The sequence below is a fragment of the Lissotriton helveticus genome (assembly GCF_964261635.1).
Source record: "Lissotriton helveticus chromosome 1_1 unlocalized genomic scaffold, aLisHel1.1 SUPER_1_unloc_46, whole genome shotgun sequence".
In the NCBI taxonomy this organism is placed as follows: domain Eukaryota; kingdom Metazoa; phylum Chordata; class Amphibia; order Caudata; family Salamandridae; genus Lissotriton; species Lissotriton helveticus.
The window spans coordinates 1285853-1357941 of NW_027611688.1; the positions used below are offsets into that span (position 1 = coordinate 1285853).

At 45.7% G+C, this 72089-nt stretch overlaps 1 protein-coding gene and 1 long non-coding RNA gene across 2 annotated transcripts; both read left to right on the forward strand.

Moving 5' to 3' along the window:
• The first annotated feature begins 16941 nt into the window (after positions 1-16941).
• Positions 16942-40114, forward strand: LOC144806111 (uncharacterized). Its single transcript, XR_013605694.1, has 3 exons — positions 16942-17070; positions 17166-17254; positions 39071-40114. It is a non-coding gene; the product is annotated as an uncharacterized LOC144806111 (long non-coding RNA).
• A 44-nt stretch (positions 40115-40158) lies between these two features.
• LOC144806108 (uncharacterized) lies at positions 40159-43231 on the forward strand. The gene has a single exon (XM_078672543.1). The coding sequence runs from the start codon at positions 40352-40354 to the stop codon at positions 41504-41506; it is 1155 nt and encodes a 384-aa protein (XP_078528669.1). The 5' UTR covers positions 40159-40351; the 3' UTR covers positions 41507-43231.
• Positions 43232-72089: the final 28858 nt, after the last annotated feature.

Here is a 72089-nt window from a genome sequence, read left to right on the forward strand (position 1 = left end):
AATTAGATAGGGTATAATTTGTCATTAGTGTGGTATTACAGCATTGTTCGCTTTCTGGGCCGAGGTTCATATCGCAGACCGGAGTATAACAGTCTGAATACGTTCCTGGAGATGTGCTGTCACTGTCAGCAGGGTAAGTGGCTCAGTTAGTCTAAGTTCCTCATTATCAGTGGCCTAGTAATGCTGATTGGGTCGGTAACAAGTGTTACCAGCCCTGTCAGAATTACAAGGTCCACTGCGCAGTGGAGCACTCTGGAGGGAAATGAAATTTACCTGATATTTCCAAATTTGCTGCTTATTGAACATTTCCAAGGAGACCTTCCGGGTCCACCTCGTTTATGTTAGCAGCGTCTATAGGAAGTTAGGTGTTTATATATACAACTATATGTCGCCTTTCTATTGTTTCTAAGCACTATAAATGACTTGGTTGGCTTAACTCATAGTGGTATAGGAGCCGGATTTCTTTGGGATACACAAACCATTTAAAAGTATCTTTAAGACGTAGAGACTGATACGGTCTGTGTCGTACCAGAAATAAAAAAGCATTTGCAATGAAACAGGTCTCGCATTACTAACTGTTTCAGTCATTGGCGTTGCATTATTATCAGCAATGCTAATAGCTCAAACTTTTACTAATGCGAGACCTATTGCATTGCAAATGCTTGTTCACTTTTGAAAGGTTATCTGTCCCATAGGATAGAATGGGGAATACTCTGTAAGATTTTACGAGTATATCTTCCCATTGGGACAAAATAGAGAAAGGGAGTTTAGTATGCCTGCACTCAGATGAGTAAAGATTAGTAAAGATGAGTTTTATGATCCTGTGTGCCTCCGCTGAGTTTTTGGATTGACTATCTGGCTTTGGAGTGACAGGGGCTGGGGGTGTGCATTCTCTTCAGACAGCCACTGGGGGGGGGGTCGAGGTGTGTCCTGCCTTCAATGGATGAGTCAGGGCTGGGCTGAATAGGCCTGGGCTGCATTTAGTTTAGTGGGAGGAATTTCCCGGCACTTGAATGGGCCTGGTCTGCCTTGGACAATGCTGTCTTCACCTCCTGCTAGGAAGCCGGGCCAGGGAGAACAGAACTGGTATGGGCTGGGCACAGACACTCTCCACCCAAGGGAACAAAGAGGAACTGAGTATAAATATTAGGGCCCACACCCCAGAACTTTAGAATTCGCTGGAATCAAGGAACCTGCAAAGAAGAAGAGCTGTAAGAACTGCAGGTTGAGTACTGCCCCTTTGCTGGGTTGTTGCTTTGTTGGGTTGGCCTGCAGTTGCTGCTTCTGCTTTGGGCAGTAATAGGACTGGACTGAGCTTTCTTAAACTTGTGCTGAGTATCTCCAAGAGCTTCAAACCAAACTTACCTCCTGTTCACGAAGTCTCCAGGACAGCAAAGACTTCACTTACCTCTGGGTACCACCTCTGGAATCGCAGTTTCAGTTGCCACAGAGGGGGAAAGCAGCAGACTTTGTCGCCGACTACGTGTCCGGAAGGCACCGCAGAGGGCACAGCCGCATCTCGCACTGCAACTCTGGTCTTACCGACGACCATCGTCACCAAGCTGCTACCCGTACGAATCTTGAGGGCACCGCACGCGCTACAGCTACTCTTCACAACGCAACCACAACGGTTGCAATGACCGGCCTGCACCAACGTGATCGGCTGCAACTAAAAGGTACTGTTTACGAGTCTGCCGACCCCACGACCGATGCAGTCTGACGGAACTGTTGGATTTTGTTCTCAGCACCGCTGTAGCACCAAACGGAGCTACAGACTTCAAGGAACTGTATTTTAAGGTGATTCTGGAAAAGTTCATATTTTGAAGAACTGTATGTTGGATTTGTATTGTTTTTGTTTTGAATATATAAAGTATTGGATATTTTTCTAAAGTGGTGTGGTGTCCTTTTGTGGTGTTTTCACTTTGTTACTGTTGGTTATGTGCTAATGCTTTACACACAGCCTCTGATATAAGCCTGACTGCTCGTGCCAGGCTACCAAGGAAGTGAGCTGGGGTTATTTCAGTAGTGTACCCCCTTATCCTGAAGGGTTCCTTTTTGGACAAAGGTGCAAATCATTGCCAACTAGAGACCCCCATTTCTAACACACGGTCACCCAGAAGGGCCTCATTGTGCTGAATAACAGATTATATTGTTATCCAAGTCACTGGTACACATTTTATCGACTTCAGAAGGATGAAAGAGTGAGTGGACCTGCCAGGATTTGAATCTGTGACCATAAGGTTAAATACAGGCCCCTACAGTTGGCGCATTCATCCAATGCACCACCAGACCCAGCTGGAAAAGCATGAATGACAAACTGTGACCAGGGACCCTAAACTGAGTGAGATCCTCAAGGCCAGCAGCATCCTACCAACGTCCAGCACTAAGTGTAATCTGCTGACAGAAAGCATTAAAAAAAAGCAATTCTTGAAATCTTTTTATTGTAAGATCTGCTGTGATGCCTGCACCAGATATACACAGCCTTATCGCAAACCCCAAACTTCACACCCACCTCATCCCAGAGACTTGCCTTTTAGACTCCTGTGCCATGTGCTGCAGCATCTCATGCTTCAGACATACTCCTTGAAACACACCAACAACACCATGGGGTTGTAGTAGCAGCAATACTCGGAGAAACCCTTTCCATGACCCACTTCACGCTAAAAAAAAAAAAAAAATCTGGGAGATTGTGAAGATCAGAATCACGCTGTGCCCCAATGTCAGCCTCAGAATCCTCTCCTGCTACTGCCACTGGCAACTTCATGAACCATTAGTGGTACAAAAGGGGGTGGTAATGGACGGAGCATCTGAACCAATCAAACACTCACACCCAGTCAAAAGATCTGGGTTTAATCCATCACCGTTCTTTAGCCCACTCTGCCACCCCAGTTCAGACATGGCTATATGCAAATCAGTCTGACCCTGTGCCTCATGGGAACAGTCCAGCCCGAACTGCCAAGCCATGCCTTCCAACTTCATGATCCATTCCTCCACCCCGATGACAGACGAGTACCTCCACCCACTCCTGATTACAGAAGACTTCGCGTTCTGGCTGGAGAATAGCACCGCCCCCTCCTTTAAAGTATTCAGATAGCTGTGGGATCTTGCAACTGCAAATTGGGTCAACACTATCATCAGACAACAGCCAACACTGCCCAGATACTGTGCACACTCCCCTCAGACCTCAGATAGCACCACCCAGACACTGTAAACAGTACCCTCAGACAACAGGCAACACTGCCCAGACACTGTAAACACTACCCACAGACGTCAGATAGCAGCATCCAGACACTGTAAACATTATCAATCAATCAATCAATACATTTATAAAGCGCACTACTCACCCATGAGGGTCTCAAGGCACTGAGTGGGGGTGGAGGTATGACGCTACTGCTCGAAGAGCCAGATCTTTAGGTGTTTCCTGAAGGTGAGTTGGTTATGGGTCAGTCGTAGGTGTTTGGGGAGGGAGTTCCAAGTCTTTGCTGCCAGGTAGGAGAACGATCTTCCTCCGGTGGTGGTTCTACGAATCCGTGGGACGGTGGCCAGGGCGAGACTGGTGGAGCGGAGCTGGCGGGTAGGGGTGTAGAACGAGAGGCGGCTGCTGAGGTATTCGGGGCCCGTGTTGTGGAGCGCCTTGTGTGCGTGGGTGAGCAGCCTGAACGTGATCCTTTTGTTGACGGGGAGCCAGTGGAGGTCTCTCATGTGGGCGGATATTTGGCTGTGGCGAGGGATGTCGAGGATGAGTCGTGCGGAGGCGTTCTGTATGCGCTGGAGACGATTCTGAAGTTTGGCCGTGGTTCCTGCGTAAAGGGCGTTCCCGAAGTCCAGTCGGCTGGTAACGAGGGCCTGGGTGACTGTTCTTCTGGTTTCGGTGGGGATCCATCGGAAGATCTTCCGGAGCATCTGTAGCGTGTTGAAGCATGAGGATGAAACAGCGTTGACTTGCATGGTCATCGTGAGGGAGGAGTCCAGGATGAATCCCCGGTTGCGAGCGTGGTTCATGGGTGTCGGTGCGGTGCCCAGCGCCGTGGGCCACCAGGAGTCGTCCCAGGCTGATGGGGATTGTCCGAGGATGAGGACCTCCGTCTTGTCTGAGTTGAGCTTCAGACGGCTGTGCTTCATCCAGTCCGCTACCTCTTTCATACCTTCCTGAAGGTTGGTTTTGGCGATGGCTGGGTCTTTGGTGAGGGAGAGTATCAGTTGGGTGTCATCGGCGTAAGAGATGATGTTGATGTTGTGTTTGCGTGCGATGGTGGCGAGGGGGCTCATGTAGATATTAAAGAGTGTTGGGCTGAGTGAGGATCCTTGGGGTACGCCGCAGATGATCTCAGTGGCCTCGGAGTGGAATGAGGTGATCCATTCCAGGGCCTTTCCTTGGATTCCAGTGTTGTTGAGGCGGTCTATTAGGGTGCGGTGGCAGACGGTGTCAAAGGCTGCTGAGAGGTCTAGGAGGATGAGAGCGGCTGTTTCCCTGTTGTCCATCAGGGTTCTGATGTCGTCTGTCGCTGCGATGAGGGCGGTCTCGGTGCTGTCGTTGGCTCGGAATCCGGACTGGGAAGGGTCGAGCGAGTTGTTTGCCTCGAGGAATGCGGTCAGCTGTTTGTTGACGGTCTTCTCGATGACTTTAGCCGGGAAGGGGAGAAGAGAGATGGGGTGGAAGTTTTTGAGGTCTTTGGGGTCCGCTGTGGGTTTCTTCAGAAGGGCGTTGATTTCTGCGTGTTTCCAGCTCTCAGGGAAGGTGGCTGATGCGAAGGAGCTGTTTACGACGTTCCGAAGGTGGGGTGCAATGATGGTGTCGGCTTTGTTGAAGATGTGATGGGGGCATGGGTCGGAGGGAGAGCCGGAGTGGATGGAGTTCATGACGTGGATGGTGTCTTCACTGCTGATGGGGGTCCATACGCTGAGGGTGGTGGTGGGGGTAGCTGGTTTGGTGTCCAGAGATGGAGATTGGGGTCCGAAGCTGTCGTGTATATCTGCGATCTTGCGGTGGAAGAAGGTGGCGAGGGCGTTGCAGAGATCTTGTGACGGGGTGATGTCGTTGTTGCTGGCGTTGGGGTTGGAGAGCTCTTTGGCGATGCTGAAGAGCTCCTTGCTGTTGTGGGTGTTGTTGTCCAGTTGATCTTTGAACTATGTCCTCTTGGTGGCCCGGATCTGCTGGTGGTATTCGCGGGTGGTGTTTTTGAGGGTTGTCATGTTTTCTGTTGTCCGTTCGTGGCGCCAGGTCTTTTCGAGTGTTTGGCAAGATTTCTTTGCGGCTTTGAGGGCATCTGTGAACCATGGGGGTTTTCTGTTGCCGGTCTTGCCTTGGGGGTTCTTCAGTGGAGCGAGGTCGTTGGCGCAGTTAGTGATCCACTGAGCGAGGTTGTGGGCTGCGTTGTTGGTGTCGGGTAGATTGGTGTCGGCTGGTGGGTTCTGGCTCAGCGATGTGGTTAGCTGGTATGTAGTGATTTTGCTCCAGCATCTGCGGAGGATCCGATGCGCGAGGTGGTGAGATGTAGTCTTCTTGAAGATGAAGTGTACGCAGCTGTGGTCGGTTCAGTGGAGTCTTGTGGAGTGGTTGAAGATGACGTGGTTACTGGCGGAGAGGATGGCGTCGAGCGTGTGGCCGGCGAGGTGGGGGGGTGTCCACCAGTTGCTTGAGTCCGAGGTTGGTGAGGTTGTCGAGCAGGGTGGAGGTGGCATTGTCGTTGTTTTTTTCCATGTGAAAATTCAGGTCTCTTAGGAGGATGTATTCTGGTGAGGCTAGGGCGTGCGGGCTGATGAAGCCTGCGATGGTTTCGCTGAATTGTGTGCGCGGGCCTGGGGGTCTGGTGATGAGCGTTCCTCTGAGGGAGGTCTGGGGGTTGGTGTGGATTTGGAAGTGTAGGTGTTCGGCGGTGGGGACGATGTCTTCGGCGTTGGTCGTGACGTTGATGGTGTTCCTGTAGATGATGGCGACTCCTCCTCCTGTTTTGTTGGTTCGGTCCTTCCGGGTGATTTTGTAGCCGTCTGGGATGGCTATGGCGATGTCGGGGGCTGAGGAGGCGTTCATCCAGGTTTCCGTGAGGAAACCGACGTCTGGTGCTGATGTGTCGAGGAGGTCCCAGAGTTCGATGGCGTGCTTGTGAACGGAGCGGGTGTTGAGGAGGATGCACTTAAGGTGGTTGTTGTTGGTGTTTGGTTTGGCGGGCGGGGTGCAGGGTCGAAGGCAGGTGAATTTTCAGGCTTGACAGGTAAAGGGTCCGTGGGTGCGCTTTGGGGTTGCTTGGTAGCAGGCGGTTGGTCGTCCTGTGTTGAGTGCGATGATGGCGGCGGTGTCGTATCTTAGTCGGGTGTCCTGGTGTCGGCGGGGGCCTGAGGTTCTGGCGCTGAGCGCGGTCCAGGCGCAGACGGGCTTGCCTTTGGCGCGCAATTGGCGCGTCCGCTGCGCTTCCGTGCGGCGTCCTCCATAAATGGCCAAGTGGGAGGGAGGAGCAGCTGGGAGGTGGGAGCGGGGTGGCCAATGGGCGACAGAGGGAGCGTGGCACAGAAGGAAAAGGGACGGGGCCGCAGGGGAGCAGCGGTGGGAAGCGGGGAGCAGGGGGGCACAGAAGCGGGAAAAACAGTCACGGAGAAACACAAAATATACTGGCAACAGGCAATAAGCAGGGCACAATGCAAGTAAAACACTGGGTACAGTCAACAACAATACTCAGAAATACGGGTGCAGCGGCGAACTCGCGGCAGCAGCGGTGAAGGGCAGGAGTCCTGGTCACACACAGGGAGCCGTGCGGTGGGTGGAGCGACCGGCCCTGCGAGCAGGGTCAAGGGTCACCACCACTACCCTCAGACAACATGAAGCACTGCCCAGACACTACATACTCTATCCTCAGACAACAGGTAACAGTGCCCGGACACTGTGAACTCTACCCTCAGACAAGAGATACCACTGCCCAGGCAACATAAACACTACCATAAGACAACAGGTAACACTGTAAACACTAAAAACACAATAGATTCGACACTGTAATCACTCCCCCCGACAACATGCAACACTTCATACACTGTACACACTACCCTAAGACAACAGAAACCCTGCCAAGACACTGTAAACACTACCCTCAGACAACATGAAACACTGCCTAGACACTACATACTCTACCCTCAGACAACAGGTTACACTGTAAACACTAAAAACACAATAGATTGGACACTGTAATCACTCCCCCCGACAACATGCAACACTTCATACACTGTACACACTACCCTAAGACAATAGAAACTCTGCCCAGACACTGTAAACAGCACCCTAAGACAACAGTAAAACTGCTCAACACTGTAAACACTAAAAACAAACAAGGGATAGCACTGCCCAGACATTGTAAACTTACCCTCAGACAAGTAACACTACCTGACACTGTAAACACTAAAAGCAGACAACAGGTAGCACTGCTCATACATTGGAAACACTACCCTCAGAGGTAACACTGAACAGACACTGTAAACACTCCCACTAGACAACAGATAGCACTGCCCAGACACTGTAAACACTCCCGCCAGACAACAGATAGCACTGCTCAGGCACTGTAAACACTCTCGCCAGACAAAAGATAGCACTGCTCAGACACTGTAAACACTCCCGCCAGACAACAGATGGCACCCCTCAGACACTGTAAACACTCCCGCCAGACAACAGATAGCACTGCCCAGACACTGTAAACACTCCTGCCAGACAACAGATATCACTGCTCAGACACTGTAAACACTCCCGCCAGACAACAGACAGTACTGCCGAGACACTGTAGACACTCCCGCCAGACAACAGATAGCACTGCCCAGACACTGTAAACACTCCCGCCAGACAACAGATAGCACTGCTCAGACACTGTAAACACTCCCGCCAGACAACAGATAGCACTGCTCAGATACTGTAAACAATCCCGCCAGACAACAGATAGCACTACCCAGACACTGTGAACACTCCCGCCAGACAACAGATAGCACTGCCCAGACACTGTAAACACTCCGGCCAGACAACAGATAGCACTGCCCAGACACTGTAAACACTCCTGCCAGACAACAGATAGCACTGCCCAGACACTGTAAACAGTCCCGCCAGACAACAAATAGCACTACCCAGACACTGTGAACACTCCCGCCAGACAACAGATAGCACTGCCCAGACACTGTAAACACTCCGGCCAGACAACAGATAGCACTGCCCAGACACTGTAAACACTCCCGCCAGACAACAGATAGCACTGCTCAGATACTGTAAACAATCCCGCCAGACAACAGATAGCACTACCCAGACACTGTGAACATTCCCGCCAGACAACAGATAGCACTGCCCACACACTGTAAACACTACTGCCAGACAACAGATAGCACTGCCCAGACACTGTAAACACTCCGGCCAGACAACAGATAGCACTGCCCAGACACTGTAAACACTCCCGCCAGACAACAGATAGCACTGCCCAGACACTGTAAACACTCCGGCCAGACAACAGATAGCACTGCCCAGACACTGTAAACACTCCCGCCAGACAACAGATAGCACTGCTCAGATACTGTAAACAATCCCGCCAGACAACAGATAGTACTACCCAAACACTCTGAACACTCCCGCCAGACAACAGATAGCACTGCCCACACACTGTAAACACTCCTGCCAGACAACAGATAGCACTGCCCAGACCTGTAAACACTCCGGCCAGACAACAGATAGCACTGCCCAGACACTGTAAACACTCCCGCCTGACAACAGATAGCACTGCTCAGACACTGTGAACACTCCCGCCAGACAACAGATAGCACTGCCCAGACACTGTAAACACTACTCCAGGACAAGAGACAGCACTGCCCAGACACTATACACATTACACTCATGGGTAACACTACACAGACAATGTAAACTCTACTCTTAGACAAGTAACACTGCCCAACACTGCAAACACTGTTTTGCCTCTATAAAAGTTAATTGGGGGCGTGGCCAAGATGGTGGACAGCTAGGACGCGCTTTTAGATCACTCCGTGCCGCCGCCTAAATAAGCATATAATTCGAGCCTTTTGTTCCCCAGTAGGTGCCCCTGGGACTAAATACAAGCTCCTGAGAGAAGGGGGTACAAGCGGATCCTTGCGGAAGCAGCATAGAACCCTTTGTGCGAAAGAATGAAAGGCTAAGAGGACCAGCGGTCTCTGGACCGGGACCTGCGGCCTATAGTATATGGATGTCCACCGAACGAGTGATGATCCTCCATGGGGTAGAGCTCCGTGGACCGCGGAGACAGGGGAGCTGATTGATCCCCTCTCCTCCCAGGGGCTGTGTGGACAACCTGGACTGGTGAGGCGAACAGAGCTTGCGGACTGCGCCACGACCCTGGACCACAGAGTGGGAGAACTCTGGAGCGTGCAGGTGTCCCAGTGAACAGTAGGGATCAAAAGCGTGCCTACTCCTGTGGCGTGCTCCTGTGGCATGTGATGAGCAGCCTGCCCAAGTTTTGGCCCATCTTTCACTTCGCAGGGTCACATCGAATAATTGGCACAAAGATAGCTATTCCCCTCAGCCTCAAAGCCATGGCAGGGAACATGTTCGGAAAGGCAAAATACAACAAGAGAAAATATACCTGCCAAATAGATTTAATACAGAACTCACAAGGAGGTCCTTTGATACATTTACAACCACCCAAATCAAAACAGATTAATTCAGCACATAATGAAAAATAGATACAAGTTTTATTACATAGAAAAACATTTTATTCAATACATTAATGACAAACCACATGGGGATTTTTCTAAAAAACTGAGTCCCACATATCGACATCAAACAAAAAACTCTCATACCTTCATACATACCAGCATTTCAAACACTCTCATACCACAACCAGGCATCCAATACCAAGGTACATAATAGCCATGAGCTGATCTAATAATAATAGATGGAAAACAGTCATCAGGGGGATGGACAACAGATCAGCCAAGTAGACCCCAGATGACACAAAACGCCGACGCACGCTTAGGTGTAAGACGGGGCTACACCTTCTTCAGGGCGATGATGTACAGTTCACAGTGGGACAAACAATCAATCTAAAAAGTAGACACATCAACTCTCACGGGGGATCCAGCAATGCAGAGATCCTCAAATAAGGAACTTCAAGAAATGCTCATAGAGGTTAAAGGTCATTCTTGTGGGCGACTCCCAAGCTGGGTTCAGTCCAATATTGCCAAGTCCGGGAGATGAAGAAGAGAGAAGGATGCCAATAGTTAAGAGGGTAATCTCCGCATATGAGTAGGGTTCAGGATGACTCCTCCATTTTCTACGGAGACAATAGAGAACCAGTCATGCACAGTCTTCAAATCGACACAGGGGGGTTCAACCGCTTCTCGTAATACAAGGCGTCATGTTCGGAAAGTCAAGCAGTTCCAGGATGGAAGATAAGGCTAGAAGCCAAGGGCATGAAGCTTGGCTAGACGCAGATGACTGAGAGGGTACGGTCACTAAGGCATTCCTTGAAACACTCTTCTCCTCACTACGTGCAGACCTGCAGATGATGAAAACCGAATTAGCATCGGAAATCCGATAGGTGACATGCGAGGAGGCCGAGGTGGGCGAGAAAGTCGCCAAGCTTGAAGACAGGGAGCTAGGCCGGGAGGAGCAGTTCTTGTGTCTTCAAAAAGGGGAGCTACGGCTAAAAGAGCAGTAGCTGGCCCTTCAGGCTCGCAACGAGGACCTGCAGAACAGATCCAGGAGGAACAATATAAGAATTAGAGGTGTGCCATCCAAAGCAGGGGGCTCCAACCTACGCAAGTTTGTCACAGATCTCCTACGACATGTCTCCGGACTTCCTGAAACCTCTGCACTACAGCTAGACCGGGTTCGGTTCACAGAGTGGGATCTGAATGCCTGGGGAAAGGTCCCCCAGCCGATATACTGGTTTGCGTTCGCGATTTTCAGATCAAAGAGGACTTTCTTAGAAAAGCCAGAGACTCCCACTGGTCCACTTCAAAGGCTATTCCCTAACCTTTTACCAGGATCTCTCCAGGATCAACTTGCAGAAACGTAGGATGTTCCGCTCTGTAACAGAACACCTACGGAAGGCTAATATGGAGCCACCCCTTCCGCATCATCTTCAAGTATGAAGGATCTCTCTATCAGATCAGATCACTCAGGGAAGCCTGTGCCCTCCTGCACATCACCACGCAGGATGATTCTGAGGAGTAGCCCGCCTCTCCTAAGTGTATACGAACTGCATGGCAGAAGGTAACAAGCAACCACTGCGGGCCCAGCCCGACTTGGCCACCATTAGTAAAAAGAGACAGGCGGTGCTACAGGTCCTATCAGCGGAATCCACCCTTTCAACTGCATCATGAGCTGAAGACGAACCTGCTCCCGGGGGTACGGAGGGACTTGCGAGGCACTGAAGGAGGCAGTAGAGGGGCTGTTGGTAGGATGCTCCCAGTACTGTACAATCTGCGGGTCGCTCAGGGGTCCCACACAGAATCTCTTGGAGGGTGGTCCTCCAGAACAGTCCTCCCTTGGCTGTCGTCGCCTCATACTGACTCTTGGGTCTTGACAGACTTGGCTCCTGTTGATTTCTTCAGTATATCCTTTTGTTGGTTATGGGTACATTCTATCTTCTTTCACTTCTTCTCCTCCGCACCAGCCAAGTCTCCAGAAGGGCTCCAAGAGTTCTACGAACTTCATGGTATGGCGCACCATCGCTACCTCGCAGGCGCGACGAGGACGAAGTGAACAAGCTGCATAGGGGCTTCCTAAACTTGTGCAATGCATAATATACGTTTGGTGAGCCTCAATGTTCGAGGCCTCAATAGTCCAGTAAAATGCAAAGCGATTTTATCTTATCTAGAACACTCCGGGGAGACATATGCTTATTGCAGGAAACCCACTTACTTGTCAGGGACACCCACCGCATGCGCTCACCCAGGTTTCCCAGACCATACTGGACCACTGACAAAACTAAAAAAAATGGGGTTGCCATACTGCTTGCCCAGAGCTTCCAGGGAAAGGTCACTGATGTGATAGCTGAACACAAGGGCAGAGCATTATGGATTAGGCTCCAGTGGGGTCATAAACGGTTCACAGTGGCATCTATTTATGCAATGAACGAACACCAGGAACGCTTCTTGATTACCTACCTTACACAAGTCTTAGCCTCGCAAGACCGGGAGGTGGTGATAGGGTGGGTGGGCCTAACCTGGTAATGAATACAGACTTAGATCGCTCGGGGCATCTCGCTACACAAGCTGGGACCCTCACACAGACTGGACATCAATGGCGTATGAATTGCGTCCTTAATGATATATGGAGTCAGACACCCCCCCCCGCCAAAGACTACACATACTTTTCTGCGGCCCATAGATCCTATGCCCCTATTGATCATTTTCTCATCACAGATGCACTATTGGGAATGCGTAGCTGAAGCAACAATTTAATCCCATTCCCTCTCTGATCATGCCCTGATAACGCTATCGCTGAACCTAGGTGCCTCTCAACCATGCCCGTCACGATGGCTTCTTCTTGACGCCATGCTTCACTCCGACCAGATAACTAAAGCTATTAGCAAGGCAATCAAAGACTATCTCACCACCAATGACCGAGACTAGGTTCGCCCGGCGTCCTTGTGGGAAGCGTTAAAACTAGTTATACGAGGGGAATTAATAGCCACATCAGCAAGCTAAAACAAGCTACGGAAGGAACAGAGGAAGTAAATAGCGGCATCAGTAGCAGAACTAGAATTCATACACAAACTCACCGGTGCCCCCCGCTCCTGGAGGGAATTGAAGAAGAAACGCTTAATTCTCCACCGATTGGACCTAGATAGAGCGGAATATGCCTTAGTGCATCTCCGGCACAAATTCTTCCTTAACAGAAATCCTTCTGGCTGCATGCTAGTCCATAAGCTACGCCAAAGAGAGGTTACCGTAACAATACCGGCAATCAAAGACCCGTCCGGGACTCTAGTATACGCAAAATTGCAGAAGCTTTCTGAGCCTTCTACAGCAAACTTAGTGCGGAGGAAGACTCTACACATAGAGACATAGGTAGTTACCTCCATGGTGCGCAGCTGACTGCGCTGCCTACTGATACTGCAACTTACATTGATCGCTCTATCCAAGTTGACAAGGTAGTGACAGCAATAGCCAGTCTCAAAACCTCCAAGTCCCCGAGCCTGGATGGCTTAACCCCCCCCCTCCCCACCCCCCCTCGTTCTATAACAAATTCTGTCAAATACTAGCCCCTGTTCTGAAACAGCTTTTTAACTCATTTCTTGATACGGGAGCACTCCCTGATTCCCTCTCGGAGGCCTCCATCTCAGTGATCATAAAACCATCTGAAGATCCCCTTGAATGTGCCTCCTATCGTCCAGTCTCATTGCTCAACGTCGATGCCAAATATGAACATATAGCATTGAGGCTATCCAAAGCACACCTTATAAGTTTCTTTTCAGTCCTAGCTAAGTAATCGCTTTTTAAGGGATCTGTATACCCTCAATTGGACAATGAGACAGATTAAAACCAACATCAATTCCAAGAAAGAAGATCCAGGCAGTTCAGAGTCAATTGAATGTCAATCTTCTTGTGATTTCATCAATTCTTTATTAGTATTAAAAAAATCGTATAAGATCTCCCAGCACGCAGTTTGCCAACACGTTTTTTGTCTTGCACTAAGACTTTCTCAAGGATGGAAATATCAAACAATACTAGTATAAATATGACATACAAAATTGCATACATTGACAAAAACAAATATATAAATACCATACAATTCACTAACATATATAGAGATTGACATATTTAAAAACACATAAAAAACAACATTTGTATATACATTTGAGAAACATAGATAAACCATATGTTATGTAAAACAAAACATGCTGTATACACTCCTTGACGTGTCTATACATCCAAAATTTAACAGAGTTTGTTGTAGACCTAAATACACATCTAAACAGTGTTAGTTTTAGACCTAAATACACATCTAAACAGTGTGACTCAAGAATCCAAGAGTATAACAAAGGTGGAATTGACTGCAGTGTAAGTAAAACAAGCACCAGCCATCACCAAGTGAAAAAAAGATTAGTTTAACAGGAATTCTTTTTATATGTACTAAGAATAGAGTGACAAGAAAGTGAGGGAAGTGAGAAAACAGGAGGAGAGATAATGAAGATAAGAAAAGAACACCGATTGAAGATCGGACCCACCATAAGTACTGGTGGAGAATATCCAAATATCAGCTTGAAGAAAAAAGAATCACAAATCTATCCAAGCGGGATATACCAAATTCAGAGGTTAGAGACAACCCGTTGATCTCCGGGGTCCGCCTGGGGGCTGACATAGATACTATAAGCCTCTACGCTTACGACGTGTTCCTGTCCTTGACAAATCCCGAGACCTCGCTCGTGGCCCTAGTGGCAAATTCTCGTGGTTCAGTGAAGTGGCTGGCTTCAAGGTAAACCTTCCCAAGTTACAAATACTGAATCTGTCTACTACCCCTGGCACAGTAGAGGCCCTGTCCAGGCATTTCCCATTCACTTGGACCAGCAATCACATACCATACCAGGGGATTTTCTTAGTATGAATCCCTAATAAGACACTAACGGCTAACTACGGGCCACTTCTAGAACAGACTATTGAAACCCTCTCCACATGGTCATGATCGGGTCTCTCTTGGGCGGGTCATGTTGCAGCAGTTAAAATGACGATAATGCCGCGCATATTGTACATCTTTCAAACTAGCTCCCTTTCCCCAACTGCGGTTACATTGCGGAACCTACAGTGGGCCATCAACCACTTCATCTGGGGTGGGAAGCAACCGCGACTCAGCTTTGTGCAGATCACAAAACCCAAGTTAGGTGGGGGGCACCTGTGTTGTCCAGGTATTTTCAAGCATCACAACTACCCTTCATTCTTGAGTGGAACCACCCACTTTCAGAGAAACATTGATCGTTTAGTAACCAAATAATTGCAGGAGCGAAGACTTGGGGAGAGATTTTGCTCCCACGTAGGCATAACGCATGGAGGCTTTACCTCTCCCCGGTGATGACAACTACCCTAAAAGTATGGGACGCAACTGCAATCCGCCATGGCTTTACTTCATTCCCCTCCCCACTCCATTGGTGGACAACTCTGACTTCCCGCCTGGGTGCAAATCAAAAACATTCCAGCAGTGGCGTGAGAAGGGGTGTAATCAAGAGAGGGCCTTTCCCTTTGATCAGCTTCAGAAAGATTACGAAATCCCAGCCACTGACTAGTACGCCTATAATCAAGCGTGTCCCTGGGGGTAAACAGCATTTACAACTAATTTTTTACCCCGCAGGTAATCACAACGCAGTCATTACAACGACTGCGTTGTGATTACGCACACCATTACTCCGCAAGTCGGAACAACACTTTGCGGGGGCGGGGAGGTGTTGGATTTAAAATCCAACACCTTCCCTAGTGTCTGCACAGACTGGAGTTGGAATATACTATTCCAACTTCCAGCGCCCCTCCTCTGCAAGTCGTTGTTCTGATTTGCGGAGTAATGGTATGCGGAATCACAACACGCTCGTTGTAACGACGGCGTTGTGATTCCCTGCGGGGAAAAAGAATGGGGGATTTAAAGGTATATTCGTCACTGGGTAACCTACCCGGAGATGAGACCAGGAGCTTCTCGTCCATTAACCCAGTATGAAAAGTGGCTTATTAGTAAAAGCGACGGCAAGCGCCTTATATCAAAACTGTATTCTTTCCTCTCAGTAGACACCACACCAACGAACTCTAAGGACAGTTAAGGTGGGAGGAGGAAATAGGCAGATCCCTCACAGACAAGGAGTGGCAGGACATATTTTTTTAGAACACATCACACTGCACACAACATCCCGGGTACGGAAGCAGCTTATAAAGTTGCCTCATACTGGTACTTAACTGCGGCCCGACAGAAGCACTCGAACAAAGACCGACCCCGGCTTACTGCTGGCGTGGCTGCGGGCAGACAGGCTCATTAGTACATCTACTTTGGCATTGCCTCAAATTAGTAAGATACTGGGACCTGATACTCCAGGACATAAATGAAGCCTTCGAGACAGATATCCTGTGCTTCCCTGCCTATATTTTGCTGGGTCTCCCTAATCCACTAACATTTCCCTTGCGCTCTTTAAGAGGGAGGCAGATAGCCTTAGCCCTTAATGCGGCAAGTTTTATCACTGTTTTGGGTAATATGCGTGGTTATTTGGATTTCCTATTTGTATTAAATATTCACCTGGTATTCTTTTTTGCAGTCTGTTTCTGGACAACTGTCCTCCTAATACGGGTGTTCTTTTGAGGTGTCACTAGGTCTCTTCTCTTTGGTATCGAGGGCGCACAACTCAATCTTTCCTTTGGATGCATTGTCTTGTTTGTGGTTTCACGGTTCTTAACTATAATTTTAATCTCAAGAAAGAACATTTTGGAATGCGGTGTTACACAAAAGATCTTGCAGCAGGGATACCGTGGTTGATTACTACATAAGCATGAGACTATGTAGTTTATGTATGGTTTTCTGTTTATTTGTAGCCTGATGAAGTCGATGGTGGATATACCCTATTGACGAAACATATGTTGGCTGCAAAGGTTATCAATACTGCTGGATGCATGTAGAGATAGGAAATAAAGCACTGCTGATTAAATAGGACTATTGTACATGTAATAACTCTTAATTTTGTTGTTCAGGGGATCTTATATTTTAGAGTCGGAAGTGTTGGCCCCCTATTGGAGTGTATGGTGGCCACATCTTCTCCTTGGAGCACCTCTATGAATGAGGTCGTTCAGATAAATTAGGTACACACATGTTTCCGCAATCTTATGACCTTTCCACCTGTCTGTCTTGCATTGTGTGATGTAACTTTAGTTTGTTGCTGCAGACATGATGATGTAACTTTAATTCGCTCATAGCTCTTTTAATGGTAGAAAACTATATTGATTACTTCTTGATGTTTGTAGGTCCATCAATTAATTCACTGTCATCCATGTGTGAGTGGTGGCTAAAATATCTGGTATTGTTCTCCTGCAGATTGGTACGCCTGATATTGGAAGTGTCCGCTAATATATACTTTCAGCATTCCAAGCAAGGTAAGTAGCATCTAATGGGGAAGTGGAAATGGCACAAAAAGAATCACTGAAATGATTTGGGTTTTCTTTTTTCACATATGTTCTATTATGTGAAGGATCGTTGACTCACAAGCCTTCAGATGCTAAGGATTGCTGACAAGCGCAAAAGAAGAGGCCGCCTACAGTTAAGATAAGGTTCCTTAAGGTAGGGAAAAATCAATCATTGTACAGATTTAAGGCAACCACTCAATAAATTTAAGGCAACCACTCAATAAACAATAATTAAATGCTAATCAATAGACAAAGGTCAGAAAGAACCAAAGAGCACAAATTATTTATCAAGAATACAAAATGAGCATTTATTAAGTGTTAAACAATTAGAAAAAAAATAATAATCATTCATCCACTTTCATGTCCATCATACAAACTCACAGACATACTGAAGACACATTTAAAACATTGTTGGTATGATGACATATTGCTCAACACTGATAGATTGACACAATATATAAAAAACAAGATCAATTAGAGAGACAGAGTGGCACAAATTCAAATGACTGGTGGAATTCTACGTCTGTGTCGGCGCAACAGGGGTGCCTTCGCCAGGAAGAGGGCAACAGTACAAACAATTGATGAATCTGTGAAGTAAACATTGTCTTTATGAATGAGGGAGGTTCTTTCACGAATACAATGAGCGATAAGTATACAAAGAAGACATTTGCATTGGATGAAATAAGGGAGAAGAATGAGAGTAAAAGTGAAAATGGAAAGATATGACTCAAGATAATTACTTTAGAAGTGAATAGTAAGGTTAATGGAATAAAATTAGATGTGAAAAAGGCAATATATAAAGATAGTGAAGGGAACCCTATGTGAATGATTAAAAAAAGGGGGGGGGGAAGAAAGGAAAAGGCACCCAGAACATTTGTGTATGTATACAATGGTGACCCCTATTTGTATCAAAGTCACATGCTTAACTCATGGTGTCAGAAATAGTATACCTACTATTGATGGGGTTTGGAGAACCGTCGTGTTGAACGGTAAATGAAGACAGTGCGATACTTCATGTATAATCTAAACGATGAAGGTAGAAGACGCATATTGATAGTTGCTCACATTTAATAACGTTTTTGATTGACAGCGATTCTAGGTATCTAACTAATATTTACCTCAGTTGCCAAGGGCAAAAAGACGCCGTCAGTACATTGTAAGCGGATGAAATATGTAAGTCCTCGTGGTGTTTCAATAATGGTGTACTAAAAATTATTAAACATATGTAAATGGACAAATGTGATAGAGAATGGGTCCTTAATTACAAATCCGAAAACTATTTTCTATTTATACCTGTATGCCTGATGGGCAATAGAGAGAGGAATCAGGCGACGCCAGAAAAACAAGATAGCACAGTGATGTCTGATAGTTACTGGATGTCACTGCTATATTTTCAAAGCTAAAGAATAAAGATACACAGGATTGTCCTGGTTAGTTGAAACTTAAAGCATGTTTGCATTTAGCGAAAATGTAATAGCAATGAGACCTACTGAAGATCGATAATAAATAGCTAGTCAATACTAGTATTAGGGATTAATGTAGAACGGCACAGCACTTACTTTGATGCAATGCGGTGCAGATGAAAGGGGTCAGTACAATTCTGTTTTGTGATTTCAAGGATTACTGCAATATAAATGAAGTAACTATAAGGCGAAAATGAAATTACAGTACAGCTTATATAATATACTTCGAAATCAAGCCTTTGAAATGCCTACAAAATGGAGGCTTAAACTAGCGGGTTTCGTTACACAGGTGTGTAATTTGCAGAGGAGAAAGAATGCACAATTGTACTTCACTCGTGCCTTTTACTATGACCGGGTAAAAATATAGGCAGAAGAATAATAAGAGTTACAAAATAGCCACATATGTTAAGTTAAATGTGTTTTATAATGTCACGAGATAACAATGCGCCAGCAAGAGCTATGCGAAGTTAATTAGGGTACTATGAAAAACTATGCGGACTTGTTTAAAGCTAGGGCGTGTCATGGTGCATACTTACTTTTCAGCCAATTTGGAGCCTCCAGATATGGGGTTCCTTCTTTCTGCGAATATGCCTGGAAACTAAACCTGAAAAACAAGAAAGGGTTTGGCCCTTATTCAGTAAGGCCGGACCAATATACCAATAGCAACCCAAAAAAATGCCAATACTGATACCATTCAAACTCAAGCAATTATCCCACACACCAGATGACCTAAACACTCTGGATGAAAAAAATAGAATTTTCTTTTTCAAGTACTCTTTTTTACTTATTAGTTATCTTTTTGTTAATTAATCATTGTTTATAAATGTAAACAATACAAATCAAGTGAAAATCTTGGACATACACTGAAGACACACCAACGCTAGACACACAAAGACACACAAATGTGATACAATAAAATAGAAAAATATATATACAATCTACAAATTATCTGTACAGCTCTTGTTCTAAATAGATTTTTTCACGTTTCAAAACAATCAGTGCCTCTGAAACCTTTTGATTATTTACATAGCCTTTTTGCTCAATAATTCAGAGGACAATTCCAAATGGTGGACCTACTGGTGTTGTATGGCATTTTAGGACCCAAGTACAATTTTCCCGATTCATGCCCCAATTCACATTGCCCTAATATAGGCATATGAATCATACCCATATTTAGACATAGCCCATGCAGTCCAAATACAGGCATGGCTACTTCCACCAGTTCCAAAAAGCCACAACCATTTCTTGGAAAATCAGCCTAAGCAGTCAGGGACCTCCCCTTGCTTGAATATTGATTTGTCCAAGAACTCATGGAGTTTTCAAAGAACTGACGTTCCTTTGGGGTTCTTTGATGACGTTATTATGCCCGTTTTTACGTCAAACTAGGCACCTTCAAGGTATAAATATGCCTTCACTTGCTCTGCTGAAGGAAGCCGGCTCTATAGCTGACGCACTGATCGACACGCTGTCCTTTCTCTTGCTGAGAATCCAGCTCCAGTGTTCCCAAGTTCTCCTTTCGGGGTGTTGGGAAATCGAGTCTCGAGACAGAGATACCAGACCTCCTTCATTCTAAAACCAAGGTACGGAGCTGATTAGACCCTAAGAGAAATCTTGGATAGATTCTTGGCAAAGAAAACTAAACCTATGCTACACCACACTTACTTCTTCCCTTGTACTAGACTTAGGTTAGGTACATTGGAGTAGGCGTATTTTAGAAGCACCACCAGTTGAGTACTTTTAGCCATTGTTATTTATGTATGTATTTATCTATGGTTTAGAAACCCTACAATGCTTTTACAGTATTATTTTATAATACTATTCTCGCTGTACGCATTATACTTTGTAACCTGCATTACAATTGTAGCAGTTCACTTTACTTGTATGAGAAAGAAGACTGTTCAATAAATCATTTATTGAAAACGCCCGTCTCTCTATTTCTCTGCACCTCTGATGAAACGAAGCACGCAAGATTGACTGAGTAAAATATCTATCTATTGTTTCCACGACTCAGAAGATACGTTTACTCTTGGGGAAACAAAGTTGTCATGTTTATGCGGTTGTCAGAAACTAATCCCTTCTTGTGAATTCAAGAAAGTTTCTAGTGACCTCTGGGCTAGCTGGCACTCACAATTAAGTCTAATATATTCAATAGAGACCTAGTCGACCTCAGTCCTACATCCAATCTATAGGATATATTATTCCAATGCGCAGAGCCTATTGGGAATATAGGAACTACACTACACTGGGCTCACTCAATACTTTCAAACTTTTTATACACTTAATCAATGGTGAGCACCCTGTGGTCTCCCCATCTAAGTGGGCACCTATTTGGCTCAAAATGAAAACAGTCGACCCGTTTCGAACCCTTAAGACAATGTTGGTTTCTCCTCAGGACGTAGAACATCAAGCTCAATCTCTTCTTGGATGGACATCAGTCGCCTTATTCACCAGCCGGTGAACCAAGTCACAATAAACAACTTGCGTGTTCGTTGAAAAAGGAACTCCTCTTCACATTCACTTAAATTTCATAGATGGGTTTCTTAATCACAGTCTAGTTTTTCTTTTCTTTTAGCTCTTCGGTTTACGGAGTGAATCAACGTCTCGACCCACGGAATCACTTGAACCGGAAGTGATCCCATGATCTATGAAATATAAGTGAATGTAGGGTTTGTTCCTTTTTCAACGAACACACAAGTTGTTTAGGCAGGCTAGAGCATTGGCAGGTTGCCAGTTTAAGGACGGCATCAAGACCAGAATCAGAATAGTCCCCTTACAGTCTTTTTACCCATTTAAACGGCCCCTAGCCAATCCCCAATGGCAGTTCCCATTAAAGTTGGTTAAGTCTACTCAAGAAGGTAATGTGAATCCATGGTTATCTCTGACTAATCGTTATCTACCCCTAGCCTGTCCTCTGGGCCAGGGCAAGATGTTGTAATTGAACACTTCTACTAAGCTATGTGTATTTACGCCTACACCTCCACCATTGTTGGACAATCTCTCCAATTCTGTCTCTACCTTTGCTAACCCAGTTGACCCCTTTGTGAAAATATTGTCCTGGAACATAGCCGGCCTTAGGTCTAAGCGGGGTAACATTTTTTGGGAACAGTTTCTTGGTACACCCCACATTATTGCATTATAGAAACATGAGAGCCCAACAATTGTTTTTATTTGGATGGTTTTATCACTTTTTGTAAACATGCCATCCCCTCGAACATTGGAAGAGCTGGGGGTCTACTTTTAAAGGTCTCACTTAAACTCTCCTACAAAGCCAAACTGATTGATTGTCTATCACCCAATGTATTACCAGTAGAACTGTTATGTAAGAATCTCCCCACTCTGTTAGTGGTTAATTTTTAGAACTCTTTCACCAGATCTCATGAGACAGAAAATTTATCAGCCTTAGAGGATTTCCTAGAAACCTTTGGGGAAGGAAGTCAAGTCTATTATGACACACTAAACTTAGGGGATTCTAACATCCATCGGTGTTGTCTCAACTGTACCCCCATATTGGAGGTGGGTGATGGTTCTGAATTGTCCAATCTTTTTGAGCATCCGCCATCGGGCATCTGTTTAGAAAGTTTTCTCTCAGCCCACAATTTGCAATGCATACAGAAATCAGATGCTTCACTCTGGTCCCCACCTATGTGGGTAGTGGTAGCCCTAGTGTAATTGACTATATAATGTTATCCGCATTATTAGCACCGGCTGTCAATAACTTAAGCGTTACTTGAAACAGTCTTAGTGATCATAATCCCCTAATACTGGATTTCTCTCTCTCGGCCGCCTTAAAATGGGGGGGTACCGAGTCAAATCTCTACTGCAAACATCAGTACTAAACATTAGGCAAGGAGATTGAATTGGGAAAGGATCATTCCGGAGAGTTTTTTAGACAATCTGTTGTCCACCTGTGCCCCGGAGTTCCAAGTCTACATGGATCCTGTCTCAAAGAGAGCCAGTCTTGAAGCTTTTGACAGAATCATTGAGCAAGTAGAATCCGATTTAACCTCCAAAACCAGAGCCAGATGCCAAAAACGCCAAGAGGTGGTTTGACAATACGTGTTCTGCTGCCCATAAGGAATTAAAACAGGCCCTTATGCAAAACCCAAGGGCCGCAATATTAATCAGGAGCCACAGGAATGCCTAGAAACTTGCAGCCCAGGAAAGGAAGAAACATATAAGAGAGCAGGCCTCGGAAGCGCTCAGCCAAGCTTGTGTCCTGGCTGACAGCACCAGGTTTTGGTTGTGGTGAGCAGCCCCTATTTCTCAGATACACCAAACTCTAGCAGTGATTGTACGATACCTGCTGAGCTTGCGACCAGCATTTTGGTAACATCTTTAGCAATGTAAATTTGGAATCTGCCATGGGACAATCAGTTCCCGGCTCACCTAGCAACCCTCTCCATTCCAACATAGATGAGGTTTACAAAGCTATCATCTCAACCTCGGCAGGAAAGGCGCCTGGTCCAGACAGGGTACCAGCAGACTTCTATAAGACCGATCCCAAAGTCTGGGCCAAGATTTAAACCCATGTTTTTAATGCAGGCTGCACCTGCAGTTTTCTCCCTCTTGGGCTAAGGCAGTTATCATCCCGGTATTTAAAAAAGGAGTCAGGGATGATCCCGCCTGTTATAGACCAATCTCCCTCCTAGATTCTGTGGCTAAAATACTGGGGAAAGTAATTCCGGATCGCCTAACAGGCTTTCTTGATCTGGTTAATATCATCTCCGATCTGCAGTATGACTTCAGGCAGGGGAAAGGGACCCCGGATCAGTGCCTTAACCTGCATTTAGTTATCGGGATGTACACCATCATCAAAAGGGGAGTCTTACATTTGGCCTTTATGGACCTAACCTCAGCATTTGACTATGTCAATAGGTCTAAGCTATGACTGGTGTTACGTGATCTGGGGGTACCTGCGGAGCTGGTCTCCTTTTTGCATACTGCCCATGAAAACACCACCGCAGCGCTAAGGTACAACACAGATGGCAGTTTGACAAGCTCTTGGGAAGTAAAAAGGGGGGTGCATTTTGGCGCCTTTGCTGTTCACATTATATATTAACAAATGGGGAGAATCCCTGACAGCTTGTGGCAAAGATATACCTAGAGCTAGTTCCAAAATGATTCCTGCACCGCATTGGATCTACAACGTCTTTTAAATTGTTTTATAAGTTTTATGGAGTCACTAGACTTAACTACGAAATATAAGAAATCACACACTATGACTATAGGTTCTGGAAAGGCAGCCAAGGCCAACTTTTATTGCAAGGGGGCCGAATTAACCAAAGTGACAATGTTTCTTTACCTGAGGGGTAATCTTTGTTAAGCAAGGATCTTGGTGCCCCCGCAACTTTTACTTAAAAAGAACATCTTAGCCTGAGCAGCAGGGGCAACCCTGAATTTCGCCAAAAGACTGGGGTCAAAGCCATTGCCCGCACTATTAAAGGTCTATAATGCAAAGTGTATCCCGATGGCAACGTACAGGAGTGACATTTGGGGTTATAAGGATGTGAAGGGGATTCAGGTGGCCGAAAATAATTGCATGCAAAACTCCTTGCGGTCCCTACTGCAACCCCTATTTTTACCCTACATGAAGAATTGGGAGTGGGTTACATTTCAGACCAGATCGCGGTTGCCCCACTGCTGCGCAGGCTCAGAATTTGGGCAAGTCCGATCCCAAGTTTAAATCAACTTATAATTACTGACTGCATCACACTGGAGGGGGTGTTACTTAGTCCCTGGCTGAAATACATAAAGGAACAGACCGGATGGTTCGGCCATCCTGACCTGTTCCTGAGGTCCAGGGGCTCTGGGCAAGACTGCTATTAGAGAATTCAAAAAGCAGTTTCTGGACAAGCGGCAAATGTAAATGTAAATGTATGTGTCTTGTAAACCGCACTGCTGGCCTGAGGCGTCGTGGCGCTGTAGACCGCTGGGGAACCCGTCCTGGCTATCCCTGTGAGATGGTCCCTACTGGGTATCTCCAAGGTGAAACCAGGCATCCCCGGCGAATGTGGGGGGCCGTTGTAGAGATGAGACAAGCTAATGCCCAGAGTTGCCGAGTGTGATGCCTGGTTAGAGTAGGCACCGAGGCGAGAATTATCGAGTCCGCTGACCCTGGTCCACGACCCAGCCGCGTCGGGAATTGAACCCTGGTCCCAGGCCGTTCTCGCCTTCCGGGTCTGCCGCCTCTAACCAGTGAGCCACACCACTCCACAGCAAAGGCTTAGGGAGGAGGCGGAATTAGCCAAACCGTCTGTGAGTATATTTGCCATATTGAGCCTGGGTCCATAGAGGCAGCCATGTTTATCTTATGCTAACAAAGCACATCATCACTTTGTTTTGACCAGATTTTGTTTGAATCTGGTCCCCTGGCTTCTGGCATTTCCCCAAGGCTATTCCAAACCTGGTTCCCTTAAACCCTGCCCCTGTGATATTTTTTCGGAGCAGGATACACTACATTTTATGTTATTCTGCGCCCACTACCATTCCTAGTGCAGAAATCATATTTTACCACTGCTCAGAGGCTGCTAGTTTGTCCAAGTTAGGCCGGCTCTGACCTATCTTCAAATGTTATCCTCCCCCATGGTTTGCCTGGGGGTTGCAAGCTTTTTAATAGCGGCTATAAGACATAAGAAAAAATTGCCGCCGCTGTAGCCAGTCTGTTCTTTCCCCTATTGTGCACTTTATGAGATAGTCCTTATAGCCTTCGTTTTTAGGTCTCGCCTAGCGATGCAGCGCCATGCACCTCTCGCGTAAGCGAGACTTATTGTTGCCGGGTTGGTTAGCGAAGTGGGACAGGAGCGGTGCACAAGCTTTCAAAAGTCATTGAAGACAATGGCTGTGACCGCGCGCTTCTGGATACATGGGCTGTGAATGCGCGCTTTTGGTGAAGTCATCTGTGAACCGCGTGCTTTTGGAGACGTGATCTGTTAGCGTGTACAGCGGCGGTACCCCACTCTTTAACTTTCGAATGGACAGCCCATGTGCACGCTGACGGCATGTGACCCAACTAAGAGCCGCTCTGGAGAAGGACAGCGCAGAGAGGAGAAGTACTGTCTCAATAGCAAGCGGCCGGGTGAAGTTAACGGCACGGAGTACGGCCTCGCTGCTCCTGTCGGAGGCCCCGATATGAGTTGGCTGTGACAGCGAGGAACTAGCAGAGGCTTGGGGCTGTGCATAGGGGGTGAGACGGTGGGGAAGCTTTTATTGTCAATTGGGCTGAGCGACCAATCGGAGAGGACATCCAGAGAGACCCTAGGCATTTTTACCGGAAGAGATGCTCCCAGATACCCGCCGCTGTAACACGGAGGTGAGGTGAAGAGGGAGGTGGTAATGAGGCGTAGTCGGAGCAGTTATTCAACTCCTCAGGGGGAACAGTCAGAGGTTCGGTTACAATCGTTCTATTAGAACCCCTGACTCCCAAGGAGTCATCTTGCACTGCAACCCTACTTGTTACTAACTTCTGGTCTGTTTGAGCTAGACATTTTTTTGGATAAAATCTACAGTTTATGTTGCAGATGATGGATTATGGGGCAAATGTGTAATCCATATTTATGCGGGAAACGCCGCAGCCGCAGAATCGAGCTGGCGCTAGAAATGCTTTCTAGTAACATGGAATCTGCTCTGACCGTCTAGCGCTTCACTTTACACTTTGTGATCCTCGTGGCTTGCAGTCAACTTGTCCGAACTGTCCCAGAAGTTGGCTTAGTCTTCCTCTGTCTCCCTCCCTACCAGGATCATTGCCGTCATACCCTGCCCGTCACGCACCCCGCCTAGTGCAGCATGCCGCAGATTCGGACACCCTTCACACCTCCATAGGTTTGCGCTCTCTGCTCCTCACGGGAGTCTGGTGTTGTTGTGTTCATGCACAGGGTGGAGTCATGTGATTTTGGCTCACCCCAAGCCTCTCGCCGAGGAATGGAGCATGCAGCTCTCTAATAACAGCTCCTGGGAGTCTTGTGTAGCAAAAACTACAGCTGGGCAATCCCACAGATAAATCTGCCAATAATCTAGAGAGTGAAACTGGCTTCTAAAGGTGCAGTCTCACCTCGGCGACGGTGGTTGCTGCTGAGAAGCAAACTTCATCAGAACAAGTTTATTTAAGATGCGTTGTGCAACTGCCAGGGGAAAGGACATCGTAGGACAAAGAGCACTGTCTGTACCTCAGGGCAGGGTTGCGCTCCCACCTCTGCCGGTGCACCCCAGCCTTGTCCCAGTACCCTCCAGTACAGCGCTTTGTCATTGCACCTCATGCCTGTCCTTGTACCCTCCAGTACAGGGCTGTGCACCTCAGCCCTGCCCCAGTACCCTCCAATACAGGGATGTACAAGGCCCTGTCCGTGCAGCTCAACCCTGCAACAGTACTCTCCAGTACAGGAATGTACAGGGCTCTGCCAGTGCACCTTGGCCCTGCCCCAGTACCCTCCAGTACAGGACTCTGCTAGTGCACCTAAGCCCTGCCGTAGTACCCTGTGTAATTGCAGTACTATGACACACAGCTCTGCCAGTGCACCTCGAGCCAGACCTCAGTACTCGGTTATTTTTTATTTGAAACTTTGTTTATTGAAAGCAGTAGATTGCAAGGATAATACCAGATACAGTGTCATTTTCATAGAACATGAATCTGCAACAGAACATTCAAACCCCCCCAAATCCCGGTGTACACATTCTGCAGTTGAAGACATGTTGTAAGAGTAGCATACATCACTCATGCAAAGTGCTTAAGATGGACAAGGTTACAATCTTAGGCGGAACCTCCAGAGTCAATATCCACAGTGCCTAAAGTCTGCTGGGCCAGAGCCGCATCTCCCAGCTCCTCCTCCACATTGTCCTCTCCGCGGTCGCAACTCGCCAGCAGATAGTCTCTGAGCAGACCCCATATATCTTTAGGGCTCGAGCACCTGGGGAGTTCTTCTGAATATGTGTTTTGCTGCTCCTGGCAGTATACCAAGTCTTTAAGCCACTGGGACGCCTTGGGGCAGCGCTTGCAATCCCATGTAAATAACACCCTCCTTTTCGCCAGCAGCAAAGCCACTCTCACAAAGCGGCCCAGCAACCCTTTAGCCTCAGGCACGTGGCCCAGTAAGCACAGAAGCGGTGTACAATCCAGAGTGAGGCCTGTCATGGTATCCAATTTCTGCAGGACATCTACCCAGTAGGAATGAACAGCGTGACAATACCAGGATAAGTGGATGAAGTCAGCACCAGCCCGTCCACATCTCCTGCAACAGTCAGTGTCCCTATAACCGATTCGATGAAGCTTAGTGGGAGTGTGATATGTCTGATGTATATACTTCAGGTGTATAATGCGTAAGTTGCTATTGGGTGATAGCCTACCCGTGAGCGAGCAAATTTGAACCCATGTGTCCTCCTCCAGTTGTGTGCCCAGAGCAGTGTTCCATCTAGCTAAGCTACAGTCCTCCGGAAGGACCAATTCCGAAAACACCACTTTGTATAATCTAGTGAGCAGGTGCTTCCTAATGGCGGACGTAATCACTAGTTGCAGCGACTTGGAGGTGAGAGGCTCGCATGGAAAGCTAGGATAGTGATCCCTCACAGCCCGACGCAATCGATAACATGTGTATGCAAACAGGGGTGAAGCATTGGAGATATATTGGAGCTCGTCGCCGGATATATACGTTCCGTCACTGAATAAGTCACCTAGTACGGAGATGCCAGCTTCAGAGAGCAGCCGCATTGAGCCACGCTCTTGTGCCACAGAAATAGCGCCGTGGCCCGCGATGCACATGTATGGCGCATATAAAGGTAATCGTTCCGTCAGTCTACCAATCGCTTGCCAGGCTGAGCACGTGGCGGCAATCGTATTAATCTCCATCCTAGGCACGTGTCTTTGTGTGTGCGTTAGTATGTTCTGCAAAGGAATACCTCCCGCATCTCCCTCCTCGACCGCTACGTGCGGGATAAAGCCATGAGGTCTGTACCAAAAGAACGCGAAGTGAGCTAGTCCACATAGATAATATATGTATAAAATCCGGAGCACAGAACCCCCCTCTGTCAAACGGCAATGCTAGGGTTGCCCAGCTGATACGCGGAGGTTTCGTCCCCCACACCAGGCGGAGTAACTGAGTCTGCAATGTGGTGAAAAAGTGTTTATTCAGACGAATAGGGATGTTGCAAAATAAATATAAAAACTTGGGGAGTATCACCATTTTAATGACCGCAATGCGATCCTCCAATGACAGAGGCAGAGCCACCCATTTATCCACCTGCTGTACCAAGTCAGCATAGGCCTTTCCATAATTCTCACGAATGAGGGTCTCTGGGTCTCTATGAACCCAGACCCCAAGGTATTTCACGGGATCCACAGTCCGTAGTAGCGGGTATTCCAGCGTGGGAGCGGTAGTGGCCAGAGTGAGAGGGCCAGTTGATACCACCGACTTATCCCAGTTGATACATAATCCGGAGAGGAGGCCAAAGCAGACATATTCTCGGATGATTGCGTTGGGTGGATATGTGGATCGCGAACATACACAACCATATCATCTGCATAAGCAGAGATGCCCACCGGTCTGTTATTAAAGTTGAGCGCGGCTTCCCTGTGCTGCTGCCGGATTCTACACATCAGTGGTTCTAGCACAATAGCAAAGAGGAACGGGGAGAGAGGACACCCCTGCCTAGTACCACGCTGGATCGCCAATGGATCAGAGGTAAATCCACCAACCCTCACCCTCGCCGAGGCATCAGTGTACAGATTTGAATCCATCGGACAAAGACAGGGGGGAACCCCATCCGACGCAGAATAAAAAAGATATACCGCCATTCGATCGAGGCAAAGGCTTTGGCCGCGTCGAGCAACACGGCCACAGCTTGTATATCTGGGTTGAGAACATGGAACATCGCAAAAATCGTACGGAGGTTCCAAGATGTGGGATAAAGCCCGACTGGTCAGGTAGGACGAGCATGGGCATCAATGGGTGGAGTTTAGTTGCAAGAATTTTAGCAAGAATCTTAGCGTCAATATTTATCAGGGATAGGGGCCGATAGGACTCGCATCTGGTGGGGGGGCTTATCTTTTTTCAGTAAAGTGATAATTAGCGCTTGACACAAAGACGTAGGAAGATAACCCAGCTCATGTGCCTCATCGTACATGGCCAGAATGTGGGGCGCCAGGAGATCGGCATATCGTTTATAGAATTCAGCTGTCAGCCCGTCCGGACCGGGAGCTTTCTTGTTCGGCAAAGAGAGTATCGCCTCTTTGATGTCGGACTCATCAATAGGTATGCTAAGATATTGCCTATGGGCGTCCGACAGCCAAGCACAGGCAGTGTCCTGCAGGTAGTCGTCTATAACAGAGTCAGACACGTCGCCGCGGGACGTGTAGAGCTGTCCGTAAAATTCTCGGAATTGACCCAATATAGCGTTGGTTGTTTGATGACTAGTGCCATTGTCGTCTACTATGTGTTCTATAAGATGGGCATTTGCCCGCTCCCACAAACGACCAGCCAGTACTCTACCCGGTCTGCCACCCTCACCGTACGTTCTAGCCACAAACCGCTTGGAGATATACCTCATTTCTGCCTCCGCCAGAGATTTATGTTCCTCAGTGTATTCCCTAATGCGTGCTAGTGTGTCCAGTGAAGGAAGAGTGTCATATAAAGTTTCCAGGTCGCGCAGCTTGGTTTCAAGACTCCGTATTTGCCCCCTCAGGTCACGTAAGATGCCTGCAGTCGTGCCTATACATACACCCCGTATATTGGCCTTAATCGCTTCCCAGAGGGTGACTGCACTATCCACCGTGCCCGCGTTTAGGTCAAAATACTGTACTATAGCTTTATGGACTGTATTCGCAAAGACGGGATCCAGCAGAGCGTCTGCACGAAACCGCCATGTGAAGGGAGGCCGCACAGTGTGTGGAATCTGCAGTTTGAGCATGACAGGATTATGATCCGAAAGAGTCCTGGGGAGTGTGTAGGTCTCAGTTACCCACCCATTGGTTGATCCGTCCAATAGCCAGTAGTCCAGGCGGTACCACGTGTTGTGGGAAGGTGTAATGTGCGTGCCTACCCGAGCCTCTACGTTTCGCAGGCGCCAAGCGTCAACTAATCCCATCTCCTCCATAAACTGCCGGACACATGCAGCAGTCTTCAACATACGGCTACTCGCCAAATCAGATTTGTCAAGCCGAGGGTCTAAGTGTGTGTTCAGGTCACCCCCAATCAGTAGGGCCGATTCCGGCCATGTACGCAGCACCTGAAATAAAGAAGATAGCGACGCTGGTTCGTCAACCACAGGGCCATATATGTTGGCAATAGTCGCAACCGTCTTGCCCAATGTGCCTCTCACTGCTGCCCAGCGAGATTCACTATCCGTGCAGGAGTTCAGTGGATTAAAAGGTATCCCTTTTTTAATAAGAATGAGGACCCCTCGGGCGTAATTAGAAAAAGATGAGGCTAGCGGGCATCCAGCCCATCTACGCGCTATGGACGCCTCAGTTTGTACAGTTAGATGCGTCTCCTGCAATAAGGCGATGCGTACCCCATGCCTATCCAGGTGAGAGAGTACCTGCCTAGTCTTTCTGGGTGTGTTGAGGCCGCGCACATTCCAGGTGACACAAGTATATCTCTCACCCACCATCACAGAGGCTCCTGGTAAATTGTGAACCAGCGTCGTCTAACATCCTAGCACATTTACATAGCGACATAATCAGCACAGTCGAGTGAATAGCAGCTGCAGAACATACTCCGATGAAGAAAAAGAGACCAGGCCCCCCACCCCCCTCCCACTTTGGCAACCCCAACCCGCCAAAGAGCCTTAGGACCACCCCCAACCCTCCCGTCACAGCACAACAGACAAATCGTCAAACTGGTTACACCCATCGGGGCAGTGGAGGCAATGCACACTTCTGGCACAAGGCAGAAGTGGGCCTCCGCAGAGAACAGTTAGTGCCCCATGAGCATGCCAACTATTAGAAACAGACTGGGTACACCTGGTGGGGTATATGGCGTTCAATCCGCAGTGTTTACCTTAGTGCATGAGCTAGCAGTGTGCCCCATCTCCAGTCATCGAAGAGGGCATCATACAAGGAGGATATGCAGAATAGATACAACCCAGGCGGGCACTGAATATTATCCGCCTCCCCCACACTCTCCCTCACTCCCAAGCTCATAACCACCAATCACACCATCAGGAGGGGTACCATAATACATCTGAATTCAGTCATCCACGTCAGACGTGTCCGCAGGGGATTTGCGACGTTTTTGAAGTGTCTTAGCCTATGCCATCGCTTGCTTGGGGGTGGTAAAGATTTTCCCTCCCTCGAAGTCGCCGATTCTGAGTCTCGCAGGATAGAGCATGGCCAATGGAATTTCTTCCCGCTGAAGTAGTTTCTTTACTGACTGAAATTCTTTTCTCGCAGCCTGTACTTGAGCAGTGAAATCAGGATAAAAGGACAGCTGGTTATTCTGATAAATAATCTTGCCCTTCTGTCTGGTGATGCGAAGCACAGTATCCCGATCTCTATAGTTCAACAGTCTTATGATGATCGGTCGCGGCGGAGTGCCAGGCGGAGGTCGAGCTGCCAGCGAGCGATGGGCCCTCTCGACCGCGAACATGGGAGACAAGTCGTCCGTGCCGCAGATCTCCCTCAACATGGTCTCCACATAATCTTCCGGTCTCCCCACATTGGTCGATTCCGGCAGGCCCAGGACGCGGATGTTATTACGCCGGGCCCGCGCTTCAATATCCTCATTCTTAGCCTGAATGACTGCCAGAAGCTTGACCATCTCCGTAGTCTTGCCCGCCACCTGCTGTAGACCATCCTTGGTATCTGTGATCCTCTGTTCCGCCTCCCCCAGTCTTGTGGCCTGTTTATCGAGCTTGGCGGAGAATTGATCCATGCGTGTATTTAAGGCCTCGATTTTCCCGTCTATCGCCTGAAGACTCGCTTGTATCGCAACCAGTGTGGTTTCCAGCATGGAGTGACCTTGCGATGAGTCGTGGTCCCCATCTGCTGCTCCTGTGTGCGTCTGCTTGCTGGTCTTGCGGAGCTTAAAGGACAGCTTGGGCTGTTACTTTTCGGGTTTGCCCATGGCGAATCTCGTGCCCCACACTCCGCACGCCGGCCGTGCGCTCCACTTCAACTCCCAGGCCGACGAGGAGCCCCTCTGTACCGCACACGCGGTCCCCCCAGGATCCACCAAGTACCAGCTAGATGTCACGTCACACTCCGTAATCAAGACAGTGTGGTTATGTCGTCCTGGAGGGTGTAGTCCCGATTTACTCCAGCCAGTGGGGTGAGAGTGTGGCACCACCTGAGCGCCTCAAGCATGCGGAGCCGGCGCAGCGCCCGGCAGGCCAGCAATGAGAAAGGCACACACCGGTATGCAGGGTAGTCAGGCAGGCCCAGCACAAAGCGCCAAGCGATATCCCACGCACCAGGTAAGTGACAGCTGTACCTCAGCAGAAGGGCCCAACCAAGCGCGCAGCGGCTGTGGCACAGAGCGAATGCTCCCAAGTCCTAGCAGGACACCACGGTGTCGCAAAGTCCGCGGTGTGGGCCCCAGGCGCTCAGCACCCTCCACAGCTCCGGTCACTCCACAGCAATTCCGCAGGCTCCACAAATGTCTCACACACAGTGAGTCTCGCGCCACAGTTCAGAGCAGGTACTCACACTGTACTTCTCGCCCTCTGCGGCCAGGATAGGGGTCTCGCGGTCTCGCGGCCCAAACGCGGCCCGCCAGGCGCACTGCAGCCGGCCGCTCGATTTCCAGTCCGCCCAGTCGCTGCACAGCTCCCCGGGTTCCCGAAACTCGAGAGCCGCACGGAGCCCCGCCTCAGCTGGTAGTGGGCCGGCAGCAGGGGACGGGACTCACCGGTGATCGCACGTCGGTCCGCACCTCAAGCACCACAGCTCCGGGCTCTGAGAAAGGGGCCATACAGGGGAGGGCCACTCGCATCAGACGGGCCGCGAGCCCGAACTTCACCGCGACCGAGACCGCACAGGCTGACTCCGGCGGCGTCCGGCTAGCAATACCTCCAAAACTTGCACGGACTGCAGAGGAAGGCACCAGCAGCTCAGCGCTCACCACACAGCGACTGAGATGGCAATAAAAGGGCAGGATACTGAAGGATTTCGTTGCGGCGGCCGACAGAGCAGCTCTACTGTGCTGCCATCTTGCCGCGCGCCAAGCCACGCCCCCTCAGTACTCTGTTATTACAGTACTTTGGCACACAGCTCTACTCTTCCTTCCCTCTGTATCCTGTTATCCCAGTACTGGAACACTCCCAATTCTTGAAATATACTTCCACCCCAGCCTCAGTATCTTTTAGGGTTCTAAGCGCCGCATCCTCATACATGCTTGCAAGTGCACCCTAGTACTGGGTACCACAGGCATCTACCCGTGTGCTGGCCTGCATCCTGCGCTGGTATCCCTGTACTGGGACACCTGTGTCCAGCACTTCAACTCACAGAATCACAGCCATTGCACAACGGTACTGCCCTGTGGCATCCCCAACTAGTGGGAGACCCACCTAACTATGGCCCGGCTCACCTTACTACTCCAGCCCCTACTGGTCCCCCAGGCAGATAGTGCAGGCCAGCTGCCTCGGTAATGGGATATCAAAGGGAGAGGCAGTACAGTAGTACTGGAGAAGCCGTAGGTTGACAGCACTAGCCACATCCGGTGTGCACCGCAGGCCTGGCTCCATGAATAGACCAGAGTCCCGATGGTGCAGCGCCCTAGGGTGTCCATTACTGAAAACTCAGATAAAGGACTCCAGCCATGTCCCTGCTAGAGTCTCACTGTCCCCCTGTGGCACTACAGTGAAGTGCACAACACTCCTGCACTTTCAGTCCAATAGGATTATCCCATATCATGGAGGCGCTGCTTCCTCGTGCAAGGTCAGTAAGTGGCGCGCGCTCTCACTTAACAGTGATACCTCCTTCCCTGTTAACGCGTATCGATATAATGAGCGATGGTAGGTCTCTCACAGGGCGAAACATGACCAGCGTTGCTGTATTTGTAAAGTGCCATGAGCCAATTCAGCTCTCTGCAGCTGTACAAACTCAATTTGCCCTAAACTAACAGCATCATGCTCCGAGCATGTCTCCATTCACACGCTTGTTCACGTAGCTACGGTTGTGTGCACCGTTATAAAACACATTGCACAAACAGTCCTTATCGGCATACAGTTTGTGTTTTGTTTTTCTACATTTTCAGTAAATACACACATTGCTCAGCTCAGTGCTTAAAATACAAAAATAAGGTTTGGGATATTGGTGTTGCATTATTAGCAATGCCAATAGCTCAAACTTTTATACTGCGTGACCTATTGCATTGCAAATGCTCGTTTTATTTAGCGCTTTTGCACTTTATATTGTTGCACTATTTGTAGATTTATACAAGATTAATGAAATAGTAAAGCCGGATGCCCTTTTATTGCTCTGCACACGCATTTTTCAAACTTTTATTGTGACCTAAGTTTGTATGTATTAATGTTTTTCGATGAATTGTGATTTTTTAAAAATGTTTACTTTTATGGCTCTTGGCTGCTGAATAAAATATCTTTGACTGACTGACTAGCATTCCTTCCTTCTGTCAAAGGAAGGGTAGTGCAGGTGTTCACAGACAACACCACTGCCATGTGGTACTGCACAAACAGGGCGGGTGGGGTCATGGACCCTATGTCAAGAGGCTCTCCGCTTTTGGACATGGCTGGAACATCAGGGCATATCCCTGGTGGTTCAACACCTGGCAGGTTCACTGAATGCCAGGGCGATGTACTCAGCCACAGGTGCATGATGGATCATGAATGGCGTCTTCACTCAGATGTGGTGCAAGGTCTCTTTCAGCAGTGGGGAGAGCCTTGGTTAGATCTATTCACCACCGAAGAGAACCCGCAATGTCCGCAGTTCTGCGCGCTGGACTTTCCAGCTCGACGCTTTTTGTCGCGCGTGAAGTTGCAGTTTCCTATATGCCTTTCCGCCTATACCACTTCTGTCCAGAGTGGTGAAGAAGATCAAGCGCGACCCGGCCCAAGTCATTCTTGTGGCTACAGACTGGGCACGAAGAGTCTGGTATCCTAAGCTCTTGAATATGGCTATCGAGCCTCCGATCCAACTGCCTCTTTGGGAGGATCTTCTCTTGCAGCAGCAGGGTGACTGTCCTCCATTCGAACGTGTCCAGCCTCCAACTCCTTGCGTCAAGATTGAGCAACAGCAATTGACAGCTTTTGACCTTCCGCCTGAAGTCTGTAACGTTATCTTGGCAGCCAGGCGTCCCTCCACCAAAATGGTATACGCCTGTAGATGTAACAAATGTGTGGTGTACAGCAATGGCTGTGGATCCCCTTTCTGCCCCTCTTTCAGAGATTCTCCTCTTCATTCTTTCTTTGGCCCAGCAGGGCTGTGATCTGGGCACTCTTAAAGACTATCTTTCAGCCAATTTCGTCTTTCTTCGCCTTCCTGTTCAGCCTTCTCTTTTCAAGTTCCTATTGTAAATCACTTCCTTAAGGGCATTACTCACCTGTTTCCTCCTATTCCATTTGTAATGCCCCAGTGGGACTTGAACCTTGTTTAGACTTACCTTATATGCGCGCTTTTCAAGCTGCTACATAATTTCTCCTCTCAGACTTTTGATCTTCAAAACTGCCTTTCTGGTTGCTATTACCTTTGCTCGCAGGGTGAGTGAGCTTCAGTCTCTTTCTTTTAAACCTCCTTTCCTGGCTGTTCATCCAGACAAGGTTCTCCTTCGCACTAAGCCTTCCCATCTTCCCAAAGTGGTTACCTCGTTCCACAAAGGACAGACCATCACTTTGCCCACCTTCTTCCCACATCCTTCTAAAGAGGAGGAGAGGCTCCACCATCTGGATCCAAAACATGCTCTTTCTTTTTATCTGGATCGCACAAGACTATTCCGGGTGGATGATCAGCTCTATGTTGGCTATGTGGGCGCCAAGAAAGGTCGGGCCGTTCAAAAGCGGATCATCTCTCGATTTCCTTGATGAAAAAGGAACCTCTGATAGGGATGCGTGGCCATTCCACCGGCGCAAAGGCAGCCACTGTAGCTTTGGGAATTGGAGTTCCATTTCATGACATCTGCCAGGCAGCCACGTGGGCTTTATTGCACACCTTAACTAAATACTACTGTCTGGACCGCCAAATCCCGAGAGTCGGCTTCTTTGGCCGTTCAGTTCTCCAGAACTTTCTGGTGTGAACCTAGTTCTCAGACCCATCTCCGGGGTTGGTATTGCTGGGGTATCTATACTAAGGTAAGGCATCCATAACTAATATTCACGTAAGATATCTTAAAATACAGACAACAGCTGCACAGCCTAATGAGAGCAAAGTGCAAGGTGCAATATATAGAGAAACAATAGCCTTTCATCAACAGGAGACGGTCACGAGAGCCTAATTAATACCCACACCTAGGGCACGCGCCTAGTTTACATTTTGCCTTTGACGATAATGCTGGGGCTGACAACTGCTCCAGTGACATTTTTATGTTGGTTTGTGTATGGTTAGTTAAAAGTGTTACAACTATTTTAAACATACAAGGGGTTTTAAATCTCAAGTCAAATAGAAGTGCACTCACCGATAAGGACATCGCAAAATGGAAAACAGGCGTATTGTTATAACAAAGTGCACTTGGAAAAATCCGCATTGACAGTGACAGTGCTGGTGCAAAGGGTAATAGCAGCACAAAGTACATTTAAAAGTGCCGTCCGGCAATATTGTCTAAAGTCACTGTCACAAATTGAGAAGCACTTCTCGTTTCAAGGATTTGACAATGGTAAAATCTCAAGTCAGTTTGAAATACACTCACGGGTAAGTGCATCGGAATAAACTGAGCTAACGTTCAGTTGTAACAAAGTGCCAATGCAGGCACCCAAATTGAGAGTGATAAAGTGCTACTGCAATAGATAATAGCTGCAAGCCATGTCCTTTAAGCAGAGAATCATCGAAGGTCAATCCCTAAGGTTGTGAAGCCAGTGAAGAGATTTTCTGGCCGGTGAAATGTGGTCATGTGCCGGTCGCTTTTGTGTAGCTACTGTGTTTTAACCACTTTGTAATATTATTGGTAGGGAGGGTGAAGCTCCGTAGTTGAGTCTGTTCACAAAATCAGGATGTGATAGGATGATACGTGGTCACCGGGAGCTTCTCTGGAAATCCTAGCTGAGGGTAGATTAGCATTATGGTTCAAATATGATAAAACGTGCTTCTTATCATTTGGTTTACTCTCAGAGCGTGGGAAATCCATGAGCACTCCAATGTTCCTTACTTCTGTTGATCTTTTAGTAGGGTCTGAGCAATGTAGAGGATGTTAGTTCTCCCAGTGTCTGCATGTGAGGATCTCAATTGTAGACGAGTTGAGTTTAACTTCACTAGTCACATCCATTGGTCGATGCCTTGAACATAGTCATCTAGACTTGAGCTATTCAGAATACTCAGACTCCCCAGTTTCAGAGGGATTGGTGTGTCATCTGCCTGGCTGCAGCACATCAGGGGCCGTATTACATAAAGTGCCCCGGGGGTGCAACATGCATTTGCACCCGCTCTGCGTGCCCTCTGGGCGCTTTGGTATTACAGAGGGGGCTGCAGACACTTGTGTGCCCCCTTCTGTAATACCAATAGCACTTGCGCACATAAAGTGCCAGTGCTGTATACAGGGGGCATTCCCTCATTTGCATGTAAATGAAGGAATCCCTTTGCCTCTGGGCCCATGCCATATTACAAGCGCGGGAGCAGAGGCAAAGATGTCAGTGCGCCCCCGCCCGATGGAAACGCTCTGGAGAGGGATAGGGAGTCCCATGGACCCCCAGGCATCCCCTTGCAGGCAGATGCAGTCACTCACTGTACCCGCCTGCAAGGGAATCTCAAATCCCCTTCAAACGTGCAGCCTGGTTGCCGCCTGCACTGTGAAAACACCGAGCGGCTGTAAATCACCCACTCTCGTTTTCACAGGAATGCGCTGTCCCCAGGCAGCACCAGTTGGCAGCTGCACTGGGGGCAGTGCATTCATGGTAATGGGGCACATTTTCACTGTTTGCGCCCGGCGCATCTTTTAAAAGGTGGCCTGCCGCAAATAATGAAAAAGCGCATTTACCATAAAACGGCCCCTGGTTGTAATGTTTGAAGTCTGTTCGAGTAAATCAGCAACTTCTTAGCAAATTCAAACATACACGTTCCGTGAATTAAAACTCGCCTACATCACTATGTAAAAACCAACAGTTTGTATGATATTTTGAGCGTACTAAATGTCTCTGGAAGCTTGTGTTATTTATTTACAAGGTATGTATAGTTTTTGTTTCTTCATACAAAACCATCAACTTTAGGAGTAATCGTTTGTAAAACATGTGTTTGAGGGTCCTTAAGCTCCTTATCTTTACTTTGATGCAAAGTCCTTACAGCCAAACCAGACATTCAACTCAGAGTCGTACTTCTCTTCTCACGTCTCAAAAGGCTACCATTTTGCATCGAATAAGCTCATAAATATTGTGTATTTTTGCTATTTTACAATCAGTAACAAACTCTTATTTTCATTCTGCAGGTCACTGAAGCATGGATAAAAAAGAAAAATTGTAATTTAATAACACGCAGCACAAATCATCACACTGAAGTGGTTTATGTTGAAGAGATGACCATGTCTCAGAGCCCCAATAAGTAAACAGTACCAAGAAGCCGAGGAGGAAACAGAAGTAGAGAACCCTACTGAATGTGAAATTGATATCACTAATTCATTATATTCACTATACATTGCTGAGTAACTAAATACAATTATCACAAACATTTTAAAAAATGGGTTATTAGTGTTATACAACTTCGGAATTATAAATGAGTAAATAATCCAACCCATACCTGTGCACAGAACATGAGAATTGTTGTCAGAAAGACCTATCACCTCAATGGTTGTGAATACACTTTAGTCGCAAGACTCATCTGCTGAAGTGGTATAGAACACACCTGGTAATAAAGAAAGTCATTGCAAAAGCTCCTTTCCAGTTTTTAACAAAAACACTGGAGTTTGCCAAAGTTTGTTTCAGTTATGCTGAATGTTGAAACGTGACACCACTAGTGCTTGGGTGTTAGCCACTGCTCTGGAGACCACACACTGGGCATTAAAGAGAATATTCTGCTACTGATAAATGTGTAATATACTTTTCCTTCCTTTGCACATGTGTAGCCTACAATACATCAAGACAATATTTATGTCAGTCTTTTATAACCTGCTAAATAAATGTTAGTAAAGCTTCAGTCACAAAGTGAACCTGCCGGACAGACTTCATATAGACATAGCATGGAAACCATAACTCAATGAGAGACATTTGGGAAGGTTCAGTGGAAAAGCTTAAATTGCTTAAAGAGGTCACAACACTACAAGTCCAGACAGAATTTTTAATAGGCTCAATGCTAGTGTTAATATTAACAAGTGAAGCCCCTTTGAGAGGTTTGTGCTGAAAATGATTTAAACACGTCCGGACTTTGGAATGAGAGCAAGTCTTAATCTGCTGTGTACACCAGAAAAAACACACCTGGAGACAATAACTCCAGAAAGAAATATTTTATGTGCCCAACATATGAGTATAGCATTAGTTATCAATTTAATCTCACTAACATAATGCACACTGAGGAGAAACCTTACAGCTCCTCTAAATGTCAGAAACTCTTTCGACAGAAATCTGATCTTACATACAAGAATAAAGACCGGCTAAAACTCTTTAAGTAATCTGAATGTCAAAAAAGCTTTATTTGTAAAAATATTTCTTAACATGCAACAACACAAATAGGGCGAAACCTTTTCAGTGCTCAAATTACCAGAAAAGTTTTCATCATGAATTCTCTCACTCATCATTGTAGAACACATCAGGGGCAAAAACCTTACCAGTGTTCTGAATGCAAGAAATATTTCAGGTATAAATGCAGTCTCACTGAACACGAGAGAACTCACACTGAGGAAAAACCTTATAAGTGCTCTGAATGCCAGAAAAGCTTCAGTCAGAAAGCCAGTCTAATAATCCACGAGAGAACTCACACTGGGGAAAAACCTTATCTGTGCTCTGAATGCCCAAAAAGATTCATTAAGAAAATATATCTCACACACCATGAGAGAACCCACACCGGGAGGAAACCCTATTGGTGCTCTGAATGCCACAAAAGCTTCAGTTGGAAACACAGTCTCATTAACCATGAGAGAATCCACACTGGAGAAAAACCTTTTAAGTGCTCTGAATGCCAGAAAAGCTTCAGTCAGAAAGGCACTCTCACTCGACATGAGAGACAACACAGTGTGCAGAAACCTTATCAGTGCCCTGAATGCCAGAAAAGCTTCAGACTTAAAGACAATCTCACTCGACATGAGAGAACTCACACTGGGGAAAAACCATACCAGTGCTCTGAATGCCAGAGGAGCTTTAGTGTTAAAGAGAGCCTTACTCGACATGAGAGAACTCACACTGAGGAAAAACCTTATAAGTGCTCTGAATGCCAGAAAACCTTCCGTCAGAAAGGTCATCTAACTCAACATGAGAGAAAACACACTGGACAGAAACCTTATCAGTGCTCTGAATGTCAGAAAAGATTCAGGCATAGGGGTAGCCTTGCTCGACATGAGAAAATTCACACTGGGAAAAAACCATACCAATGCTCTGAATGCCACCAGAGTTTCAGTGATAAAGGTAACCTTGTTCAACATGAGAGAACTCACACTGGGGAAAAACCTTATAAGTGCTCTGAATGCCAGAAAAGCTTCAGTCATAGAGTCAGTCTCAATTACCATGAAAGAAAACACACTGGGGAAAAACCTTATAAGTGCTCTGAATGCCAGAAAAGCTTTAGTCAGAAGGGCAGTCTCATTCTACATGAGAGACAACACACTGGACAGAAACGTTATCAGTGCTCTGAATGCCAGAAAGGCTTCAGGCTTAAAGTCAGTCTCACGGAACATGAGAGAACCCACACTGTGGAAAATACCATACCATTGCTCTGAAGGCCAGATGAGATTTAGTGTTAAAGGTAGCCTTGCTCGACATGAGAGAACTCACATTAGGGAAAAGCCTTATAAGTGCTCTGAATGCCAGAAACGTTTCAGTAAGCAATGCAAACTCACTCTACAAGAGAGAAAACACACTGGGTGAAAACATTATCACTGCTCCGAATGCCCGAAAAGGTTCTGGGGTAAGTCCATTCTCACTGTTCATGAGAGAAGTCATACTGGGCATAAACCTTTCTACTGCTCTGCTTGCCTCAAAAGCTTCAGTCACAGAAAGAACCTGCCTGAACACGAAAGAACCCACGCAAGGGAAGTACCTTATCAGTCCCTTAACACTGGAAATGCTTCTGTGAAAAAGTTACTCTTTCGTACTGCGAAAGAGCCTACACTGGCCAAAAACCTCTTTAGTGCTTTGAGTGCCTAGAAAGCTTTAGTGATAAATTCTACTCACCCACAACAAGCCCCACTCTGGACTCAAAATTTATGAATGCTCTGTCTCATTAATGTTCCAGTCATGTACCCCATTTCAGAGAATACAAAATCACCCATTAAAGAAAAACCTTATCAGTCTGAATGTCAGAAGAACGCAATGAATACTACCAAATAGTAGAACAAATTGTGAAGCGCCCATTACCAGTGCATTACAAAATACAAACAATAAATAGTGTCACTTTTCCTGTTATGTTGTCCAGCTTTGTAATTTGGGTGCAAGGAAGATTAGGTAACCTCATTAGTTAATTTTCAAACACCAAAACTTACCTTGATTAAATTGTAAGCCTATAAACATACCCAGCAAAGGTAAAATATCCAAAGATGAAGAAAGTTTTGCAGTACCAATAACCAGACTCTAGATCTACACTTGCAGAGGCATGTCACAAAACGCAAAGAATGAACAACTACCCTTCAGTCCAAGGGGAAAAAAAACAAAACAACACAGTAAAAGCAACGTACAAGAAAACTGAACCCCAAGACAAACGCCTGTTAGAGAGCAGAAGGATATAGTGGAAGATACATCTTGGAGCAATTTAGTAGCTACTCCGAGGAGAAGTGAAAGTCATAGCTCAGTGTAATAAAGTTTGCCGAATTTTGTTTTCTCTTGCAGCTTCATCGAGTGGACATAAGGTTTTTATTGAAGCTCAGTTAGCTGAGAAAAAAAGGGGGCATTCTCATAATAAACATTCGGAAAACAGGAACGCTTGAAGAAAGCAGACAACTGAGCTGATTTGCTGTAAGCTGTCGCATCTTGTCCAAGATAGTGTTGTGTGAACATAAAATGGTTACTGTGCGCTTAGAGATGTTTTGTTTCATGAACATATTTTTTATTGCCTTGTTCTTTGTAAGAACTAACATGCTGACAATTGAGATTTTCATCTCAGTGTTTTTGGCTAGTGGCCAACTCGTGGGCCCGACGGTATTCCAAATTAGTTTTATACTGTTTTTTCTTCACTGACTTGCATGTTTATGACAATTGTTTGTTAAATGCTAATGGACTGATACTATTTTGAGTTCATTTGTTGAAGCACTAATTTATTGTCGTAACTAAACAGGATAAAGGCCCTAAACATGCACGTAATTTCAGACCTTTTTGATGAATTGACCAATATTGACAAAAATCTTAGCAAATAGGGGCCCAGTCTACCAAACATGTCCAAATCCGGAAATCAAAGTCACACAGTTTGCCAACACAAGAATTATGTGCAACATAATAAACCCATTTTGCAAGTTGGAATTGTTTTTTTGATGCTCAAAAAGAGTTTCGCAATCCATTCTGATTCAAAATGATATGTATCAATAGTTTATGGCTGGCATTTTAGTCGCAGGCCATTAATCAACTGCCTAAACCTCAATATAGGTAGTAATAGATTTGAAAAGTTGTTTCCTTGGGCCCTAGTGAATTACCACACAGAAAAAATATAACACACGAAATCAGAAACAGATCACAAAATGTTGGTTTGCAACCTCTGTTTGTGACCAGTGTCTTAGTACATTGGGCCCATACACTTTTAAAAGTTATTTGAGTTAGTGTTTCCTTACGATCTATTCTAAATTTAGAGACTAGATTATCATCCAGTAACACCAGTGCTTCCAAACGTTTTTATACCACAAACTTTGGCGACCCACCTAGCTTTAATGGATTGTTTGTAATGTCATGACCTAGACCACACCCTTCCGTATTGGATTGTGGGCAAGATAATGATATGCCCATAGAAGTGGCAGATGGTGAACTGCACTGGAGTCTGAAACTGGAACACTTTTCAAAGGGGGGTGCTTGTCTGAGGCATCCATATACTAAAATCGTAAGGCTTCTGAAAATCTTGGGGTTGATACCAATAATTTTAGGAAACATGAGAAACACCTTTGGCAGCAGAGTATGGGATAAGGCTTCACGTCTAGTTTTGTGTTAAGATGATGCTTAGTGATGTAGTGTGAACTCAATATATTTGTGTATATTTTATAGTTTTTTATAATGCAAGCACGGCACAAGGGCATTTGAGCAGCTTACATTATCGTGAGATTACATTACAGAAGGTCGCATTAGTTTTATTATAAACACAGTAGGTTAAGTATTTTGCCCAGAATCACAGGAGGTTCAGCCATTGCCAGGATTTAAACATGGTTCCCCAATTCCAAAATTGGCAGCTCTAGTCACACACAAGTGGTATTATTGTCTATCATGTATAGTGATCACATTCTCTGTTGAAATGGCTTTGTGAAGTAAAAATAAACAGCAGCAACATATACTGGAAGGTTTACCCAGAGTTTTGCTTGGGAATACTTGTAAAGGTTTCTTTTAAAACGTATCTTAGGGACATTGCACTCCCCATTTGCAGTAGTGCACAACCTGTGCTAATCATTTTAAATATGTCTTGCATACAGAACAGAACTTTTGCGAACCACCAAGAATCGGCTCAGACTCCACAGCCCAAGCCACAGTTTTAGCAACGCTGAACTAGATCCATTTATCATGTATAAGTCTAGACCAGTTCCTCTTCATCACCTATGAGTATTTTGTCACTTGATGCAGAACATTTTAACTATGCATTTTTTTAAAGCAATGCGTTCTAGCTTGTGACCGCTTTTCCAACTATTTTTTATGCGCTGTACTACACCTACTTTTTTTCCTACAAAAACAATGGCTCCTGTGGAAAATTACTCAAATAATATGGTAATGCTGCTGCTCAATGGCAATATAGGTGATTTGAAATCAGACGAAAGGCAAGTAGGTGGTATATACACTGAAGAATATATTTGAATACCAGCCAAAATAATTACTGATTTTGCACATATACACAATATACACATATTATATACACTTATACAATTAGAAAGGAGTGAATTTGTGTCCCAAGTGAATGATTTTAAACAAAAAACAAATTATTTACAAGAATTCATATAAAAAAGGAACATAACAAGGGGATTCTAGTGTAAATTCGTTTTTTGAAAAGAAAGAAAGCGACCTCTTAGTTCATTTCAAAATTAATATTTAAGTTGACCAATGATGCCAACTTAAAAAACGGTCTGCTTCTTTACAGGTTGTCGACGACGTTTCGACCTTGTATGGGTAGAAGGTCTCTTCAGGACTGACTGTTTATGGGGCACCTGCGATTTGCTGGTAATTAGGTATGTACACGAACAGTGACACCGTGATGAAAGTGAAAAGAAGCAACTTACAGAGATCCCAGCCGGGACCCCTGTCGTGACTCAATTCCTGGTATTCTTAATTTTTGGTTCGATTTTATACAACTTGTCCACGGTTCAAAAATGCCTCTGAGCACTTATTAGTGCTGAGGGTGGATCAAGGTTGTCGAAGTGTAAGGGGCTCAGACGGTGCTGGCGCTTTGGTACTAACGGTGAACTCCGGACTACACCTACAGCAAGAAGGATGGATGATCCGCTGACGCAAAATTTCTTAAGCAGTACTAAGTCGTATTGACTATTGGCCCATTTTACATCTTTACTAGCCGCTGTACTTTTACATTGTTGTAACCATAAACCTTATGTTATTTAAGTCACGATGATGGGTGTTATTTAATGAGACACTGATGATTTTTTATTGCTCGTTATTGATCGTATCACTATAATTCCAAATGTCTTGGCGCTCATTGTTTTGTATGCCGAGTTTCAGTTTGTGTCTTTACACAATAAAAACAAAATTGTATTACCTGAATATGTCTTTTACTACAAACATGTTAAAGGGTATTGATTTAATGCAGCATCCGTCTTAACAGAAATATTTAACCATTATCTTCACAATACAATTAAATACACAATGAATCCCAGTGATATTGCCAAATATACAAAAGTTTGATAGGAGAGCTTCCCTGTTTCAACATTGGTGGAGTACAGTTCAACAGGTAAATTGTTACTGTATCACAACCACTAAGCTTATTATTTATGTTACATTTGGAATTTCCATCCTCCTTTTATGAAAACAAAGTTGACCTTTTTTATCTAAATGTATTTGGAGCACTAAATGTCTGGATTGTTCATAAAAATTAAAGTCCTTATTTAGAGTTTAGCTAAATCCCAATAACCCTCGAGAGCTGGAGAGTGTTTTAGTCCTAGGAACTCCACCGTTAGGGATGGGCCGCTAGAAGGACCAAATCTTTTTAACACAACCATCTTCCAGTACAAATCTCTAAAAACTTTTCTAGGAGGAAATGCATTCGCTAATGGGTCATCCCACAAAGGGGATAGGTCCATAGCAACATAAGTTGCCCTTACATCCCTCAACCATGATATTTTGTGTGCCCTGTCGGCATCTCTAACCTCGAGAAAGGCCCGAGCATACTGGGAGAGTTCTGGGGTAACCCACAATCTCCTCCAGTAAGCCACTGGTCTATAACGATTCATTTCTTCGAGGCGTTGAGATCCCAAATCGTAGAGGAGAGGAGTCAAGGGGTAGATACTGGAAGGCCTGTAAAAAAATGTATTTTTCGCGCCCGTCAGTTGGTTTAGATTGCTAAGTCCCCACAATTCTGCAACGTAAAGGACAGCTGCTCAGACTTTGGCGTCATAAATCTTTAGGACCGGGGTAATTGGCCTAGTATGTGACAAATAAAATTCTTTGGTGAGGGCTCCTGCCAATTGCGCATGTTTCGTGACCAGCTGGTTTGAGTGATATTTCCAATCTAATTTTGATGATAGGGTGATGCCCAGATAAGTGAATACTTGGGTCTGTTCGAGTTGTACCCCATTCATTACCACCTTCCCTCTGATAGATTTGGATTTATGTAGGACCATGAACTTAGTCTTAGATGTATTAATGACAAGTCCATGGTCTTTGCAGAAGACTTCAAAAACATCAATGGCCTTCTGGAGGCCCTGTTGAGTTTTTGAGATAAGTAACGTGTCATCTGCAAACATCAACAGGGGGATCAGCTTGCCATCCAACTTTGGGGCATCGGTTGGTTGATGTTCAAAATAGCTGATCACCCTGTTGATGTATAATGAAAAGAGGGTCGGTGCTAGTACGCACCCATGGCGTACTCCCCTAGCGATTGGGAATTTATCAGTTACACTCCCCTGCTGGTTACAGCGGACTTGGGCAAAATTGTCCTCATGTAATCTAATTAAAAGAGACAAAATATCCGGGGGCATGCCCTGTTCTTGGAAAGCTGCCCACATTTTTGCACACGGCACCAAGTCTAACGCTGATTTAAGGTCAACGAAAGCCGCAAAGAGTGTGCCCCCCCCTAGTAAGACCACCCGCCAATAAATTAAAACAAATCTAAAATCTTGATCAACCGTACTTGTGTGACTGCGGAACCCGGCCTGGAGAGGCGACAGAACTTCATTGGCCTCAATCCACCCCTGGATTCGCTGCAGTGCTAGCCTTGCTACCACCTTTTGTATGCAATCTATAAGGCTGATCGGCCTGTAGTTTCCTGGGTCCGAGCGCTCCGCCTTCTTGAAGATCGGGATGATCTCGGCACCCTTCCAGGACTCTGGTATGGGTGAGCCCATAGCTATGCCGTTTGCTAATAATTGAATATAGGAAGCCCAGACCTCCTTGTCATGCATAAATAAATCTGCTGGGATTAAGTCTAAACCTGGGGCTCTCCCCTTTGGGATAATGTTCAAAATCTTAATGACCTCTATTCTGGTAAAGGATAGTGAAGTCGTAACCTGGTTTAAGATGGAAAGAACCTCACTCTCGTCGCCAGCCGCATCTGTAGACGCGAATTGGGACGCATAGTGGGAAACCCAAAGGTTAGGCGGAACATGATTAATTGGTTCGCCCCTTTTAATCCCCTTTCCCCGTTTGACCATATCCCAAAAGGAGCACATTGATCTTTCTTTAGTAGCGCTCAGCAGCTCCCTCCAGTACTCCTCATCCCAATCACGTTTGGCATTATATTGCGTTTTTTTATACATGACACGGGCATTTTTAATCTTAGCCATATCTTTAGATTTAACAGCATCTGATAGGGCTTTATAAGCAACCCTGCATGACTTGCCATACCATTGGTCTTCCTTTTTAGCAGGCCTAGTCTGCTTATTTGTCACCTTTTTTTGCAAAAAAACACCTTAGTTGGCTAAAAGATTTATCATGGATCTGGCCAACGTTTGATATAACTTCCTCCACAGTGGTATTTTTCTGAAATTCCACTGTAGCCTGGACAGTCGAATCCCTCATAGCCCCTATACTCTCTTCTTTCATTAGGCAATTAGCCCACCTTATCCGTCTGGTGTCATTAGAAAGGGCTATTTCCACACAGTCCTGAGGACCCTCACTTTGGTGAGATTTAAACAGCCTGAATGATAATATTAAAGGGTCATGGTCGCACTCTGCTCGTTCCACTATCAGCATATCCTCAATGTTAGGCCAGTTCTCTTTATTAATGAGGATATAGTCAATACGGCTGCGGGATACACCATTATTGAAAGTAGAAGCGTCATGTTTGTCGGAAGCCGTTCTTCCATTTGTAGCGCGTAACCCATGTTCTACACATAAAACTTTGAGTTGGAGCGCGGCCTCTGACCAATAGGTGCTAATGTCAACTGAGGGATATTCCAAATATGATCTTCTTCCAGAGTAAGAGCTATATCATGACTATCTAAGGGTTCAAAACAACAGTTAAAATCCCCTGCTACTATAATATTACCCTTTTTACAGTAAAGCTCAAGGAGAACGTCTAGTTGATCAATTACTTCAGAGGATTTGCCTCCCGGCATTCCCCTGGAATAAACATTAAAAACAAATAAATCATTACAATCGGGGCATTTGACTTGAATTAAAAAAATATCTACGCTTTTTGTATCCAACTGATGGATAGACTTTCTACTGTCTTGTTTTACCCATGTAAGTAAGCCCCCCTTTGTTTTACCCATGTAAGTAAGCCCCCCTTTATTTAATCACTAGCAGCCCGTCCCGACCTTGTCCGGGTGCTTTCAGGCTTCCCCCTACCCCCGCCTGCCCCGACATTGCCCAGCAGCCCGTGCCCCCGCCCGCCCCGTCCCCCGGCTGCCGCCTGGCCCGACCCTCGCCTGGAGGTGTTAGTCCCTGTCCCCCTCCTTCCCCGAACCCCGCCTGCCCCGACACCCGCCTGCTTACCTCATTCTCCGCTCCTGAGTTGACAGGTCCTCGCCGCTCTGCTCCTCACCGCCTGTCTGCCGCCGCTCCTCCCCCGCGCCATGTCCGCCTCTCCGCTGGTCTCTCACCGCCGCTGGCCTGTCCGCTGCTGCTCACGTGACCACTTCTCCCCCGCGCCATGTCCGCCGGTCCTCTGATGCCGCTCTGACGCCGCTCCTCGACGTGAGCACGCACGTCGCGGCCGGCGCTACTTTGGGGGGACTATTTTTTTTTTTTAATTAATTTTTTTAAATACGTTTTTTTTTTAAGGTTTCTACACACCCTGCCGATTTCTACGGTGTATCGGGTGTGTAGATTGGCGCAGTGGTTCCCGCGTTTACTTGCCTCAAAGCCTGCAAGTTTCTCCTTTATTATAGTAGTATAGATTAACTCCACAATACTATTAAATACACAATGAATCTCAATTGTATTGCCAAATATCCAAAATATTGATTAATGACCTTCGTTGTTTCTACACTGGTGGAGTACAGTTCAAAAGATAAATTGTTATTGTACCACAACCTCTATGCCTATTATCAATGTTACAATTGCAATTTCCATCCTCCTTTTATGAAAACATGGTTGGGATTTTATCTCTAAATTTATTTGGAGCACTTAATTTCTAAGGATTGGTCATAAAAAATAAAGGGCCTTATTTAGAGTTTAGCTACCCCGTCAAATTTGGTTTCTACAATATGACAAGTACTATAGACAACAATGGACTTGTAATACAGGGGACGGGACATCGGCCATGTCTGTGAGTATCCTGTTCACCAAACTCAAGCTAGGGCCCTATGTACTAATACATTTAATGATGCTATAGGTCTACCTGATTTTACCCGACTCTGTTTGGTACAGAGGTGGCACTCACTTAGAAAACTTCAGTGTGCCTATGATAACTGCAGGACGTGGCACAGTCCCTTGATACCTAAAGACCCTGCTCGCACTTTAAGAAAGGATTTGGAAGGAACAGCACCACACCCGTACTGTTTGAGATGATGTAGGGAGGAGGGAAAGTTTTTTCATACTGTGTGGGAATGTCCAAGGATCGCTGAATATTGGGCGAAGATCATGAGGACTATATCACAGACGGTGGAAATTTCATTGACGCCTGAGCCTAGACGATGCTTACTGAATGTGTGGGAACTGAACGATTTAGCACGCCCGGCTCAAACGTGGGCCACACTGGGAATCATGATAGCAAAGCGGAATATAGCACAAACGTAGGGTGCGGGAGAGTCACCAACACACACAGCATTGTGTGGGGATCTAGACACGTCAATGGGGGCCGAGAAAGCAGCCTTCATTAATCGAGGATGTCCTCCGAAGTGGAGCAAGATATGGGGGGCATGGAACAAATTCAGGGGATACATTTGTAAGCCGCCAAGGACACAGAAGGACAGTGAGTCGGAAGAGGACAAGGATGGGGAGATGGGAAGTTCATGAGGGGAACATTGCACTCAACTATTATGTATAAACCACAGTTGTGCACTTTGCCATATTGCTGATTATGTCAGAATTTATTGTCTGTATGAACTACTCGACCAATTTGTACCTTGATTATAATTACAATATAAAGAGTTTAAAAAAAGAAAAAGAAAGGATTTGGCTAAGGATTACCAGAGAACCATCACTGCTTGCAAGCTAGTGTCTATGCCAGTGGCAGCCCTTACACCCAAGAGACACAGTGAGAATCGAGAGACTAATTGCACAGGAGGCCAAACATAGACTGTTTGCGCCGTGTGAAGGCTGTTGTTGTAGGTGACTTGACCCTGACCATACATTAGAATCGAGACCGCAAGCTTACTGCCCGGGATGTGGGTCACAAGGATTACTGGTACAAGCGACTCAGCATAACTGTGGCTCCTCTGTGGACTGACAGAGAAGGTCTGCAAGAGAATGAAAACAACCAGAATGTACTGCCTGCCTAAAAATGTCTGATGCAGAACTCAGGTAGGGATAGGAAGTTCAGGGCATGGCAGAACCTGCAGCATCAAGCAACTATGTTGTTTCTCTTCTCCATAACATAAAGAGAAAGCCCTTATCCTGAGACAGTAAGTTCTGAAGTAAAAAGATATTGTAAAACCAAGAACTGTTGGTGCTAAACAACGATGTGCATGTGTGCTGTTAAATTCAATTTCAACCTGTCCTTTGATTAAAATAATATGCATAACACCATGAACATTCAACAAAGAAGTTTTACTTCACTTCAGTTTACAGGCAGCAAACACACATCAACAGTGACAAAACACACATTCGCAATGACAAAAGATCGTCACCAAATATCTGGCCTTAAAGTAATTATAGCTCATGCCCCACTATGCACACTGTTGTCATCAGTGCTTTCATTTCAGATGCTGCAGTAGTTTTTTTTATCAATGATGTAATCCCACATGTCATGAGTGATGTAATGGCGACGGTGTAAGTTATAGTTACTTTAGGGCACACAAGTTATGGTTATTTGAGATAACTATAACTGGTGAATTTCAGTGGTTTTGCTTGTTTAAAACGGTGTGTTTTAACTGATATTTTTCCCTAACTATAACGGCCCTTTAACCTTTGTTTCTTTCAGGGAATTTCTATATGTAAAGTAAGATATAACTTTAACGGCAATTTATCTTATAACGTCACTTTAACCTTTGTTTTTTTGTGAATATATATATATATATTGTATGTATAATATATGTTTAATATAGTTCAATTATTGAATTCCCATCGATGAGTCCTAAAAATGTCTTACTACGTCTATGCACTAACTGTTAAAGCCCTCCAAACTCCTCCCCCCTCCTATACACTCATCATCCCTGAACCCTAAAAGTTCCTCACTATTTATATATATTACCTACTGGCAGTCCCCAGTAGGTAGTTACAGTCAATACAAAAGTTTCCATAGGAAAAGCATTTTCTGTTTTGTCAATAACTTTGGTGCCTCTTGACAAATCTTCATGAAATTTTTGTTTTTTGTTCAGCCACTGTTTTGAATGTTTCCGGGTGATCAGTCAGACGGGCACAGAGAAAAAAAGGGTGCCCCAAAACGCGACTACAGCCCAAACCGCTGAACAAAATTACACCAAATTTAGCAGAAAGCTTGATGTTGGTCCAGTTGGTGTAAATACGTTTAGTAGTTACAGAGATATTTAAGTTTAAAAAATATAGATATCTGGGAGCCCAACAGTCTACTTAACCCTTTGAGTGCGGGCGGAATTCCCCCGCGATGCGACAAAATTTTACGCATGCGCAGATCGGACGGCTATTGGCCGTCTGACGCACTCACCCACCTTGACGTCGGACAGCCCCCGGCCGTCCAACGCATCCAAAGGGTTAAACCCTACTGAAATTTGATTGGTTGCCAACATTTCAACTAGGATTTGTTGGCAGCCATCTTGGGACTCGGTTGTACCTAGTCCCCCAAAACAGTCTAGTTCATGAGCAACTAAGGGGCTCATTAGTAAATCATAATCCGGGTTAGGAGACACCGTGTTGCATAGACACAAATCCAGGGCCCATTCAAAATTGCAATCCAGGCAGTGGAAAACTGGCTTCACACATGTAAAGTATGAAAACGGAAGGATAAACCATACGCCACACTCAAAGAGGCCAGAGGTAGTGAGCCATAGTATTCAAGCATCCGGAGACGAAGCTGGAGCAGCAGGAGCTGGTTGTCGAGGGGCACAGAATGTGCAACCATTTTTCAGCAAGAAAATCAACAGTAGTACTCCGGCTCCCAAAGCGAGAACTAAAAGGAAACCGCCAAACAGGCTGGAAAAAATAGAATGAAAAAATGCCGGTATCACCCCAAATATAGATTGGAATGAGGTCACAAGGCCAGAACTTACTACTTTAAAAAAATGTGCCAGACCAGTGGTAGACGAGGCATTAAAGATTGTGTGAATCAAAGTACCGAAATGCAGGGGCAGGTCTGTATTCAATAAGGCATGTACCTCAGTACGAGTGTTTGCAACATGAAGGACTAATGTTTCATGCGCAGATGTAAGGGCGACTTCCTTTTGGGACAATAGAGCTCTTATTCGGCTCATCTTGTTGAACTCTGCTTTCAAGGTCAGGATAGAAGGCCAGGTGGATACATCGAGCCTCCCATGTGGAGTAGGAAACAGGACATTCTTACAGCAAACCACACGCTGGGAAACAGTAACAATGTACGGAATTCCCGCAAGCATACCACAGCAATCTTCATTATTTATTAACAAATAACTACAGTTTGCAAGCAACGTGAAAGTTGGTGTAATAGCCGGGGTGGGAGTGCCTTTCAAAACACACGCAAGATTCGGTGCCATTGCATTACAATTCTACAGACTTTACGAGTGATCAGGAGTGGATGTGCAGTTTTCACCATTCAAATGAACTTCCTTTGCTTCCCTCAAACACCTATATGTAAACGGGAGATTCCAGACTTCATGAAGATAAGCACCACCCAAAGGTTCGAATCTACCTATTGCATTGTGTTTCAAGCAGGACTCAAATGTAAACAGAGGGAAAGGTAGAGTTATTAACTCATCGATGAGCCAAACTGCCGTATTCGACTCAGCCACTGAAAATGGTAACAGTTCCAGTTTTTCAATATGCAGCAGTGAAAACGTGGCATCTTTCATTGACATAAATTGTTGTTTAACAGTTAAATTAAAAGGCAAGAATAACGATATGTTCATGTAATCCCAAGGCACCCTCCCAGATTTTAAAGTTTGAAGAGTCCATGCAAATTGCATAACAGAACGCAATTGATTTTGTCCATGGTACAGAACAGCAACGTCTTCTTGTACAATATCAACAACAGATGAAACAATATTATCTAACGTGTAAATACGGGAAGAATGGGTGTTAATGCTATTTTCTACAACGGCAAGCACTTTTTCTAAATTGGCCTGATCTATAGCTCTGAGCCTAGAAGCAGCTTCAATCTGGGACAGTTTCCAAACTTAGTTATAAACAGCATATATCCACCTTTTCAATCTACCTGCAGCAGGACTTTTTACAAAATCATTCAAATCAACGGCGGCAGTCAGTTTAGACAAATGCAACTTAACTGACGCTAAGGTAGAGTGTTTGAGCCAACTCTGACATAATTTGCCAACAGAATAGGTAGTGACCTAATGATGGCTCTGAAAACGGGGATCCACTCTCACCTCTGTATAGCCAGTGGTGAGACCCAGAAAACGATCTTGGCAGGAATCAGCACTTTTCTGCCATAGCAACCACCCCTCAGGATTAATGCTGGAAACATTAAAAGAGGCATTGCTTAACAGGGCCTGTAAATCAGTCAGGGAAGAACTGGTGTAATTATTCCAATGGGGAAATTCACCCAAATCAGGAAACAAAGGAGCATTTAATTTTTTACATGTAGCCAATCCAACGCAGGTTGTTTGTGAAAAAGAAGCATTAAAAAACAACATATGGTTCAGGATGAGGCATGCATGATGCAAAGCCTCAGTACCTTGCCCTTGCCAACTTTTAGAACCCCAAACAGATTTAATATCAACAGTATCTTTCCACAGTTCATAGCCCCCAACAGCCAACTGTTCAATAAAGGACTTTGAATAAAGCAATTTTGTGTGGGTAAGTCTAAACTTGGAAGAGGACTTCTTGGTCAACTTAAAATAAAATGCATCAGGGTTTGATTGATCAAAATTAAATCAGTAAAATGTGAAAACTTTTTTAAAAGAGTTTTGAAGCTGCCTTCAACAGGTGCGGGACAATGTTCCCACTGGTTGTAGTTAACCACATTTCTAAATGTATTTGTCTTATGCAGAAAGTGATTGCCAAAATGTTGGTAACAGTATAAATCACCATAGTTCGAAGACTCAAGATATAAATCTTCAGCATCAAAAGCAGCATAATATTTCAAATCAGAAAACAAAGCTTCTACGACTTGGACGTCCCAATCATCAGAGTGGATATTTTGTTTAACTACATCTTCCATAGAAACACGGAGTACATTGGGAACATTAATAACCTCTGTGGGCCCATGAATCTGGAACTTTACAGCATCCCATACAATCCCATCTAAAACGGGCCAAGCAGTTATATTCACAAATGTCTGGTCCCTCTTCATGATGTGCGAAAAGGAGCCAAAGTTCCATCAATCAGTCTAATGGAAGTTCTTTCTTGAACGTAGTGTCCATTTACAAAACAAAAAAAATACACAGCAAATCCGATGGACATGCCAAATGTAAGCCCAAGGGGGAATCAAAACATGCTTTTTGCACCAGGTAGCAAAAATAGAAACTTTTGAAGGGGACTTCGATGTGGTCGAGCCAGTGTCAAATGAAAAACGTGATTGATTAGCCACATGGGTCTCCAAATTGGGCATTAACAAGTTAGTGGGGTAAGTATATTCAGTATCATTAAGAGGATCACCAGCAGGTGGCTTCAATAAAGGATTTGAAACCGTATCCATTTCAATGACAACATCAGTCCCGATGGCAGGATCCGAGGCAAAAACAGAGTGTTGTACCATTGCTGGACATGAGACCGCAGGTGTCATACTAAGAAGAATCGGCCACCCTGTGTAGTTTGACATTGTCAATGGAAATGTACCTGTTCCCCTTTCAGCCAGGAACAGGAACTGGAGCTCGATAGGAGGGACCAAATTCCTTCTTGTTCTCAATCTTCTCTCGGACCAGTTCGCCAACTTGTGGTAGCCAGCAGACTACCGGAATCTGCAACACAGCTTCAGATGTGGAGGGCAAATGTTCCTTTGCAAGACTGTCTCTGGTCTTTTGTCGGTTCTGTAAAACATTAGAATGTTCATCTACGTCAAAGGATGCGGTTGCCACCGCCATGTCTAGACCCTGAAGGTCCGGAACAAACATTTTGATGCCAAAGAGCATTTGGTATGGGGTCCGCCCATCCAGAGACCTTCTAGGGAGATTATTTAGTGCACACTGTATGCTATTGAGGTGGTTCAGCCAGTCTCTCAGTACCTAATACCTTAGCTGTCAAGGATTGCTTTAAGTCACTGTTCATCCTCTCCACAACACTATTATCCTCAGGTCGGTATGGAGACGAAAATTTGACTTGGACCCCAAATGAACTCATGGCATCCTTGTATGCCTTCGAGGCAAACGCTGGATCCTGGTCCGAATGGAAGGTACCACCCGCAAAAATTCCCACAAAGACACGCAAATCCCTTACAACAGTTCTGGAATCAGCACTGCGTTGAGACCACAACCAAACAAAGCGGGTACACGAATCAACTGCAACTAAGATGTACTCATACGCAGTATCAGATGAGAAAGGACCGCAGTGATCTAAGTAAAAACATGCAAGTGGTTTATTAGATATGTACAACTGAGTTTGGGACAGGCGTGCAGCTTTAGAAGGTTTAATTTGCTGACAAATGTCACATTGAAGGACATAATCACGCGTCTGTTTGTACATACCCTACCACCAATATCTCTGTTGTAGAAGAAATACTGCAGCTGACATGCCGGCATGCGATGAGGCCATCCCAGCGTGGGCTGCTGTAATCAAAGTCTGCCTGCAGTCCGCGTTGGGTATTAACCTGTCACCAACATCATTAATTCTCAAATAAGGAACTTTATCAGGACTTAAATGATAAGAGTATTTATAAGGGAAACCTCTAGGGTAATTACCTCCCTTCTCTGTTGCGGCAATAGCTGCCAAGATGTCATCATCAATCTTACTTTTGGAACGTGTAACTTCTACGGCGTATGTTGTAACTGCTGTCTTTGCGGATTCGCGAAACAATTGCCAACAGCGTGAACTCCAACACGCAGGTGACCCAGAGTATGAATTACAAACACGAGTGGCAGCCATTCTGTAAGTTCAGCCACTCGAACCCAGATCATCTTATGTTTTATTGTGCGACCTTTGGAGTCACGATAATCATTTTGAGTCCAAAAGGGGAGATTGTCGTTGTATGATTGAACATAGTAGTTCTGAGTCACTTACAATAAGAGTAGTCACACTAGGATCTGCCTATTCTAATGCAAGCATTAGAGCGCGAAGCTCTGCCAATTGGGCGGTACAGTACCCTAATGTCTGTATATGCACAACATCTGACTTGAATTCGCCGTCCACCATAGTACCAACCACATTTGTGCAGGCTGAAGAATATGCGTGTTTGAACCATTAGCCTCTTGCGTGCTTCTGTCGGTACAAATGATACAACGGAAATTCTCAAGTGGGTGCATGGTCAGAGGAGCAGGATGAACAAATTCATACTGCAAGAACTCCTGAGTCTGCAGAGAGGAATCAAAAATGAACGTGACATCCGGGGATGTCAAGGACGTGGCCCATTGTATCCACCTTGGGTGCAAAGCTTTGGAATTTGGTACACTGGCTTTCGTCATTGCCTCGAAGGCAGGATACGGAGTAACAACCAAAATGCATTTTCCCTGCGACAGTGCACGTTCCTTATGAATTGCAATATGCACTGCTGTTAAAACTTTTTCCACAGTGGAAAACCGCAACTCATCCGAAGTGTACAAGTGTGACTTGTAAGCAATAGGGACCGTGTCACCCTCATTAAAAGTGAGGTACGTGAACCCACCACCCCAGTACGATTCTTATCACCAGGTTAGTGTGGTTATCACGAGTCAACAAGAATTTAGATTCTAGTAGATCAGCCTGCAAAGATTGCAAGATGGCTGAATGTTCCGGAAGCCAAGACCATTTGGAGAAAGTTGGTTGTATCAAAGCGTAAAGAGGCTTGATACGCTGGGCATAATCGGGAATGTAGGTACGCCCGAAATTCAAAAAGCCCAGTAAAGAGTGTAGTTTCTTCAGTGCTGTGGGAGCTCGCAGCTGTGCGCATTTCTCTAGAAAGTGAGGAGCTAAGTCTCGTCCTTCATTGTTGAGCTCGTAGCCCAGGAACAACACTGTGTACACTGCAATGTGTAACTTTTCAAAGTAACATTTCTATCCGAACTCCGCAAACTGACAAATTATGCAGTCAACGCAACACAGATGCGGAAATAATTCGTCGTCCGTGAGATAGATGTCATCCACATACGAACATGCATCTGGGTCGAGTCTCTCCAAGAGAGATACAATGCGGGCGGCAAAAACGCCAGGGCTGTTCTTATAGCCCATTGCCAAACGACGAAAGTGGCGTTGTTTACCACCACAAGTAAAAGCTGTCCATAGACTACTAATAGAGGACAGGTTGTGGGCGAAAAACCCATTGGATAAGTCAAGTGTGGTTTTGAACCTTTTACACATGAGACTATCCACAAGAGCGGAACTGTGAGTATTCTGGACCGCACACATACGACAATGAGAATTTAGGTGGCTGTAATACAATACCAAACGGTATGAGACATCCAGCTTTGTCACAGTAAAAAGAGGGTTATTCATCGGAGACACACATATGTCAATTACACCTTGATATTACAATTGTTCAAGAATTTCTGCCACAGGAGCTTTCGCCTCATGTCGCATGGGGTTTTGGGGTTGAGGCTGTAGCATAGACCGTTAGGGAATCTCATGCCTGGGGGAAAATTTATCCCAGCCACAATGAGTACGGTGCAATGCCGGCGCAAGCGCCCTAGCCCAATCTTCTGCAAAACGCAGAGCCTGCTCCGTCGGGACAGTGTGCGCGAAACTGGGGAGGATCACCTCCTCCCCTTGTGGAGCGGCCAAGACAAAAGGTGGGGGCCAGTCGACCTCCGCCAGCTAAATGTCATAAGTTGTAGTCAGATTTTCCCCAAAAAACCCTTTTATGGTACGCTGTATGTCACCTTCAATTAAAAGGTCAATTTCAAAAAGCCTATCAGGGGGAGCCACTCTAGTGTCTGCTGCCTCTACTACAACAAAGGTGTCAGTCGCTGTCACCTTCAGTAGTGGACGCAGCGCCTCTCGCACCTTGGTAATCTCCGCCGCGCTGTCCAACAGCGTCAGTGCCCATGTCAGATTCCAAAGCTGCGTTATCACTATCTGTGGCATATTTCGCTGTTATAGCAGCAACTTTCTTCTTTTGAAACTGAGGCCTTTGACCCGGTGAGTCGTCCTGCTTGCCTTTTCCGTCAGCCTTGCGAGGCTGCTCACGGCTCTGTTGAGCACCTTGTCCTCTGCCACCGCCTCCTCCACCGGTGGGCAAGACCGATGTTTCCTGCAAAGAGCGAGGAGAACGTTGTTCAGGAACCTGAAATCTATCAGGTGACTTAATAGTACTGCGGTCGCGCAACTCATAAGTACGCTCAGTAGAGACAGGTGCAGGTGAAGCCGGACGGGACCCCTGTTTCTGTTGCTGTTTCCCCTGTTTTTTATTCTTACTCCCATTTTGTTTTTGGAACTTTTTGGCAGTTATCTTTATCAGATGACGCCTGCTGAGTTTGCTGCTGTGTTTGTTTCTTAGCGAAAGGCTTAACACCCAAACTATTACGGCCAACGGTCTTATAAGCCTCCATAATAATTCTCGATAACTGACGGAGTTAATCGGGAACATCGCGTAAAGCATTAGACACTTGGAAACTCAATGCATCTCCCTTGACATTAGCAAGGACGAGATCACGAACCATGTCAAACGCTCCCAAGAGTCGCATTCCCAACTCTACAGCCGCTTCCGGTCCATGCTCATCCTGAACACGCTGAATGAGAGAGGGCAGGACAGCCATTGACGGGGTGCCGAAGTACCTAGTATAGACTGCCGCAAAAATCACACCGCTACAAGTTCCACAACTCGCGCTGGATGGTGGCGGGCAAGGCCGACCCCGAGATGCCCAAGCGCATGTACATCCACCTGGACAGCCCCGCCACTGGCGAGCAGTGGATGTCCAAGGTGGTCACCTTCCACAAGCTGAAGCTCACCAACAACATCTCGGACAAGCACGGATTCGTAAGTGCCCGCGCTTTCTTCTCTTGGTCCGTGTGCGAGGCTGCTTCCTGGTTCGCCTCCATGTGTGTGTTTCGGGGTTATCCCTTGGCACCGCGCATCTCGCGATAGTAAATCACCTTCACTGGGGGTTCGAGATCTGCCTTCTTTATTGTGAGCCCTTTGTTCCTTTAAACGCCGGCGCCTGCCTTGTTACCTCAGTGCTGGTTGTCTGTGCACAGGACTGCTGCATTTACTTTCATTTGAAACACACGAAGGACTCTCGCCTCAGCCCGTGGCCTGGGAAATATGTATGGCGTAGCAACCATAGGCATCTCTGTGCACACTGTACACTTTACAATGAGGGGTTATGAGGTGGAATTAACGTACAGGGAATAGGCAGAAACAGCCAGTTTAAAACGCCAATAATGTGAGAGTTGTCTACCCCGAGTTAGGAGAGGGTAGAAGGATTTGGGCTTATTTCGACCTCCCAAAGAGAAGAAACCTGACCAAGAGGATCCACAGCGCCATCACCGTCCTGCTCACACCACATAGGAGGCACTTTTGACAACTAAGGTAAGTTCTTTTTTCCTCCACCTTGGCTGCTTTGCATTTTGATAACTCGAACTTCAGTCGGTGACTTTTATTTTTCTTTTCTTTTTTACTTTCACTTTATTTATTTTACTGGCCCTGTATGTATTTAAATGCTATGGACTCCTCAACATAGTTGTTTAATTTAAAATGGCCGCTTGCTGGTGTGTTCCCACTACCCTATGACAACTGAAAGAGGACTGAAAGAGGACCATAGTCCCTTACAATCACTAAATAGAGTAATAGGACTCACCAATGCTGGACACTAACAAAGGACTGTATATCCGGTCAACAATTCATACTAAGGATTCTGCCATCTTGGAATGTCCTCATTACATTGCTTTAGACTGATCTCTCATATAGGTACCCCAAAGACTAGACTTTTTGACCACCTCCTGATCCTCACTCTATTCTGTCCGGAGTCCAAAACGCATAAATGACCGACTCCCGGTGGAGCTGCTCCGACAGCTATAGGGGAGACTGGCTCTGGCACACCGCTATGGCCGTCAGCTACCCAGCCGGACTTTGGACATTTGTCTCGTTTTCTTCCCCGCTGCTGCCTCCTCCTGTGGTTTACCAGCTTTCCCCGTTCTTTCTGATCATGATTTTCATATTCATCTTTTTTTTTGGAACCTTATGTAAAGCCGTTGAGATGACATGGCCATTGCCCGGTGGAGCCGCTTGGTTCGGCTATAGAGGAGTCTGGCGCCCGCGGCTGTCACCTACCCAGCCATACATTGGTGCATGGCACTCCTCGTCCTTTCGCTGCTGTCTCTTTATATCTTCCTCCGAGGATCTCCTCTCCCTCTCTCAGAATCCCTTTTCTTGTCCCCATCTTCCTTCTCACCCTCTCCTCTGATCCTGACCTGCCGTCTTGTCCTTTGTCAGTTCCTTTCTCCCTGCTCCCACTCATTCCCACGTTTGCCTTCTCTTCTCCCCCTTTTCCCTGACCCCTATTTTCCCTCGCCCCCATTGCACTTTAATATCTTTTGTTTTTGTAATGATCTAATCATTAGATGTATCTGTATAACCTTGTTTTTCCTCTTCCTCGCAACGATCTTTCATGTAAATTTTGTAACATTTGTAATATGCTAAATGCTAAATTCCTCATGTAACTTGTAACTGGTGTAACTCTATAATTTTGTGGAAGCTTATGTAAAGACGTTGAGATGACATGGCCGATGCCCGGTGGAGCCGCTTGGTTCGGCTATAGAGGAGTCTGGCGCCCGCAGCCGTCACCTACCCAGCCGGACATTGGTGCATGGCACTCCTCGTCCTTTCGCTGATGTCTCTTTATATCTTCCTCCGATGACCTCCTCTCCCGCTCTCAGAACCCTTTTTCTTGTCCCCATATTCCTTCTCACCCTCTCCTCTGATCCTGACCTGCCGTCTTGTTCCATCCTTTGTCAGTTCCTTTCTCCCTGCTCCCACTCATTCCCACGTTTCCCTTCTCTTCTCCCCCTTTTCCCTGACCCCTATTTTCCCTCGCTCCCATTGCACCTTAATATCTTTTGTTTTTCTAATGATCTAATCATTAGATGTATCTGTATAACCTTGTTTTTCCTCTTCCTCGCAACGATCTTTCATCTAAATTTTGTAACATTTGTAATATGCTAAATGCTAAATTCCTCATGTAACTTGTAACTGGTGTAATTCTATAATTTTGTGGAAACTTATGTAAAGATGTTGAGATGACATGGCCGATGCCCTGTGGAGCCGCTTGGTTCGGCTATAGAGGAGTCTGGCGCCCGCGGCCGTCACCTACCCAGCCGGACATTGGTGCATGGCACTCCTCGTCTTTTTTCGCTGATGTCTCTTTATATCTTCCTCCGATGACCTCCTCTCCCGCTCTCAGAACCCCTTTTCTTGTCCCCATCTTCCTTCTCACCCTCTCCTCTGATCCTGACCTGCCGTCTTGTTCCGTCCTTTGTCAGTTCCTTTCTCCCTGCTCCCACTCTTCCCACGTTTCCCTTCTCCCTCTTTTCCCCTACCCCTATTTTCCCTCGCTCCCATTGCTCCTTAATATCTTCTGTTTTTGTAATGATCTAATCATTAGATGTATTTGTATACCTTGTTTTTCCCTCTTCCTCGCAACGATCTTTCATGTAAATTTTGTAACGTTTGTAATATGCTAAATGCTAAATTCCTCATGTAAAGCGCTCTGATAACTCTGGGTCTAGCAGCGCTATATAAAACTCTTAAAATAAAATAAATAAATAAAATAAAGTGGTACAGTCATTCACCTCTGGCACTAAGTCTTTCTGCAAACTAATTGTAAGGATCCTGTGTTTTTCCACAGGAGTGGTATTCGGGAATACTGCCTCCAGTTGGTCAAATTTCTTAGCAAGCCAGAAAGGCATCTCATCCTTATCCTGGGGACGCTTGCCCATAACCGCATTAACCATAACGGGACTAAGCTTCAGCCCGTTCGGCCCAACTGGATGCGCCACACCACCCGGGGCCCCACCCAGGAAGTTGCGGGAAACATAATGAACCAGACCCCTTATCACTGTCACAGTAGATGCATAAAGGGTCCTTAATTCTGCAGCTGTACACCGTGCCACATTAGGGTACGGAGTATAACCAGCTAAAACAGGCCAAGAAGCGCCTGCAATTGACAACGGTCCTTGTCTGACCGACGTCTGAGTGTAGGGAAGGGCGCCATTAAACCAAACGTCATGCTGCCAAACAGAAATCAGAACTTCCTGTGTCCGATATGGAGTGTACTCTAATGGCACAGCAGTCGGAGTGTAAGTGTGAAAAACACCAGTATCAGCATCTATCGCAGGAAACATTACCCATGAGTAAAACGATTCAAACGGGTACGCTGCTTGAGCAGATACAACAAAAACCACCAGCATGCCCTGTAAAGACTTGGAAATCATGCAAATGATTGTGCACAGCCACTCGACTGTGTACTGGAATATCCACTGCAGCCATATCGGCACAGTGTAAGATAAGAACAATGCAATACAAAAGCACAACTGGGTTGTAATTCAATAGAAAAACATTTTATATTATCAAGCTTGAACAGACCTAAGTAACTATAGGTAGGTTTATCCCTACACCACCGTCATCCGGAAACAATAGTGAGGGGATCGTGGACAGATATAAGCACTACTCGAGAGTCTCAAATTAAGACCACAACATTGTTGGTGCCATTTTGCAAGGATCCTGCTCATACACAGAACTGTGCACAGAGACCTAGGACATCAGTGAATTGTGGTGTGCCAGAAACTCACCTCAGCACCTAGAAAAACCCCAACCAGCTAGCATCAGTGTCACATTAGCTCTTCGTCCTACAGGAAAGTAACCAATGATTAGATAACCTAGAACATGCGACTTGGGACCAATCTCAGGAATGGTGGGAAGTGAGAACACCCTTTCGTTATACTCTCATACCAGACCACAACAGAAGTAAATAAGAGACACAGTAAGGTTAAAATTGTTATTTTAACGACGTGAACTCAGGTGCAGTATCTTAGCGAACATAAGTAAACATATGATCCGAAATAATATGGTCAGCATTGTTACAATTCCATAAAAGACAAAAGGAGAAATCATATTATAACGATGGTGAAAACAGGTCCTTTAGCGCCTAGTTTTAACACACTCCCTATATAGGAACTATGTTTATAAACTAAAGAAGGTCTCTTAGGCTTGCTTGGGATACCCCATTGTGAGAAGTTAGCCTGGTATATGATGTCCACTATTCTAGTGGGCACCATGCACCAGTCTAAACGCCCCTTATTGATGTTTGTTGTAAAGTCAACCTTATAGACAAGCTATCCTAGTGGTAGCATGGACCAGCAGTCTTAGGCTGAAGCTTCAGAGAGCATGTGAAGCCAGCTGTTTTACCATATATAATCCCTTTGTGGTTCTGAAAATTCTGGATTCGTAATCGTTGTGGACTCGAGAACCAAAACTTCGTCGAAGTATGACGAATTTGGTATCAAAAGACCGAGAATGACGAGCACAACATGTACATATATTTTCAGCACATTCGAGTGACGATTTCACCTCGAAATCGTCATTTCCGTTCAGAACCCTTGGCTTCCATTTTATATAGTGCAGCCATCTTGTGTGTTGCCCTTTACATAGGCCTTAATCCAGCTGAATTCAATTCCACAAGGACACATACTCCTTAATCGACTTTTCGTTGACCTATACAAGTTGGAACCATTGCCCCAGGCCGAACTCGTTAGGTCAGTTCCCCTCCCAGTGGCCGAACAAGATAGCATCAAGGCTCAACCAGCCATAAAACCATTTTAGCATGCACACCTGCCGTATCTCGCTCACATCTGTCTCCACTCCTTTCTCTTCATTTCCTTTATGATGGGGAGGTGCCCGTTTTTATTGGGGGTCCACCGATATCTGATGAAATGTTGGGCCCTGCCGAGTGATTTGTTGTAGGCAGCACGACGTGAAATATGGACATGTCATCATGACTCTGCTTTTTCTTTGTATTGGAAATATGTTAACGATTTACTTTACAACCAAGAATGTTTGCCTGAAGCTTAAAATTGTGTATAAGAAGAGAAGCCTGACTTTGTAAATTTGAGCAGTCTCCTGGGAATATACTTCCTGTGTGTTGTACTTCTAGGACACTTGTTACCTTGGTTGCAGCCAATAAATCGATCTTTGACTTCACCTAGAAGAATCTGAGTTTCTGTGGTCTGGATCAGGAAGAACCCGAGGTCTCTGGGTGTACCCTGACACCGCTGGGTTACCGGTGTCTGTGCCGGTTCTGAAAAACCCAGTACCTCAGTTGGCGCCCAACATTTGGGGCGATTCCAGTGGTACCAGTCAGCCAGAGGTTCGTGAGGAGCTTCGTGTGAAAATTCCGGAGGACGGCCAACCACCTCATCGACCCCTGCATGTCGACGTGGTCCGAAGGTCTTTGCTGCGAGGTTCCCCGCTTCCCGACGGCTACGAGGACTGCTGCCTTGGCTATCGACCTGATTTGGACCCTTGAAGTTTGGTAGAGCGAAACACTGAGACGAGTCTTCTGGTGAAGTCATCGATATTTCAGTTAAGTATAAGTGGAGCGTCTCCCAGTCCTTAGTTGGTTCTTAGTTTTGGGTATCCTTTGGGATAGTTTTGTGTTGGTACTTGCAAGCACCAAAACCGAAGGACTTGTGTATTCACAAGAACTATTGTAATCGATAATCCTTCGAAGTTTGGATCTAGACTAGAGAGCGAAGATGCCTAGTCTTAGACTTGGAAATTTGTTTTGTCTTGGTGGTAATAATAGGGACTCCCGATTGGAGGACTCATGTCCGGTTCCTCCGGTTGGAACTCCAACTTACGAGCTATATGTGAAACATGGGGTAGGCCCCATCACATACAATGAGGTGTGGATCAAATACACCAGAAAAGATGGTGTTTTAAAATGGCCCCAATACGGTAGCTTTGATACCGAAATCTTAGATAACCTTGAAGCAAAACTGTTCAAAAAGAAAGCCCGGCCGGCAATGTTTGACTCTTTCCGCCTATGGCATAAAGAAGCCAAACAAAAGGAAATCAAATTAGCTAAGAAAAATAAGAGAGAAGGGTACTTTCAGTAATGCAAGCTGCTATACAGTTTAAAGACAATGAAGAAGAGCAGATGAGTGAGCAGTTGCACAGGCAACGTAAAATGGCAATAGATAAATGCTATCCAGTTTTGCCGTCTCTTCAGCAAGAGGCAGCAAAAGAGCGTGAAAAAGATCCGTTAATGTCACATTTATTAAGTTCGCCACCACCCTATGCGCAAAATGCCACAGCACCTCCGCAACCTTTAGTTGCACCCCCTGTAGCTGTTATGCCTGCTCCTCTACAGCACTCACCAGCTACTCTTCAGCTGGCTTCTGTCTCTCTGGTGCAGCCTCCTCAAGGCCCACCGATCACATCTACTTCTCCTGATGCTCCCTCTACGATTTTGCCTAGCGCTCCTTCTATTTCTCCTGATGTCTCCTCTGCTATTGTCTCTGACTTTGCCTTGTCTCACCCCGTTCTTCCACCCGTTCTTCCTTCAGTTTCACCTTCCATTCGGCAGAAAATGGCCAGCACTGTCACTAGCCTTCTTTCACCTCTTTTTGGGTCGCCTACTACGACCCCTAAAATGGAACGAAGACAGTTGCGAAGTCGACTGCCTGACTATCAAGAAAGAGACTCACTGAATCGTTTGGCACGAAAGTGGGTTATGGACACCTTAAAATATGATGTAGAGTCGGTCATGGAAGTCTTCCATCAATGGGAAGCACCGACGCAGAGATATGTTTTCGAACAGATGTGTGTTTTCCTTTGTGAGGATTTGGAGGACAATGATATGGAATGCATCCCGCAAGAGATGTGACGTATACGGTTTAAGTTTGGAGAGGGTATGATTGTAGGTCCCGATGTCGAGAAAGCGATTGAAATGTTATCATATCGGAGTAAGGGAACCAGTTCTGGGTCACAATCTGAGCCTGGCGCATCTCGTAAGAAAAAGGCGCGACAATACCGGATGAGAGAGGTCCCCCCACAATGGAGAGAGGGCGACACAACTGTCAACCCACCTATTTTGTTGAGTGTGCTACTGAAGTGTAGGCACATCCCTGTGTTGGGCACACTTGTTAGGTTCAGGGCACCGGAACGAACCGTGCCGTGAATTCCAAATAAAGTTCAGAAAATGGTGTATGAAGTTTCAAAATTTATTCCATTATATTCATATTTTCATCATATGAGTTGGAAAATTATCAGTAACATCGTGATGCTAGATGACGCTCCGATGCATTTCGGACAAATAGTCCTTTGTCAAGGAGCTCTACAATAAAGGGATACAACAGAAAATAAATCAATGAAAATCCTAAACGGTGAAAGTTCAACCTTTTGTAAAACTGGTAGGTGAGTCAACCTCATGCAACCCTGGTGTAGTTCAAGATTACAGGGAACGGGTCCTGAGGTGAACAGAAAGTCGTGATGTTCAATGGAAACAGACTACGTGAGTTGGAAGGCGAAAGTAACCGCTAAAGTGCCTAAGCGATAGAAGCATGCGTATTAAAAGGAATGGACTTATCAGGTGCGTAAGATTTATATCCGCGTTTAGTGGGGTGCAAATGAATTGCGGGCAGTCTAACGTGAAGGGTCGGGGCAAGCACTTACTTGATAAAGAGTCGTGTAGCATGCAACATGCAAGTAACGGCTTCAGTGCTTCGTGGAGTTAGTGCGGAGTTTAATCGGAAGGGTCGTGATGGAAATAAAGAGAGGACTCTGGAAAGGTGAAAGAAAGCTTAGAAAGTGATGGGATAAGTGCGGCCATCTTAAGGTGGAGTTGAGTTTGACAATAAAGGTGACAGATCGATAATCAGCAGGACTTTGGTACAATGCAGCAATCAGTGTCCACTATAAGTAACAACTTAATTCGGTACGGTCGTTAAGACCGAAGGGTTTTTGTGACTGAAGTCTATACATCCATGAGGTTTCACGTTGTAAAAGAGTCTTATTGTTGTCTCTCCCTTCGATTTTGGGGACCAGTTCAAGGACCAAGTATTTGAGCTGAGCCACGTTGTGGTTTGCCTCGTTGAAGTGGGTGGCTACATTGGATTTGGGATTTTTCGTACGAATGTTCGACTTATGTTCGTTAAGTCGGGTTTTGATCTTCCGACTAGTCTTGCCCACGTAAATCTTGCCGCAAGGGCACTTCAAAAGATAAATCAAGTTTGAGGAGTCGCAAGTGGCATCCCCGTTCAGTTTGATGTTAAAACCTCGCATAGGGTGGTTGAGGTTATTGCCTTTGATTATATTGTTACAATTGTTACAGTGGTGACAAGGACGTGTACCAGTGTGTTGGGTAGATTCCGCAGTCGTGATCGTTCTGGATAGGATTTCCTTAAGGTTCATTGGTCTAGTATATGCAAAGATGGGCGGATCCTTAAAGAGGTTCTTGAAATCAGGTTCTAGTGTTAAGATGCGCCAATGTTTTAGGATGATGTTTTTGTAGCATTTGCTTGAGGTAGAGTACCTCGAGACAAGGACCAATCTTTGGTCTGCAGATTTCGTTGTGCGTTGTACGGATTCTTCTCGAGAGATGGTGGAGGTTCGCTTAACTGCTTCTTGCAGGATGTCTTCCGGGTATCCTCTATTCCGGAATCTTGCTGTCATGGATTCAATTTGGGTCATCCTAGTGTCAGAATCAGACACAATGCGTGTAACTCTTAACATTTGACTGTAAGGTAGATGTCGCTTCAGTGAGTTCTGGTGGAAGCTGCTAAAGAGCAGAGAGTTGTTGCGATCGGTGGGCTTGCGGAAAAGATCAGTTTTGATGCCCTGAGGGGTAAGTTTTATGAGAACGTCCAGAAAAGTTATTTCCTGTTGGCTGATGTTCCAAGTGAACTCAATACGATCATCTTTCGTGTTAAGTTCTGTGAGGGCCAGTTCGAGGTTCTCTTTTGAATCTTTCCAAATAAAAAACAGGTCGTCAATATAACGTACGTAAAGTTTTAGGTTCCTCATCCAGTTGACATCCTTATAAATGTGGCTGAGTTCAAAATTGCCCATGTACAGATTCGCGTACGTCGGTGCCGCACAATTGCCCATGGCCATACCGGACATCTGGAGGTACCATTTCTCTTCAAATTTAAAGTAACTGTGATATAAAGTATATATCATCAATTCCAAGATGAAAGGTTTTAAAGAATCGTCCATTTCAGATGAAAGTAGAGCTTGCTCTACGGCATTGATTCCTCCTTCGTGGGGAATCGAGGTGTATAAACATTTCACATCTGCTGTACAAAGGTATACTTCTTCATTCTCAGCAATTTGTACGGTAGACAGTTTGTTCAAGAATTCGGTGGTGTCTTTTATGTAGCTTTGTAAATTCAGAACCATTGGTTGAAGGTAACGGTCTATCAATTTTCCTGTAGGTTCATGAATTGAACCTCTGGTGGAGACAATAGGGCGAAACGGAGGATCCGTCAGATTTTTATGAATTTTGGGTAGCATAGTGATGGACGGGCTTCTCGGATGTTCTACGTTGAGGTATCTTCTGGTTTTATCATCAATGATGCCGTCGGATGTGGCTTTGTCAATGATTAGAAGTAGTTCAGTTTTGTAATCATTAGTCGGGTTTCCGTCCAGGGGTAAATACACCTCGTGGTCCATCACATGTTCACGGGTTCTTTGGTCGTAGAGTTGTGTGTTGAGAATAACAAGAGCGCCGCCCTTGTCAGCCTTCACACATTTGATAGAGGGGTTCCTGGCTAGGTTCTTAAGGGTATCCAATTCTTTATTGGTGATGTTTTTACGAGTTTTTTTACGAAAGTTAATCTTTGAGATGTCCTGTTTTACTAGGGTTTCAAAAGTGTCTATACTTTTGTGACTAGTCGGTGGTATAAAGGTGCTTCTCGGGCGTAAGCCCATGAGTTGATCAGGTTTTTGTTCCTTTGGTGGTTCTAGGATATTTTCAAAGAAATGTTTCAGTCTTAGTTTTCTTGTCAGTTTGAAGGTGCTGACATCGAGTTCCAGTAGGTTGGTGTCACAAGTAGGAATGAAGGACATGCCCTTTTGTAGGGTTCTAGTTTCAAAATCAGTGAGTTTAACATCTGAAATGTTGATAACTAGCGATTCTTCTTTTGTGCTTTTCGTCTGGTCTTGGACGTTTGTTGAGTTTCTTCGTGATTTTTTGCCTGCCCTTTTCCCCCGTCTGGGTCTGCGGTTTTGTCTGGGCCTGCCCCTAAAAAAGGCTCAATGGTAGTTAAATCAATGTTGGATGTGGATGGTGTTTCATTCAAAGGACCAGTGGAAGCTGAGGCGCCTGCTTGAGTTCTTTTTGGTGGACGGTTGGAGTTGTCACTTCCAGAGGAAGAGGTATCAGTGTTTGGGTTGAAGGGTTTGTTTCTACGTCGTTGGGCGTATACATCCGCCCACGTGTAGACCTCTCCTAATTTGTAGTCCAGGGTGTCCCGGCGAAATTTCCGGATCTTACGTTCGTTTATTTCCCTTGTGTGTTTTTCTAGTTGTACCTTGATGTCCTCTAAGGTTGATGCTAGTTCCTCAGCGGTGATTGATTCTTTCAATTCATCCTCTATGATATCTATTTCATGTGAAAGTTCTGTCAGGATACCTGATAATTCTTCTACAATTAGTAGTATTAGGTCCAGACTACACTTGTTGAGGATGGCATTCCATCTTTCAATAAATGTTTTTGAGTTCTTGCATAAGGACGGTTTCAGGGCAATCCGGAGGCCTCGGGGAATGCGGAGTACCTTATGGTATTTGATTAAAGTATGAGCATGGAGTTGTTGGTTAATGCGGCGTTTGGATAAATATAGTAATTGTTTGATGCATTGTTCTTTCGTTCTGCTGGTTGTAGTTTGAGTTAGATCTTCACTGATCAGGGCGTATATTCTCTCTGTTGCATCAGTATCGAAAGCTAGGGTGTCAGCTCTTGCTTCAGTCGATTTTGAAATCTCATCGTATTGCATTTTCGAAGTTGAAAGGGTGCGTGCTGCCAGCTTTGAGAACAGAAAAATAGTTGAGACAATGTGAAATTAGGGCTTGGCGCACAGCCAGTTGTATGGTAGGTAAGCATCTATTTGAAGAATTGCTGGAGTTTTAAGGTGCTCCTACAGGTGTTGCATCCGTTCGACTGCGACTCACAATGACATTCTGTTGAGTGTGCTACTGAAGTGTAGGCACATCCCTGTGTTGGGCACACTTGTTAGGTTCAGGGCACCGGAACGAACCGTGCCGTGAATTCCAAATAAAGTTCAGAAAATGGTGTATGAAGTTTCAAAATTTATTCCATTATATTCATATTTTCATCATATGAGTTGGAAAATTATCAGTAACATCGTGATGCTAGATGACGCTCCGATGCATTTCGGACAAATAGTCCTTTGTCAAGGAGCTCTACAATAAAGGGATACAACAGAAAATAAATCAATGAAAATCCTAAACGGTGAAAGTTCAACCTTTTGTAAAACTGGTAGGTGAGTCAACCTCATGCAACCCTGGTGTAGTTCAAGATTACAGGGAACGGGTCCCGAGGTGAACAGAAAGTCGTGATGTTCAATGGAAACAGACTACGTGAGTTGGAAGGCGAAAGTAACCGCTAAAGTGCCTAAGCGATAGAAGCATGCGTATTAAAAGGAATGGACTTATCAGGTGCGTAAGATTTATATCTGCGTTTAGTGGGGTGCAAATGAATTGCGGGCAGTCTAACGTGAATGGTCGGGGCAAGCACTTACTTGATAAAGAGTCGTGTAGCATGCAACATGCAAGTAACGGCTTCAGTGCTTCGTGGAGTTAGTGCGGAGTTTAATCGGAAGGGTCGTGATGGAAATAAAGAGAGGACTCTGGAAAGGTGAAAGAAAGCTTAGAAAGTGATGGGATAAGTGCGGCCATCTTAAGGTGGAGTTGAGTTTGACAATAAAGGTGACAGATCGATAATCAGCAGGACTTTGGTACAATGCAGCAATCAGTGTCCACTATAAGTAACAACTTAATTCGGTACGGTCGTTAAGACCGAAGGGTTTTTGTGACTGAAGTCTATACATCCATGAGGTTTCACGTTGTAAAAGAGTCTTATTGTTGTCTCTCCCTTCGATTTTGGGGACCAGTTCAAGGACCAAGTATTTGAGCTGAGCCACGTTGTGGTT

What these genes read in the sequence shown, in the direction of transcription:
- LOC144806108 (XM_078672543.1), top strand. Translation starts at nt 40,352, where the DNA reads ATGAATTCTCTCACTCATCATTGTAGAACACATCAGGGGCAAAAACCT.